At 42.7% G+C, this 72089-nt stretch overlaps 3 protein-coding genes across 3 annotated transcripts; all 3 read right to left on the reverse strand.

Moving 5' to 3' along the window:
* Positions 1-5743: 5743 nt before the first annotated feature.
* On the reverse strand, positions 5744-30429 carry LOC311148327 (metalloproteinase inhibitor 2-like; the record flags this gene model as incomplete). The annotated part of the gene is made up of 5 exons (XM_084185259.1): positions 30187-30429; positions 27995-28062; positions 7641-7743; positions 6049-6170; positions 5744-5875 (listed from the first exon to the last, which is right to left on the reverse strand). Exons 1-5 carry the CDS (start codon positions 30314-30316, stop codon positions 5744-5746), a joined length of 555 nt encoding a protein of 184 aa, XP_084041385.1. The 5' UTR covers positions 30317-30429.
* Positions 30430-37021: 6592 nt separating this feature from the next.
* LOC311104186 (galectin-3-binding protein A-like) lies at positions 37022-47651 on the reverse strand. The gene is made up of 6 exons (XM_084145889.1): positions 47563-47651; positions 44944-45038; positions 44319-44528; positions 43620-43751; positions 40536-40824; positions 37022-38351 (listed from the first exon to the last, which is right to left on the reverse strand). Exons 2-6 carry the CDS (start codon positions 45023-45025, stop codon positions 37262-37264), a joined length of 1803 nt encoding a protein of 600 aa, XP_084002015.1. The 5' UTR covers positions 45026-45038; positions 47563-47651; the 3' UTR covers positions 37022-37261.
* A 5977-nt stretch (positions 47652-53628) lies between these two features.
* Positions 53629-59396, reverse strand: LOC311139874 (metalloproteinase inhibitor 2-like; the record flags this gene model as incomplete). The annotated part of the gene is made up of 5 exons (XM_084174865.1): positions 53629-53760; positions 53940-54061; positions 56685-56787; positions 57660-57727; positions 59267-59396. 5 exons carry the CDS (start codon positions 59394-59396, stop codon positions 53629-53631), a joined length of 555 nt encoding a protein of 184 aa, XP_084030991.1.
* Between the last annotated feature and the right edge of the window lie 12693 nt (positions 59397-72089).

Consider the following 72089-nt stretch of genomic DNA (forward strand, 5'->3'; position numbering starts at 1 on the left):
GGGGGTGCACCTTTGCTGTTTCCTGAAGTCCACGATCATCTCCTTTGTTTTGTTGACGTTGAGTGAGAGGTTATTTTCCTGGCACCACACTCCCAGAGCCCTCACCTCCTCCCTGTATTGGAGATTTTTCAGTTGAGCATAGTTCATTTTCAGTTGAGCATAGTTAATCATAACATGACAAGCTGAAAATGCATAGTTAATCAACATGACAAGCTGACAATGTCTGTTATACCGCAACATGACATAGCCAAGCATGGTACAAAAGATAGAGGCCGGACAGGGTGCAAAAGATAAAGGTCTGGAACAGAGCCAGGAAATGGCTCAGGAAATGGACCTACAATGTCTGTTATTCATTAAGGCTCAGAGGCTCAGAAAATGGACATAAAATTAACATGCTATTTTAATATGTTTAATATGTTTAACAATCAATTAAAGGTTTAAAACAGAGCCAGAAAACGGCTCTGTTATTTTTTATATGACAGGGCTTGGTCCTGCCACCATTGTTTAATAAAACAGGTTGAATAGAAGGATAATAAGTGAAATTGCGCCACTATTATAAAATAAGGAAATGGGCGGAGCGGTCAAAAGGTGAAAAACTTGGAAACAATGGTGGAGGAACTAAACAAGGAGGGATTAAGCTAAAAAGGTGTGTATTATGAGTAAAGATGAAACTGTATATAAACTGAGAGCTGAGAGGTGGAAAGTTAGTTGCTCTGCAGACCAGCTCGGCTCTATTGCTTGTCTAATAAACTCTCTTAATTCTACAAAAACTGGAAGGACAATTTTCTACATCACCTGTAGCCTGTCTCGTCATTGTTGGTAATCAAGCCTACTATTTTTGAGTCGTCTGCAAACTTGATGATTGAGTTGGAGGCGTGGTTGGCCACGCAGTCATGGGTGAACAGGGAGTACAGGAGGGGGCTGAGCACACACCCTTGTGGGGCCCCAGTGTTGAGGATCAGCAAAGTGGAGATGTGGTCCTCTGTAGCTCAGCTGGTAGAGCACGGCGCTTGTAACGCCAAGGTAGTGGGTTCGATCCCCGGGACCACCCATACACAAAAATGTATGCACGCATGACTGTAAGTCGCTTTGGATAAAAGCGTCTGCTAAATGGCATATTATTTTTATTATTTTTGTTTCCTACCTTCACCACCTGGGGGCGGCCCGTCAGGAAGTCCAGGACCCAGTTGCACAGGGCGGGGTTCAGACCCAGGGCCTCGAGCTTAATGATGAGCTTGGAGGGTACTATGGTGTTGAATGCTGAGCTATAGTCAATGAACAGCATTCTTACATAGGTATTCCTCTTGTCCAGATGGGATAAGGCAGTGTGTAGTGTGATGGCAATTGCATCGTCTGTGGATCTATTGGGGCGGTAAGCAAATTGAAGTGGGTCTAGGGTGACAGGTAAGGTAGAGGTGATATGATCCTTGACTAGTCTCTCAAAGCACTTCATGATGACGGAGGTGAGTGCTACAGGGCGATAGTCATTTAGTTCAGTTACCTTTGCTTTCTTGGGTACAGGAACAATGGTGGCCATCTTGAAGCATGTGGGAACAGCAGACTGAGAAAGGGAGAGATTGAATATGTCCGTAAACACACCAGCCAGCTGGTCTTCGCATGCTCTGAGGATGCGGCTAGGGATGCCATCTGGGCCTGGGGTTAACATGCTTAAATGTCTTACTCACATCGGCCACAGAGAAGGAGAGGCCACAGTCCTTGGTAGTGGGCCTCGTCGGTGGCACTGTGTTATCCTCAAAGCGGGTGAAGAAGGTGCTTAGCTTGTCTGGAAACGAGACGTCGGTGTCAGCGACTTGGCTGGTTTTCCTTTTGTAGTCCGTGATTGTCTGTAGACCCTGCCACATACGTCTCGTGTCTGAGCCGTTGAATTGTGACTCCACTTTGTCTCTATACTGTTGTTTTGCCAGTTTAATTGCCTTGCGGAGTGAGTAGCTACACTGTTTGTATTCTGCCATATTCCCAGTCACCTTGCCATGGTTAAATGCGGTGGTTCGCGCTTTCTGCCATCTATCCACGGTTTCTGGTTAGGGTAGGTTTTAATAGTCACAGTGGGCACAACATCACCTATACACTTCCTGATAAACTCAGTCACCGTTTCAGTGTATTCGTCTAAATTATTTTCGCAAGCTACCCGGAACATATCCCAGTTTGCGTGATCAAAGCAATCTTGAAGCGTGGATTCCGATTGGTCAGACCAGCGTTGAATAGTCCTTAGCACGGGTACTTCCTGTTTGAGTTTCTGTCTATAGGAAGGGAGGAGCAAAATGGAGTCGTGGTCAGATTTGCCGAAAGGAGGGTGGGGGAGGGCCTTACAACCATAGCGGTAACTCGCCTAGCCACGCTAGCTTTGCTCTCATGTGGGTGCTAACAAACTAGCAAGCATGCTAGGTAGTGTTACATAGCAACAGCCATTGTCAGTCAATCCAGTAGGGGTTGGAAGCTATGGTGAGCTTTGATAGGTTACTTGCCCCACGATATCACAGAAGATTTCCATTAAGATTTGCCCAACTTTAGCCCCGCTGCGTTCAGCTTCATTGCCCAACACTTGCTTCGCCCAACGGTCCCCCGCCCACTCCACTTCTCACCGCTTTCTTTCCATAAAAAATTACTGGGAAGCAGTTGTTTCACCGAGTGATGCCGTCTCTACTGTATACACCCCGTCAAATGTGAGCTGCGCATCAAAATCTTGAAAATAGAACCAGAGCGTAAGTTTACGCTCGAGCAGCACAAGCCTTCTGTGAAGCCGGCGCGATCACGCCCAGGTTTTGATTAAATTAATAGGAGTGTCTCACGCTTGGCAAATGTTCGGCCTACGCATCCGATGTAGCAGGTCAAAAAATGAGATTTTTCAGCTTCCTCCCTGTTGTTTAATTAACAGAGCGACAAGTTATGGCATTTCTGTGTGTAAACAACAATTTTCCCATTTTCAGGCAAGTGACCAAAATCATTGGTTAACCAAAAAATACTGCTGACTTGGCCGATGGGAAAGTCCCTTTCAGACCTTATAGTCAATCTCTGTGTAGGGTATGACAGTGATTAATCAGTTGCAAAACGGTTTTAAATGGGCTATGATGAGAACAGAGTTTGTCTAATCAGGTCACATAGTTTAAAACCCTGTCAAACTGCAACAACGTTGTACTTGCTCTTGTGAAATATATAAAAAAACTAGAAAAGGACATTTACTGAAGTAAATGTTGTGTGCTTGCTAGTCCAGAGGTATTTCTTGTTGTGAAATAGTAGTAGTAGTAGTGGTAGTGACGGCAGTAGTAATGGTAGTAGTAGTAATATAGTTTTTTATAGGCTATGTGTTCGTTATAGTGAGCTATTCTGGGGTGGTTCGAAATTGTAAAGAAGGTTGCAGGGGCTTTCTCTTGATGCAACTCCGTGCAGCCAATGGCAATATCCGCTTTAGCTATAATTCCAGGAGCCGCTTGTGGATTTGACAGCTCTAACTCAGTTCCACCTCCGACACGCCAAAACAACTGCTATGCGGATGCTATGCGAATTTCGAACCACCCCAGAATAAAGCTCTAAGTCTCTAAGAGCTTTGCACACCTGGATTGTGCAATATTTTCCCATTATTCTTTTCAGAATTCTTCAAGCTCTGTCAAAGTGTTGGGGATCATGGCTAGACAGCAATTTTCAAGTCTTGCCATAGATTTAAGGACATTTAAGTCAAAACTGTAACATGACCACTCAGGAACGTTGTAGGTTATTGTATTTCTGAAAGGTGCATTCCTCTCCCAGTGTCTGGTGTAAAGCAGACTGAAGCAGGTTTTCCTTTAGAATTTCCCTTAATTTTTATCCTGGAAAAACTCCCCAGTCTTTGCCATGGTCAAGGATACCCATAACATGATGCAGCCACCACCATGCTTGAAAATAAGGAGGCAGTTACTCAGTGATGTGTTGTGTTGTATTTGCCCCAAACATAAGGCTTTGCATTTAGACCAAAAAGTGTATTCATTAGTTTTTTTGCAGTATTACTTTAGTGCCTTGTTGCATACAAGATACATCACTTTGTCATTTAAGTCGTGATTGTGGAGCCACTACAATGTTGTTGATCCATCCTCAGTTCTCCCATCATACCCATTTTAAAATCCCCAATGGCTTCGTGGTGACATCCCTGAGCAGTTTCCTTCCTGTTCTGCAGGTCAGTTCAGAAGACGACTAACTTTGATGTGTCTGGGTGGTTTTATACATAATCCACAGCATAATTATTAACTTTACCATGCTTAAAGAGAATCAATGTCTGATTTGTTACCCATCTACCAATCACTGCCCTTCTTTATAAGGCTTTCGAACAGCTCCCTGGTCTTTGAGGAACCTTACAGATGTATGCATGGGGGGACAGGGGTAATCATTCAAAAATCATGTCAACCCTTATTTCAGTCCATGTAATTTGTGATTTGTTAAGCCAAATGCTATTCCTTAACTAATTTAAGCTTGCCTAAACAAAGGTGGTTAATACTTCAATACTTCATCATTTGTATGCATTTTTTTGAGGGGGGGATCCAATAAAATAACAATTCAAATCCCACTTTGTAACAAAATGTGAAAAAAATCCAAGGGGTGGTGATACCCACTGTAAACATAACATTGTGTGAACAGGTTGTTTATCATGAGTCTTGTCCTGGAGGCAGAACTGAGTGATTTCCCCTTAGCTTAGCTAGATTGTAAAAATTCATAAAAGGAAAAATAGCTTTTTGTTCTTAATTTAAGGTTAGTGTGGTTAAAGTTAGGTTTAAAAACAGATGGCTGTGCCCATCCGCAGTGTGGCCTCCAGAACAAGAGTCATGACGAATAACACTAACCTGCACTGTGTCAACCAAAGCGACCAGATTTACAATCTGTTGCAGGGAAATCAAAGGGTTTTGTCCATAGTAAGATAAGCAGATAAGCCAGTAAAGAAAAGAATGAAGCAGTTATAGTGAATATGATACAGTGATGTCAGCCAGTGTGGAACTTTTTTTGTACCACTCCTGTGCTAGTCAAAACTAGGAAACGTCCAACTCCCTAACTGGTTGAATGTGGCAATTGTATAACTACAACCAGTTCGCAAGTAAGAAAATGTCAGTTTCCTAATTCCGACTAGCACATTAACACAGCATTGTACATAACAGAATATTCATCCCACCGAAGAATACACATCAATATTATCCGACTTATGAAGAATCAGAGTTTAAGTTGGTCAATGACAAAGCTGAAGCCCTGGTTTAGACCCAAACTAATTCAGAGCCACATTCAGTAAACAATCGTTGAACGCTGCAGATAGAAATGCCATTAATAGAGCAGACATGATTCCTTTCCTCCTGTCAGAGAAGCCAGTTTGTTCTTTATGTATAGAACATAACATTTGAACTTTCTACATTGTGCCCTGTTGAACGAGTCCCAGGATTTAGAATAACATTTCAGGAACTGTTCTGTTTAGAAGAAGAAGAAAACACATGGGCCAACACCACTGAGAACCATTTTGGGTTTCATTAATACCTTTTGTTAGCTTAAAAACTAGTAAACAGATCAGCAGAATAAATTAATACTTGGAGCGCTATATTTCATTTGTAGTATATTTTTATTGCACTTGTAGAAGTGACCAGTAAGCGCTTTTATTTCATTTAAATCATAATTTGCATTTGTAGCTTTGTGTATTTTTTTTACATTAATTGCAGGCATCTTTAATCACAGAGCAGATGGCCTGTAGAGTATAAGGCTCTTCAATATCCAGGAACTACTTCCAGGCACAGGACCCATCTCTCCTCTTGATACAGGCAAGGTTTTGGCCATTGTCAGTCCCCAAGTCCATCCACAGGCACTCCTCTGGGGTGCTGATCGGACAGGGGAGGGAAGTGCAGCGGATGATCTGTGGATTGGAGCAGAGAGACAGAAGACCAAGATCACTGACAGATCATTATCCCAATACTCGAGCTGATGCGTTTTACCAATGTGACCAGAGTAGTATACTTCCTTTTAGAAAAAGTACTGTATAAATATTGGTGTACAGTAATATCACTATAATTCCCATCACACAAACACCTTGCAATTGCAGCCGCTTTGGTAGCGGCGAGTCAAGCACTTCTTTTGCGTGGCACTCAAGTCTTCCCAGGGCATATTATAGCCACACTGTGTTGCATACATCCTTCCAGTCACCAGCTTGCCTACAGACAGGAGATAGTGAGTTTTTGCAATAACTAAAATCGATAAAAGTATTATCATTTTGAAGAAATAACAAAGTCTCTCCTTATTGGTTAGAATTTCCACAACAGATGTTACGCGAGCAGGTGTCCATATACTTGGTCATGTAGTATACATGCTGTGTTGGTGTGCCCCTGGCTATCTGTAAGTAATAAAAAAGAAAATGGTGCTGTCTGGTTTGTTTAATAAAGAGTTTGAAATGGTTTATACTTAAGTATATTTAAAACCAAATACTTTTAAATCTAGTATTTTACTGGGTGACTTTTACTTGAGTCATTTTCTATTAAGGTATCTTTACTTTTACTCAAGTATGAAAATTGGGTACTTTTTCCACCACAGCTAATTAGTAAGGAACTCCTCACCTGGTTGTCTAGGTCTTAATTGAAAGGAAAAACCTGCAGACACTCAAATCTCCATGGAATTACTTTTACACCCCTGCTATAAGGCATCAAAAGGTGAACACTTTGAAAGGGGGTGTAGACTTCCTATAGACACTGTATAAGCATTATAAACATTGTTTCATAATCATTTAATGAATTGTAAACGTGTAAGCATTTGTACATTTTTATAAAGTGTAACTTGAAGATGTACAGAGAATGTATTGTTTCTAAGGCACTTGTTTTCTTATACAAGGTGAAGTCAATAGTTTAGAGCAGGCCATGATGCTGTAAGCATTTTAAGCAGTTTAACCCAATGAGTCCAAGTGAATGTCAGTTTTTGGACTTCTAATCCCTTTTAAAACAGTGTGTTTGAGATACACACTTCTGGGTTGTAACATTGGATTAGTCCATGTCTACTGCATCCGCTGGTACCAACCATTAGTTTGTGATTAATGGGGGCTGAGGTAGAGAGGGGTTTGTGAGACCAGGGCAGATCCCAAAGGGGCCAAGGGCAGGGTCTTTTACAAATACGTCTGTAGAGTCACTATTAAAAGCCATTTATGAAACGCTAACACACAAACCTAACATATTTTGCTCTGACGCGCACAAGCTACACAAGTTGTGTATGTTCTTCTACATACATCATATGAAATCCAATGACATAGTGTCTTCAGTAATGTAATACGCTTACATAGTTGTCACAAACACTAAACAGTTGTCACCGACTAGTTGGATATCAATTTCCAACTGAGCAAAACATTTCTGTACTTACAGCATTGACATTCATTTTTATCAGGTTTTTGCTTTGGCGGACCTAATATTTCTTTACATTGGTCAATAAAACTCATGAATGCAACGGTTTATGTCAAATTGTTTTGCGTTTCACTTGTAGCCCTGGTTGTCCTAAAAAGAAAAGAAAAAACACTTCAGCGAGGCTAAATTTAAGGGCTGGACATGCAGATAAATGAAAAGTAGATTTTTGCTGGGGTCTCAGGACTGATAGGGTTAACCAGTGCTGTCAATGGAACTTGGGTAACGTAGTGAGAACCGCACCTATGAAGAGATACTCCTTGTTGGTTTCCAGAGTCACGCCGCATGCGGCTGGGGAGGATGCAGTGAAGATGGCGTGGATAACCCGGTCAGGACCTTTGAACATCTAGCCAATCACGAGAGAAAGAAGGATCTGTCAAACAGTTTTGAACCGCACTGACTGCAGCTCTCAGGCACTGTCAGTCTTTCCTAATTCCCACTCTATACCCCATCCCCTCAGCACTAAGCCTTTGATGTTTGCAGATCTGCAAGCAATCATTTTTTATTTAACCAGGGTCACTTTTACAGAGGAGCCCTGAATTACAGAAACATATCAAAAAACAAAAATGCAAGCAGAAAGAACACGGTCATCAAAATAAAATAAATAGCTTTCTGAATTGTCCGAGAGTCACCAAAACAAATATTTGAACATTTGGAAGATGGTTTCACAAATTCAGGTGCAAAAAAAATAAATACTTAAAGCTGGTTTACCTAACTCCGTAGAGACAAAAGGAATTTCCAGTTACCACACCCAGTCTCAGGGATGGCTAACTCATGTCTTAGTAATGATGTAAGGAACAGTGGGAATTTTTGTAAAAGGGCTTTATAAATGAAAACATAGCAATGTATCAACCTGTGACAGACGGCCAACCAACTTTCTGGTAGAGAATGTAATGAAGCGGCAGCAGAGTTCATATAGAGGATGTTGCCATAGTCAAGGGCCAGTTGGAACAGCGACTGAATAATACAATTTATACTATTTAAATCAAGAGGCATTTCTATAGAAGTTAACCTTTTTTTTTTTTATATGGTGGAAGCACCACAGCTTATACTTATCCAGATCCTTAATATCTGCAAACATTGAAGCTAAGGGGGACGGGAGTGAATTGGGACTAGCTGTCAGACTGGGGTTCAGGGGGCTTCAATGTTTCAGTGCAGGAAGGAACAACCACTTAATAAAAAGGCTGATCATACCTTGATCTGTTGGATGTCATACTTGGTGTTAGACCCAACATTCACTCCAACCACCTTTGCCATGATCACTAGAAGAGAGAAATATGGTTTAACTCCACTGAAATAATCCATTCAGTATACTGGTCAGTTAGACACTGATGGAGTCAGGGTGTTGTGGGATCTGAGAGTACATGGAATCCTTTACAGACCCAAGATGTCACAGGCTTTAGCGCCATGCTCTACCAACAGAGCTCACGCCCTCAGCAGCAAAGCCAAAGCAATCATTCTCATGTCTCGCAATGTGTCCCTCAATCATTTTGGAGAATATACCAAGAAGGACATCTCTTCGCTTAAAACGGTTGTCCATAAACTCAACAGGAACTGTCCCCAGGGAATAATGTGTTGCATGTCATTTCACCTCTTCACTAACTGAACCAGTAATCTGATTCAAGGTAGGCCTAAATTGATCTGAAAGGTCAAGTATAGCCACTCGTGACGGGGTTCTGTCCAAGACACTCAACCGCCCTTAGCATACTGCACAGGACAGACTGCGCGTACATCTTAATTTCACAATGCCGGTATTCATGTTTTACAGGGACTAACCTATCCTATAAGAGGTGCCTGTACTCAAGCAGTTGGTAAAGTGCTGGTAACACTGCTATCAACTCGAGACAAAAGCATGGAAATATCTCTTAGTAGAATGAAGAACCGTTAACCAACCTAGCCGCATGATAAACTGAGCCAAACCCTGAATGAGTGAGAGTACATCTTACAGATCAGTGACATAATAGCTGAGACATGTAGCCTAGTCCCATTTGCCATGTAGGCCTAGTCATTTTGATGGGTTCTCTGTAAAATGTCAAGTATGTGAAGTCATGTTGAATTGAACATTTGCTTTGAAACAAAAACAGTACAACAGTGCTTTAGGTTAAATATAAGAAAATATTAACACATATATATACACACACACACAACATACACTAATTTAGCTTCTGGACAAATAAGTATTCTGTAGGCATAGAGCAGGGATGGGGAAACTCTAGTCCTCGGGGGCGTGAGTGGTCATTTAACACCAATCCCTAGCAAACACAGCTGATTTAACTCATTGCATTCTAAACTGAAGGTCATGATTAGTTGATTGTTGGAGTCAGGTGTGTTAACAGGGGCAAAAGCAATCAGGAGCGAGGACTGGAGTTGCCCATACCTGGCCTAGAGAAAAATATAACACCTGGGGTTTAATCATTACGCCAATTCCATTTACTCCAAACTGAAAAAGTAAACAAGTGTTTCTATTGGACAAATTCAGGTAGGTCCCTCCGTTTCGTTAGATCTGTAATGAATAAACTCCAGGTGTAGCCCATTTTACTGTTAATGCTGACTTAATGTAACTACTTGTGAGAAGATGTAAATATAGGCCTAATGATCATGTCCTAAAAAGGCTAACATTACAAAGACCACAACATTCGTAACATTTCTGCATGATGCGCATTGATAGTGTAGTACGCAGCCTATCGACATGTGAAGAGAAACTCCAGAAGAAATGTTGCCAAAATTGCCTTACCGACGTCTGCATTGCAAAAAGCCTGTTGAGGATGCAGCATAATCATGCAAGTGCAAGTTTCTGCGATTTCATCGACCTGCCAAAGGAACAGTACTACCAGACTAATGAAACAATTGCTTACCGACCAAGTCATTTTAGAAACTAATTATTTTACTGTCGACGCTTTAGAAGAAAAAAGCTATTGTGTGGAAGGAAAATGTTTACCCCACGACAATTCAGTCAATAACTACGAGAAACCATTAAAGCCTTCTACATACACATACTACATTGAATCAGCCGCCTTTTATTGCAGGCTGTTAGCCCCTTCCCAAGTCAGAACAAAACCAGTGGTAGGCTGATCATTCTATTAATCCAGAACCACAGCCACTCCTTTAAAAAAATCCCCTGCCTAATGGGACAACCACAGAGCAGGCTCAACATAAATTACATAAATTGTCCGTCTTTCAATTAAACAATGGGGATGAATCAGAAAGATACATTTTAGGCTACACCTACTGGAATTCCTTACAGTTTTGTTGCTTTCATTAAAATAAATCACCTGGGGTAGCTTTAGAGCAGGTGAAAGAAATGGCCCCACCACTCTGGGATCTGTGATGCCACCTTTGTGACCAATCAGATTCACAGAAATCACAGATCGTGCAGGTCGGGCATGGCACACGTCTATATAAATCAGAGCGGGCTATCATTTCCCCACCGGTATTATTTTAGCAAACAGGAAAATAAGTCACTCCCAATAGACTCTTTAGAGAAATGTTTTAGCAGCCTACACCTAAACATTAGCGATCTGACATGCAGTATCAGTCTGATCAACTGTAGGCCTAGCCTCTATGCGCCCTGTCTCATCCAGGGGAAACAAAGTGGTAACATTATGTATTTATAGCCTAAGCCAATTTATTTGTGTTGTGATCAACTTTGGTTTATATTATATAACTTCGGTTGGCTAGGCTACCTAGGCCCAGTGGTGGAAAATGTAGCCTACCCAATTGTCATTGAGTAAAAGTAAAGATACCTTCATGAAAGTGAAAGTAACCCTGTAAAATACTACTTGAGTAATAGTATAAATACTGTATACTGAAGTAGTATTTCAAAGTATTTTTTATGTAGTTACTTTACACCATTGTTTTCTTTAATTCAAAATGCATAAAATCAACAAATAGTGATGACATAGGCTAGACTGTTAATGGACCTTTAACTTTTTAATTACAGATTAACAGGATATGGGTTATTCTGCAGAAGTTATGCAAATTGGGGTAAAAAAAAAAGAAGCTAATTTGTATCCTATTTTTACCAAACTTTCACCACACGTCTTCCAATAGGAATATGCAGTATATTATTCACACGCTTACTGCAGATTTGAAATATTTACCTGAATTCCCTACCACCCCATTGAATTTGTCACTACCGAAACATAGTGAAAAAGTTGCAATAAAGGATCCTCCCGCGATGCACCAAGCCCTGTCTGGACCCTGGTGTGGGAGGCCCCGACCCTGGAGAGGGGCTGACGTCTGGGCCTGGAGTGGAGCCGCTGACCGGAGCTGAACTGGACCCCGGTGGAGCGGACAGCCCTGGCTCCGGAGTGGAGCCGCTGACCGGAGCTGAACTGGACCCCGGTGGAGCGGACTGCTCTGGCTCCGGAGTGGAGCCACTGACCGGAGCTTAACTGGACCCCGGTGGAGCGGACTCCTCTGGCTCCGGAGTGGAGCCGCTGACCGGAGCTGGACTGGGTACCGGTGGAGCGGACTTCTCTGGCTCCGGAGTGGAGCAGCTGAGCGGAGCTGGACTTGGCACCTGTGGAGCGGACTGCTCTGGCACAGGAGTGGAGCAAAGTTTCGGACCCGTATCATCCCCATCTCTGGAGCAGAACTGAACGCCGTGCCCAGCCTGGGCACCGACGCAGAGGAAAGTTCCAGCCCTGTAGTAGGACTGTTTGCCGGCCCCAGACTGGGCACCGACACGTTTAGGAGCTCCTGCTCCAAAATGGGGCAGTACGTCGTGCCCACCCTGGGCACCGACACAGAGGTGGTTTCCAACCCTGTAGTTGGGCTGGTTGCCGGCCCCAGACTGGGCACCGACACGCTAAGGTGCTCCCTGCAGGGGTCCGTTGCTGGAGGTCGGGTCAGTTGTGTGGTTGGAGGAGGTGTAGAAACGCCACCTCTCTCCCATCGCTCCAATGTACTCACCACGCGCTCCATTGCGGTGCCGAGAGCCTGGATCCTGCTCGCCTGCCGTTGGATACGTTCCTCCAACGATCCGGACGGACCAACTGTACCTGCTGACTCCATTTTAGGTGCGTGTTTCTGTCCTGGAACGGGCCATACCGGGCTGGCGACACGCACCACAGGGCTGGTGCGAGGAGTAGGCACGGGCCGTGCCGGACTGGGAACACGCACCACTGGCTTGGTGCGAGGAGCAGGCACGGGCCGTGCCGGACTGGGAACACGCACCACTGGCTTGGTGCGAGGAGCAGGCACGGACCGTGCCAGACTGGGAACACACACCACTGGCTTGGTGCGAGGAGCAGGCACAGGCCATGCTGGACTGGGAACACGCACCACTGGCTTGGTGCGAGGAGCAGGCATGGGCCGTGCCGGACTGGGAACGCACCACTGGCTTGGTGCAAGAAGCAGGCACGGGGCGTACCAGGCTGGGAACTGGCGTTGGAGATCCACGACTGTTCCAGTCCTTCTCTCTCCACCACCAATCCCCCTACAGTGAGGACTCCTCCGGGAGCCCCCACGAGTGAGGGAACAGAAATTCATCGTCGTCGTCTTCCTCCGACTCCTCTGTGTAAAACTGCTCCCATCCCTGCTCCCATGGTTGTAGGGACTCCACCTGGAACCCCCACGGGTGCAATGGTCGGGGCTCTTCTCTCTCGATCCCCGACCACCCCTTTTAGCCCCCACAAAATGTTTTATTGGGGCTGCCTCTCGGGCTTCCTCTTCGGCCGGCACCGTTGATGTCGTCGTTGATCCTCTCCTACCCGGGCTTCTTCCTTCGCCAAGGGTCCTTTATCGGCTACACTCTCCTTCATTGCCTCCCGGTAACGGACGGCCTCCTCCTCAGTAATTTTCCCCCAACCGAGGAGGACATCTACCAAGGTTACCTCCCGTTGAGTCCCAGGCGTTTGCTCCTTCTGGGCACGCTGCTTGGTCCTTTTGCGGTGGGATATTCTGTCACGTACGTTGAGAGATGGGTCAGACCAAGGTGCAGCGTGGTATGCGTACATGTTTATTAGAACGAATAAACACTCAACAAAACAACAAAAGTAACGTAACCGTGAAGTCCTCTGGGCTATAACACCACAACCCTAACAGGAACACAATATCCCACAACTATGGTAGGAAACCAGGCTATCTAAGTATGATCCCCAATCAGAGACATCGAGCGACAGCTGCCTCTGATTGGGAATCACACCCGGCCAAACATAGAAATACAAAACTAGATCTACACATAGATATATAATCACATAGATCTCAACTGAAACTCACACCCTGACCCAACCAACAAGAGTTCTCTAGGTCAGGGCGTGACAGAAGGAGAGTGATGGAGTGCTGCATTAGATGACCTGGCCTCCACAATCACCAGACCTCAACCCAATTGAGATGATTTGGGATGAGTTGGACCGCAGAGTGAAGGAAAAGAAGCCAACAAGTGCTCAGCATATGTGGGAACTCCTTCAAGACTGTTGAAAAGCATTCCAGGTGAAGCTGTTTGAAAGAATGCCAAGAGTGTGCAAAGCTGTCATCAAGGCAAAGGGTGGCTACTTTGAAGAATCTCAAATATAAAATATATTTTGATTTTTTAACACTTTTTTGGTTACTACATGATTCCATATGTGTTATTTCATAGTTTTGATGTCTTCACTATGATTCTACAATGTGGATTTTTTTTTTTTTTTTTTTTTTATGATTATGATGATTAATGATTAGGTGTGTCCAAACTTTTGACTGGTACTGTACATCCCAGCAAACATATAATTTAGTCCCAAAACTGTACTTTACATTTTTTTTATTTTTATAAATTAGATGTTCGGTAGTGACACATAAAAATACATGAAGATGTACCTACTTGCTCACTCAGACTACTCACCATGTGGCCATGCTGGAGAGGGGTGCAATCCCATCACCTGTCAATATTTGTAGGGGTGTGGCTTAAGACAAACTCATGCTACAGTTTTTAATGTGTATTTTTCGGTAGTGACATCAAAAGGTGGGACAGTATTTTTTGAGAAAGCTGTTTAAAAATAAACAAAACTAATTAGATCAGTTTCTTTCAAAGTAGTAATAGAACAACTGAAGATGTTCTATTGAAATAATAGTGTTTAAAAAATAAAAAAATAGTGTATTGACTTAAAAGAAATACTAAACAAGGACTTTGTACTATACTCATTCAAAAATATGTTTGTTATTTCCTTGGATTGAATTAGAAGATGTGATGATGTAGATTGAATTACAACATATCATGTTGTGAATAAATATCCTAAGTTTGGATACTTTTTTTGGAGGGTGGGACTGCAGTTTGCACCTATTCTGTAGAATCACCCATATAGGCCTATACATGGATGGAACTTAAAGATTTTGTGCACTGGCCATTTCCATTCCTGCGCCTACATAATGCACGTTTACTGTGAACACTGAGGCTGTACCTGCTTTAAGTTATAGTTTTAATAGTGGTCAAGTAGGCTACTGTGGCTAATACACAAGAATGGAGCTATATACAGGGAGTACCAGTACCAGATCAATGTGCAGAGGTACAAGGTATTTGAGGTAGATGTGTACATGAAGGCAGGGTAAAAGGACTAGGCATCAGGATAGATAATAATAAGAGTAAAATAAAGAACAGAGTAGCAGCAGCATATGATGAGTGAAAGTATGTGTGTGTGTGTTAAGTGTGTGTTTGTGTGTGTGCGTATGTAGTGTATGTGAATGTGTGTGGGTTTTGTGTGAGAGTGTCAGTTCAGTGTGTGTATGTGACTGTGTATGTAGTGTGTATATAAAGTCTTGTCAGTTTCATATGATAGGGAAGATATTCAACTGACAATCTGCGGGCGCTGGAGATATGTGCTAGTGGGTCTGAGCAGGTGTGATGTAGTTAATGTTTGTATGATCTTGTCGTTTGTATGTGTACAGTGCCTTGCAAAAGTATTCATCCCCCTTGGCTTTTTTCCTATTTTGTTGCATTACAACCTGTAATTTAAATTGATTTTTATTTGGATTTTATGTAATGGACATACACAAAATATTCCAAAAAGGTGAAGTGAAATGAAAAATTAACTTGTTTCAAAAAATTATAAGAAATAAAAATAATAAAATAACGAAAAAGTGGTGCGTGCGTATGTATTCATCCCCTTTGCTATGAAGCCCCTAAATAAGATCTGGTGCAACCAATTACCTTCAGAAGTCACATAATTAGTTAAATAAATCCACCTGTGTGCAATCTAAGTGTCATATGATCTGTCACATGATCTCAGTATATATACACCTGTTCTGAAAGGCCCCAGAGTCTGCAACACCACTTAGCAAGGGACAGCACTAAGCAAGGGGCACCACCAAGCAAGCGGCACCATGAAGACCAAGGAGCTCTCCAAACAGGTCAGGGACAAAGTTGTGGAGAAGTACAGATCAGAGTTGGGTTATAAAAAAATATCAGAACCTTTGAACATCCCACGGAGCACCATTAAATCCATTATAAAAAAATTGAAAGAATATGGCACCACAACAAACCTGCCAAGAGAGGGCCGTCCACCAAAACTCACAGACCAGGCAAGGAGGGTGATAATCAGAGAGGCAACAAAGAGACCAAAGATAACCCTGAAGGAGATGCAAAGCTCCACGGCAGAGATTGGAGTATAATCCATAGGACCACTTTAAGCCATACACTCCACAGAGCTGGGCTTTACGGAAGAGTGGCCAGAGAAAAGTCATTGCTTAAAGAACAAAATAAGCAAACACATTTGGTGTTCGCCAAAAGGCATGTGGGAGGCTCCCCAAACATATAGAAGAAGGTACTCTGGACTCAAATGTAGCTTTTTGGCTATCAAGGAAAACGCTATGTCTGGCGCAAACCCAACACCTCTCATCACCCCAAGAACACCATCCCAGTGGTTTAAGGGGAAAGGGGAAACATTCAAATGTCTTGGAATGGCCTAGTCAAAGCCCAGACCTCAATCCAATTGAGAATCTGTGGTATGACTTAAAGATTGCTGTACGCCAGCGGAACCCATCCAACTTGAAGGAGCTGGAGCAGTTCTGCCTTGAAGAATGGGCAAAAATCCCAGTGGCTAGATTTGCCAACCTTATAGAGTTCTGTTCTGTTTTGTCTTATTTCTTGTTTGCTTCACAATAAAACATATTTTGCATCTTCAAAGTGCATGTTGTGTAAATCAAATGATACAAACCCCCAACAAATTAATTAAGTCCAGGTTGTATGGCCACAAAATAGGAAAAATGCCAAGGGGGGGGGAAATACTTTCGCAAGCCACTGTATGTTTGTATTGTTTATAAAATAACAAATAAAATCATAAATGAATTATGTTGTGAGTGTTCATACAGCAGACTTATGGCTTGGGGTAGAAGCTGTCTCAGAGCCTGTTGGTCCTAGAGCTGATGCAGGGACTTTAAGGGTTACAGGGTTAGAGTTGCCTAGGGTGTTAGTTTTTTTAACCCAAAAAATCTAAACTGTAAGGAATTCCAGTAGGCGTATCCTCAAACTAATATTTATGTTTCATCCCCATTGTTTAGTAAAAGACAGACAATTTATAGCATTTATGGCAGCCGGGCAAGTTGAGCCTGCTCTGTGGTTGTCCCATTAGGCAGGGCATTTGTTTAAACTGAAAACAACCAAACTGCAAACAATTCCAGTAGGAGCGTCGCAAAATAAGTCGTTTTTTTTACATGCTACACTGGAAGCATATATTTTGGTCAGGGCGAGCAGAGCTGAGACACTTTTTCCTATTGCTTTGGCCAGAAAACACTTTATAATGATAACTTGCCTAGCCATGTTAGCTTCACCCTCACGTGGGTGCTAACAAGCTAGCAAGCATGCGAGGTAGTGCTATGTAGCAACAGCCATTGTCAGCCAATCCAGTATGGGTTGGAAGCTATGGTGAGCTTTTATTGGTTACTTGCGCCGCGATATCACCGGAGATTTGCATTAAGTTAAGCTTTGCCCAACTTTAGCCCCACTGCTTTCAGCTCCATCGCCCAATGCTAGCTTTGCCCAACGTTCCCCCGCCCACTCCGCTTCTCACCACTTTCCTTCCATTTAAAATGAATGGGAAGCCGTTGTTTCAGCGAGGGATGCCATCTCTAGTTTATTCGCCCCGTCAAACGTGAGCTGCGCATAGAAATTTTGAATTTATGCTCAAGCAGCGCAAGCCTCTCGTGGAACCAGTGAGCTCACGCTCAGGTTTCGTTGAAATTAATAAGAGCTTCACTAACGTTCGGCCTACCCATCTGTTTTAGCAGGCCGAAAACCTGATTTTTCTGCTTCCTCCCTGTTGTTTAATTAAGAGACCGACAAGTTATGGCATTTCTGTGTGTAAACAACTATTTTCCCATTTTCAGGCAAGTGACTAAAATCCTCAGTTAACCAAAAAATACTGCTGACTTATAGTCAGTCTCTGTGTAGGGTATGACAGTGATTAATCAGTTGCATAACGGTTTTATATTGACTATGATGAGAATAGAGTTTGTCTGATCAGGTCACTTACTTTTAAACTCCTGGAAAAACTCCTTGCCCTATAGGGAGGATGAAAACCTTGTCAAACTGCAGCAACCTTGTACTTTTAAACTAGAAAATGACATTTACTAAAGTAAATGTGGTGTGCTTGCTAATCTAGAAGTATTTATTGTTGTGAAATAGTAGTAGACGTAGTAGTAGTAGTAGTAGTAGTAGTAGAAGTAGTAGTAGGGTTAGGGGTAGTGACGGCAGTAGTAATGGTAGTAATATCTGACCACGACTCCATTTTGCTTCTCCCTTCCTATAGGCAGAAACTCAAACAGGAAGTACCCGTGCTAAGGACTATTCAACGCTGGTCTGACCAATCGGAATCCACGCTTCAAGATCACGCGGACTGGGATATGTTCCGGGTAGCTTCCGAAAATAATTTAGACGTATACACCAAAACGTTGACTGAATTTATCAGGAAGTGTATAGGTGATGTTGTGCCCACTGTGACTATTAAAACCTACCCTAACCAGAAACCATGGATAGATGGCAGCATTCGCGCAAATCTGAAAGTGCGAACCACCGCATTCAACCATGGCAAGGTGACTGGGAATATGGCAGAATACAAACAGTGTAGCTACTCACTCCGCAAGGCAATTAAACTGGCAAAACATCAGTATAGAGACAAAGTGGAGTCGCAATTCAACAGCTCAGACACGAGACGTATGTAGCAGGGGCTACAGACAATCACAGACTACAAAAGGAAAACCAGCCACGTCGCCGACACCGACGTCTCGCTTCCAGACAAGCTAAACACCTTCTTTGCCCGCTTTGAGGATAACACAGTTCCACTGACGAGGCCCACTACCAAGGACTGTGGCCTCTCCTTCTCCATGGCCGACGTGACTAAGACATTTAAGCATGTTAACCCCCGCAAGGCTGCCAGCCCAGACGGCATCCCTAGCCGCGTCCTCAGAGCATGCGCAGACCAGCTGGCTGGTGTGTTTATGGACATATTCAATCTCTCCCTTTCCCAGTCTGCTGTTCCCACATGCTTCAAGATGGCCACCATTGTTCCTGTACCCAAGAAAGCAAAGGTAACTGAACTAAATGACTATCGCCCTGTAGCACTCACCTCTGTCATCATGAAGTGCTTTGAGAGACTAGTCAAGGATCATATCACCTCTACCTTACCTGTCACCCTAGACCCACTTCAATTTGCTTACCGCCCCAATAGATCCACAGACGATGCAATCGCCATCACACTGCACACTGCCCTATCCCATCCGGACAAGAGGAATACCTATGTAAGAATGCTGTTCATTGACTATAGCTCAGCATTCAACACCATAGTACCCTCCAAGCTTATCATTAAGCTCGAGGCCCTGGGTCTGAACCCCACCCTGTGCAGCTGGGTCCTGGACTTCCTGACGGGCCGCCCCCAGGGGGTGAAGGTAGGAAACAACATCTCCACTTCGCTGATCCTCAACACTGGGGCCCCACAAGGGTGTGTGCTCAGCCCCCTCCTGTACTCCCTGTTCACCCATGACTGCGTGGTCAAGCACGCCTCCAACTCAGTCATCAAGTTTGCAGACGGCACTACAGTAGTAGGCTTGATTACCAACAATGACGAGACCGCCTACAGGGAGGAGGTGAGGGCTCGGGGAGTGTGGTGCCAGGAAAATAACCTCTCACTCAACATCAACAAAACAAAGGAGATGATCGTGGACTTCAGGAAACAGTAGAGGGTGCACCCCCCTATCCACATAGACGTGAACGCAGTGGAGAAGGTGGAAAGCTTCAAGTTCCTTGGTATACACATCACTGACAAACTGAAATGGTCCACCCACGCAGACAGTGTGGTGAAGAAGGCGCAACAGAGCCTCTTCAACCTCAGGAGGCTGAAGAAATTTGGCTTAAAACCCTCACAAACTTTTACAGATGCACAATTGAGAGCATCCTGTTGGGCTGTATCACCGCCTGGTACGGCAACTGCACCGCCCGCGACCGCAGGGCTCTCCAGAGGGTGGTGCGGTCTGCCGAACTCATTACCAGGGGCAATCTACTCGCCCTCCAAGACACATACAGCACCCGATGTCACAGGAAGGACAAAAAGATCATCAAGGACATCAGCCACTGCCTGTTCACCCCGCTATCATCCAGAAGGCGAGGTTAGTACAGGTGCATCAAAGCTGGGACAGAGAGAATGAAAAACAGCTTCTATCTCAAGGCCGTCAGACTGTTAAATAGCCATCACTAGCACATTAGAGGCTGATGCTGCCCATTGAAATCACTGGCCACTTTAAGAAATGGAACACTAGTCACTTTAATAATGTTTACATATCTTGCACTACTCATCTCATATGTATATACTGTATTCTATTCTATAATATTCTACTGTATCTTAGTCCATGCGGCTCTGTCATTGCTCCTCCATATATGTATATATTCTTAAATCCCATTCCTTACTAGTATTGTGTGTATTGGGTATATGTTGTGAATTTGTTAGATATTACTTGTTAGATATTACTGCACTGTCGGAGCTAGAAGCATAAGCATTTCGCTACACCCGCTATAACATCTGCTAAACACGTGTATGTGACAAATAACATTTGATTTGATTTGATTTGAATATCGTTTATAGGCTATGTGTTCATTATAGTGAGCTATTTTGGGGTGGTTTGTGTGGAGTTATTATAGTTGGTTATAGTGGGCTAGTATACTAACGTACAAACAGACAGAGACAGATATACAGTCCCCTCCCCGATTTCATAATGGGGGACAATAAAACACTAATATACCTTGATTAGATAAGTATTTACCCACCTGAGTCAATACATGTTAGAAACACATTTGGCAGCGATTACAACTGTGAGTCTTCTTGGGAAATGCCTAGATTAAATCAGATCAAGCGTTAACTGGTGATCGCCGACAACCACATACTTGATGTTTTGACAGTGTAGGAGGTGTAACTGTGTTGGAGCGGTCAAGTCAGTGAGCAGCTGCTCTTGATTGTTGTCACAAATTGTAGGCTATATAGAAAATGACGCTCAAAATGAAATGTATTAAACAATATAATGAGGATTTCTATCAGCCTAATCGAGTTGTAGATTGCATCTCACATTCCAGTGTTCAAACTTTTAAACAAGGTCGCATGGGATTTATCTTAATGCGACTGTCCAATTTAGGTATAATACCAGGAGCCGCTTGTGGATTTGACAGCTCTTACGCAGTTCCACCACCGACACCACCAAAACAACTGTTGTGCGGATGTCGGATAAAGCGGATCTGATTTAATAGAGCCCTATGTCTCTAAGAGCTTTGCACACCTGGATTGTGCAATATTTGCCCATTATTCTTTTGAGAATTATTATTCATGCTTAAAGAGATATTCAATGTCTTATGTCTTATTGTTACCCATCTACCAATCACTGCCCTTCTTTATGAGGCTGTCGAAAAGCTCCCTGGTCTTTGTGCTTGAATCTGTGCTTGAAATTCAACACTTGACTGACGGACTTTACAGACAGTGTTTGAATGGGTAAGGTGTAGTCATTCAAAAATCATGTCAACCCCTATTATTTCACACAGAGTAAGTCCATGTAACTTATTATGTGTTCTACTCAGCCACATTTTACTCCTGAACTAATTTCGGTTTGCCTAAACAAAGGGAGTAAATACTTATGCAACAACTATATGTTAGTTACTTAAATTGTATTAATTATTAATTGTAGATCAATGACAAAATAAATCACAATTAAATGTATTACAATCCAACTTTGTAGCGCAACAAAATGTGAAAAAATCCAAGGGGGTGAATACTTATGAAACCCATTGTAAACATTGCACTGTGTGAACCAAAGCAGCCAGGTTTACAAACAGAGAAATCAACAAAGGGGTTTGTCGATAGCAAGACCTCAGATAAGCCAGTACATATAATAATAAGAATGATGAAGCTGTTATAAGGCCTGATTCAGACTTAGGAAATGTACGCCTTTCCTACGCACCCCTTTCCTACATACTTCTCAGTAGTTGGTATTCAGACTTACCTTATGCAGGTGCATTACAGGCTTTGCAGGTGTGGTTCCCTTGCGCGCATTGGATAAATGTAATTCAACCTCTGAAAACCCTCCCACTTGCTGGCCAACAGATTTTCTCATGGAGTTTTCATTCAACAGTGTTTTCAGTGCCTTTATCTAAAGCCATCCCTTTAAATTTGGTTTACCTTTCATTTTAATTTTCATGACAGACTCATTAGAACAGGGGTCTCCAACCTTTTCTAGTATGAGAGCTGCCTTTGAACAATTAAACATGTCACGAGCTACTAATTTTTTTATAGCTTTCAAATAGGCACATTATTCTCTTCTCCTCTCCCCTTAAACCCTTCCCCAGGTCCTTAGTGTACAAGAGAAAGTAGTGCAATGCTTTCTGTCAATATACCTGGTAAAATAATGGTTAATAAACAACTCTAAGGGGGCCCTAAAAACTAACACGTATAATTTTTTTTGTAATTCCCCTTCAATTGCGCAACTGGACCTTTAATTGCGCATCTAGCGAGTGAGGAATGTGCAGTCTAATGTGTCATCTAGCGAGTGAGGAATGTGCAGTCTAATGTGCCATCTAGCGAGTGAGGAATGTGCAGTCTAATGTGTCATCTAGCGAGTGAGGAATGTGCAGTCTAATGTGTCATCTAGCGAGTGAGGAATGTGCAGTCTAATGTGGCATCTAGCGAGTGAGGAATGTGCAGTCTAATGTGTCATCTAGCGAGTGAGGAATGTGCAGTCTAATGTGTCATCTAGCGAGTGAGGAATGTGCAGTCTAATGTGGCATCTAGCGAGTGAGGAATGTGCAGTCTAATGTGTCATCTAGCGAGTGAGGAATGTGCAGTCTAATGTGTCATCTAGCGATGGTTCTGTACTGCTGCTGCTCATTTCATGGAAAAGTTGGCAAATAACAAATAGTAGATACAAAGGATAGACTTACTCATGATATACTTCTGCCAGGTAAACCTACTTTGCAGTTAACATTTAATTGAGAAGGTTTTGGGGAAAGTATTTCTGTCAATCCACAAGACAGTTATGACATCAACTGGCTACGGACAGAGTGATAGACAAAACGCGCTCACCACAAAGACAGATGGGCAATATTGCTGGAAATTAATTGGCAGATATTGTGTTAGGTTTGGCTTTTAAAGCCAATAGTGGCTAACCTGGGGTGGGATAATGTCAATGACGCGTTGATTAGATAGTAGCTGGGAGCTTGCGGTATCTGATACTTATGAGATTTATGACCGTTTGCGGTGAAACACATAAAAAATGCATATACTTTCAGAATTGTTTTGCTAACTACTGATAGCTTGCGATCGACCTGTTGGAGACCCCTGCACTAGAATAAATGGAAAGAACAGTTCAGAATATTAAGGATCAACGAAGGAAATCCATGTAAACACATGCATATTCGTCTCTTTTGCAGCAGATCTTGTATATTTTTTAGGGTTAGGAAAGTATTTAAGAATAATAAAAAAAAACTGGTTTGGAATATATTGGTGAATCAAAAATACAGTGGTTTGAATCATCCTGAAAGTTGCCATATTCAATTGTTCAATGCAAGAAATATTGGAAGGTAAGAAAAGTCTACAATATGGGTTGAACAGTAGTCCTATGAATCTACCCTAATAATCCTCATTAATCATGTAACTGTGATGACAACGGTTCAGTTGGTGCGCCAGGTTCCAGCTTTAATTCTTCAAAGTCTAAGGGAAGGTCATACAGTACCATAAATATTTTAGCTATTTGATTTTAGGACCCCTTTAGGTATTAAAAGAGATATGTTTTTTTTTTTTGGGGGGGGGGGGGTAAAATATTGAATTTGGCCTTTACTACTATAGCCCATAGAAACACATTGAATAACACATTCATAAATGTAAGGGGAAAAAACAGTCAAAAAATGAATCACAAGGAATAAGGTTTTGAAGTGTCTTTCCTATATCTAGGAGATATAAACTCAGGAAATATTTTGGTTTTTGACACATTTAACCCCTTATTTTTGTTGGCACAAAACTATCTGCATACATTTGTATGGGTTACCTTTAGACGAGTCCAGTGACACTTGTGGGGGTCCTAGAGAGTCTCACCTTTTTACAGTGGGGTCATATTAGTTAGTAGCCCAAACAGTTTGGACGCTCCAAAGTTGGCACATCAGCATTACTGACTTCAGAGGAGTCCCGTGGGGCTTGTGGGGTTGTAGAGCAAAACGGAGAACACCATCGTCTTCGTGAGAGTCTCCCCTTTCTAAAGAGTCACATTAGTTTGTAGGCCAAACCGTTCAGATTCTACAGACGTTTTTGTGAGAACACCGATTTTCGGTATGTCTCCTGGTCTGACAAACAATGCTGTAGCTCTGCCACTTTCCACCGCAAATGTGGAAGGGCGACATAGGTGGATGCGGTGGATTGAGACGCAGCCCATGCAAAAAAACATATCTCTAGCTTAAACTGACAGATTCTGATTTTTATGTTGCTTTGATGCATTGGTGCGTCAATAAGGATTCAAATAGGCTACATGTCCAAAATTGTTTCACAACTTAATATGATCCACTATTGCTAGCGATCCTCAGGAACAACCACAAGAACATGAGGAAAGAAAGATAAGCTAATATAATGGAGTGATGCAAAATGTAAGGGAACTAACACTAAAGTGTCAGTTATACATTTCTGTTGGTATAACTGATGGTGGCTACCGATAGTGGCTAATATTTAACATGATACAAATTGTAAAATACAGTGAAAAGTCTAGGAATATAATTAAAATATTCTAGAAATCATAAATCAACTCTGGTTTGGCGCTATGCTGTCATTTGTGCATGGCTACAGAAACCTATAGCTTGAGTCTCCAAATGTAATTTGTTATAAGGCCAGCATTTCATAAACTTCACTATGGAAAAGGTGATATGCTTCGGTTTGCTGCCTGATGACGGATTTCACATTGGTCTCCAGCGATCACAAGGTAAAAAATCTAAAACGAATTGTCATTTATATTTGCAATCCCCTTATCTGACTTAGTCATTTACCTAGCTTTTATCAATATTATTTTTTAGTCACCAATGGCTCTCCAAACCAGTTTAACTGTTCATAAATACGTTCCAAACCTTAAATATACAAGATCAGAGTATTTGTATATTACCAATTGGTGCTGAAAAGGAGACAAATATGCGTGGATTTACACAGCTTCCTTTCATTGATCCAAAATATTCTGAACTGTTCTCTCCATATAGTCTACCCACTGGGCACAGACATCATTTCAACATCTAGATTTGATTTACATTTGGTTGGGTTGTCAACTACTCGCGAATACAAAAAGTCACGATGTCATTGGATTTAGGTTAAAAAAAGCTTTTCAAAACCAAAATCTGTTTCACATTGATTCAACACGTGTTAAAAATTACATGGAAACAGCGTTGATTCAACCAGTTATGGCCCAGTGGGTAGTGAGTGTCGAGGAAATGGAAAACAATTTAAGTACAAATTTAAAGTGATGACTTTAGATAAATGTACTGAAAACCCTGACAATCGGTTGGCCAGCAAGTGGGAGGGTTTTCAGCAGTTTAATTAAGATTTATTTAGCGTGCACTAGGGAACCACGCCTGCACGTCAGAGAAGCCTGTTTGTTTATGTACATAACATACTGTAGTGTCGAGAAAACGATGCTGAGAGAACAAGAAATCCGCTGACACTGTCCTCGATTATAATTATTTATTACATTGAAGATCTCAGCGCCAATTTACAGACATCTGGAGAACAATGGCCCAATCTCTTAATGTTGTTACTACCCCTCCTGTTTCAACCATGGTATTTATATCCTATGTAACATAATGGGTGGTTTCCCATTAACCAATCCCAGGACTCCACATAAGACTTCCTCTAACACACCATTTGCAAACATCAACAAATCATAAACTGTTTAGACACTACAATACAATCTGAATGTTTTACAATGTCGTGCCCAGCTGAACATGCCCCAGGCATTCGGATGGTATTTTTCAGGAATAATGTTCTATTTAGAAACACAACCACGTCGGCCAACACCACTTTGATGTCACCCTTTTTGGGTTTCACTAACACCTTTGGTTCCAGTTTTTTTTTTTTTTTAAACAGATGAATGGCACAAGAAATTAACACTTGAAGCACTATATTTGAGTAGTAGTTTTTTTTATTACACAAGTGACCAGTTATTAATTGCAGGCATCTTTAGTCACGGAGCGGATGGCCTGTAGAGTTCAGGAGTCTTCAATATCCAGGAACTACTTATTGGATTGAGCCATCCCCATGTACCAGGTACAGGACCCATCACTCCTCTTGAGACAGGCAAAGTTCTTAGCTTGGGGTCCGCTTTGGCCATCTTCCAACAACCAGTCTGTCCAAAGGCACTCATCTGGGGTGCTGACCGGACAGGGGAGGGAAGAGCAGCGGATGATCTGTGGATCGGAGTAAGGAGAGAGAAAGACCAAGATGACGGACTGATCATTACCCCAATACGCTAGCTCGTGTGTTTTACCAGAGTAAATATTGAACAAAACTGGTGTATAGTAATATTACTATAATTCCAGTCACACACCGTGCAATCGCAGCCGCTTTGGTAGCGTCGAGTCAAGCTCTTCTTTTGTGTGCCACTCAGGTCCTCCCAGTACTGAATAAAGTTACACGTTATTATGTGCATCCTTCCAGCAGTATTCAGCTGGCCTGCAGACAGAGGAGACAGTGAGCCATCACTGTGCTGTGGGGAAAACCTGGTGTAGGGTAAAAGTGTTCCCTAGACGCTGATCTTGGATCAGTTTCACCTCTGTTCCCCCATGAACGGTTAAGATTAGCAGAGGGGAAACTGATCCTAGATCCGGAAACTACCCTGGAGCAGGTAGACATACCGATGCAGCCCAGAACACTGGTATTTACAACTAATGCATCACTTATTATGATAAACATTTATAATTGTTATAAAACATTTAAATTCATAACATATTAAGTATTACAAGTGTAACTTGAAGATTTACAGAGAAAGTATTGTTTCTAAAGCACTTGTTTTCTTGTACAAGATGAAGTCAATAGTTTGAGCAGTTTAACCAGTGCTGGCAATGGAACTTGGGTAACGTAGTGAGAACTGCACCGGTGATGAGATACTCCTTGTTGGTTTCCAGAGTCACGCCGCACGAGGCTGAAGACGATGAAGTGAAGATGGCGTGGATAACCCGGTCAGGACCTTTGAACATCTAGCCAATCACAAGGAGGAGAGCGAGAAGGATCTGTCAAACATATACAGTTTTGAACCTAACTGACTGCAGCTCTCAGGCAGTCAGTCTTTGCTAATTCCCTCCCTACACCCCATCCCCTCAGCCCTAACCCTTGGAAGTTTGCAGATCTATAAATATTTATTAATCTAACCTTTGTTTTATCAGGGTGTCATACTGAGACCAAGGTCTTTTTTATTTATTTACAGATGATCCCTGAATTACACAAATGCACAATCTAAGCAGAAAAACACAAATTAAAACAAACAATTAGGTCCTCAATGAGCTTTCTGAATAGCCCTAGAGGCACCAAAACATCACATATAGAACATTTTGAAGATTGCACTGTATTTGTGGAACAAAAACATGTCAAGCTGATTCACCCAACTCAGTAGAGACCAAAGGAATTTCCAGAGTTAGCCATCCCTGATCTGAGACCGGCTGTGGTAACTCAAATGTCTGAAGGTTAGTAATGATGTTAGGTACAGTGAGTTTTAGTAAAAGGGCTTTATAAATGAAAATCTAGCAATTTAGCAACCTACGTGACGTCAAAGAGAGCCAACCAACTTCCTGGTAGAGAATGCAACCAGTAATAAAGGGCTTTATGATAAACTGCTTTTAAAAGCTTTAATGAAAATGGCAGCTGCATTCATATAGACGATGTCACCATAGTGTAGGACTGGTAGGAACGTTGACTGAATAATGTGCTTTCTAGCAAGACTCATTTCTATAAAAGAAGCTATTTTTCCATATGGTGGAATCTCCACAACTACACTGCTTCTACCCATCTAGAAGATCTGCAAACATTGAAGGGTTGGGCCAAGGAGCAAATTGGGACCAGCTGTCAGACTGGGGTTCAGGGGGCTTCAATGTTGCAGTGCAGGAAGGAACATCCACTTAATAAAAAGGCTAATCATACCTTAATCTGTTGGATGTCATACTTGGTGTTAGACCCAACAGTCACTCCAACCACCTTTGCCCTGATCACTAGAAGAGAAACATGGTTTAACTCCACTGAAATAATCAATTAAGTTACTGGTCAGTCAGACACTGATGGTTTAAGGGTGTTATAGGATCTAAGAGAAGAACAGTAGAATGCTTTACAGACCCAAGATTTTACAGTCTTTTCAGAATGTTTTTGCATGTGTTGACGCTGTTTGGGTATAACATTTTTGGCTAGGTTTGCTCCAAAACAGACGACTAAGTCAATTTTCCCCCCCGGTCCTAGATTCCTAGCTCTGGTCATCTGCTGCTCCTTTAATTCAACACGCCTGGTTTAACTATGCTGCCCTGCAGATGGTTCAGGTGCCAACCAGGTGCTGGTAGGAAGACTGAGACACATGAGTGTTACATCAGCTGTAATCAGAGAAAATTAATGTGCCTGGCCTGCTGAGGAGCCTTCACAGGCACAGACAGTCACATACAGCCCATCTGTCTGGGTAGAAGGTGCTGACAGCGCCAACCTCACTTTCTTTTTTAGATTTGTCCTCGACAAACAGATGAACTTCTCCTGTAATGATGTCAAGCTCACTCAATTCCAGAGCTGTTTATCATCATTAGGACCAGTACACCACATAGTAGTACTTGTTGCTTTTATCACTGGAATTATATTGTTTTGCAGACATCCTGATCTAATGAAACTACAGTAGACTGGGTTTTTACTAACAGCTGTACCAGCTACTTAAAGGGGACATTACATGCCAATCTAAATTTGTCAGATGTTTTCAGACCTCAAGATGGCTCCACATCCCCCACCATCAGTTATGCAGATCCAACTACACCTCAACTCCAAATGAATAGGAAAGATAAGCACCGCAAATATGGATATTACATGGTGCTCATCTCCTCCATTCATTTGGGATTGTGGCATATAGCTGGATCTACACAATAGATAGCCTGGGAGGTGGATTTACCGCAACACAAGATCACTTTTGAAGTCTGAAACAGACAAACTTAGACTTGAGTGTAATGTCCATTTAATATGAAAATCTCATATTGGTGGCTACTACGGGTACAGAAGCCTTGTAGTCGCCTACTTCGCTAAAGAGAAAACATTGTTTAACAATCATGAAGCATGTGTGCGTTCTTAATTCAAGTACAAGTCAGGCTGAGAATAACATTCCTTTTTAAGGAGCAAATGAGCGAAATGTTAGCTGTCCAAGATAAGTGATATACAGATGCCATATCTTAATTTGATCATCATGTTTCAGGAATTTTCCTGCACAGCATGAAATGCAAACTTTGAGTGTATTCAAGGTTTGAAAAGCCTTCTAATGATTAATTTCCACTTTAAAATGTCAGACTTGATTTGCCAACAGAAAAATATATCAATTATAATCCACATCTTGTTGCTGTAGGATAATTTTCCTGATGTGAATCTGGCTCAAATTAAGATATGGCATCTGTAGCCTACCACTATTATTTGACTTAAAGTCCACCCTACAACTGAGTACCTTGGGTTAAATGTAGGAAAATACTATTAACTTAGTTGATATATGTATGCTTTTGGATAAATAACAATTCAACTGTAGGCATAGTGTGTTGGCCTAACGCCAAATATAACGCTTCGTGTAGCAGGGCTCTCAACCCTGTTCCTGGAGAGCTGCCATCCTGTACGTTTTCGCTCCAACCCTAATCTAGCGCACCTGAGTAATAATTAGCTGGTTGATGAACTGAAATCAGGTTAATTACAGCGGGTTGGATTGAAGACATTTAGGAGCATAGCTCTCCAGGAACAGGGTTGGAGAGACCTGGCTGTAGCCCAGCTTACTGTTGCCTACTTATGTGAGAATATGTAAATATAGGCTTAATGATCATGTCATGATTTTTTATTATTAAGACCAGAGAATTCTTAACATTTTTGCATTCTGCGCATTGATAATGTAGTAGCCCAGTAGTTCGCCACTCCAGCCTTCGAGTATCCCCAACAGCACACATTGTAGCCCCAGACAAAAATACCTGATGATTAGTTGAATCAGGTGTGCTTGTCCAGGGCTACAATAAAAAATATGTACTGTTGGGGTTACCGGAGTTAAGAACCACTGTAGTAGCCCATCTATCAACATGTGAAGAGAAGCTGAGAAGTCAGAAATGTTGCCAAAATTGCCTTACCGACGTCTGCACTGCAAAAAGCCTGTTGAAGATGCACAGGGGCGCATCTGCAAGCTTCTGCAATGTCTTCGACCCGCCAAAGGAACAGAACGACCAGAGTGATGAAACAACTGCTTACAGACCAAGTCATTATGAAAACGAATTGTAATTCTGTCAGCTATGGAAAAAGATATCTATCAACAATCTATAGCGTGAGAGAAAATGTTTACTCTACGAGTAAACTACACTAGAACGTATTTCCCTTCAAACCTGTTCCCAGACAGACAAAAACCTCCTAGAAATCTGTTTTCCCTTTGACGGAATCAGCCGCTTTTTATTGCAGGCTCTGAGCTCCTCCCCCAGTCAGAACCAAGCCAGTGGTAGGCTGAGCATTATTTTAATCTAGAACCATTGCAACTCCATTGAAAAAATCCACTGCTTAATGGGACAACCACAGAGCAGGCTCAATATGCCCGGCTGCCATAAATTATCTGTCTTTCACTTAAACAATGGGGATGAACCAGAAATATCAGTTTTAGGATATGCCTATTTGAATTCCTTACAGTTTTGTGGTTTTCCGTTTTTTTTTTTTTACACCTGGGGCAACTTTAAAGCAGGCTCAACTTGCCTGACTGCACAGTTCACTTGGCCTAGGCCCCTCAAACTCAACTCTGGACCTCGCTGTGAAGCCAGTGCCACTGCATTTTTTAATTGTTCCTCGCTAATCAGGTACTGATTTAGACCTGGGACACCAGGTGGGTGCAATTAATTATCAGGTAGAACAGAAAACCAGCATGCTCCAGACCTCTTAAGAAGTTGAATAGCCCTACCCTAGGCAATTGGGCAACCCATAGCCCTTTTCACTCAGCCCATGTGTATGGGGTTGAAAATGGCAGATTTTGTTATTGATAAGCGCCTAAATTGGAATGCATTGGCTGTACAGGAACACGCTATACATGACGTCAGAGCTCAGGTTCTCGCTTCACAGCACTGGTAGGGGTTTTGACTGACAGCTGTTATAAACTTGAGCACCGTGCACAACAAGAAGATAACCCCATCCCTCCCGCTAATTGGGCTACTTTTGCACATGTGTTATTGTCTGAGTGAGGGAAATGCTTTAAATCGAGAGGAGTCGATGTGTTATGAAAGATGAGACATTGAGGATTATAATAAATACCGCTTTGATGTCATACAAACAAACCAAATGAGTCCAAATGTGCACTTTCCATATTTGAAAACTCATGTAACTTACAGTATCAAAGTTCATGATCTCTATGTTTGATCCACAGTTACTAAAATTACATGCATTATACCCTGAGTTGTCCTGAACAGAAGATTTGCCACGGAACACGCACTTGAATGCACTCATGACTCCATTTAATGCGCACCAAAATCTGTTTGTCTGAACAGTCTGAGAACGAAAGTGAACATTTCAGCTGTTCTGGGAACGTTCGTTTTTAGTTTGCAGGGAGGTTCTCAGAATGTTTTATTATGGTTCCCTAAAAGTTGCCCTGGGAGGTTTTGTTGACGTTCTGAGAATGGACATTATAGGTTATTCGAAGGTAATTAATTAACATTCTGAGAACATGTTTCAATACGATTTGTAATATTACTGCTAGCTTAGTGTGCGTTAACTGTTTTGAACGCCAAGCACAGATAGGACACATGGAAATTAATTAGCTTAGGCATTAATCATGCAAACATTGTGGCATCTTCTGTTCTCTATCAGAGTATTTGAGCGGAGTTGAGTGCTAAAAACCTCTCCTTGCTCACATGAAACACATGAAAAAAAAACTGCCGTTCCATATTCGCTCCAATCATTAAAATCACAATTTAACCAACACCCATCTATTTTTGTGACTACCTGGACCTACCATTTGGTTTTGAAGTATTTAAACCAAGCCATATGATTTTAAGAAAAGTATTTTAGTAAACAACATGAAAAAGTGACTGTTAGAAGCGCTCATCATTTCAAAGAGGCTACGTGTAGTATTAAACAGCATATAAACACTCTAAATACGTCAGGAGCCAGACAGGAATTATTTCTATATTATTAACCTTTATTTACATTATTTCAAGGCTATAGCCTACAAATAAATAAATTGTGAAGCATTTGCGAGTGTGACACACTGCCACTGCCACCTCTGTGTCCAATCGGATTCACTGAAATCGCAGGTCAGGCATGGCGCACGTCTATAGGAAGCAGAGCGCACATTCCACTTTCCTACGGTATTATTTTAGCAAACGGAAAATAACTCACTCCCGATAGACACAAGCAAAAACTTGTTACAGAAATGTTGTAGCAACATGCACCTAAACATTAGCTATCTGACATGCTGTATCCGTCTGAGCAACTGTAGGCCTCTTTGTGCCCGTGTCCAATCTGGCCAGGGGAAACCAAACCGTAACGTTGTGTATTTGTAGCCAAAGCCAATATATCTGTGTTAAGAGAAAATGTGAATGTAATCAAATTTGGTTTATATTCAAACTTCTTTAATCCAAAATTCATCAAATCAATAAATAGTGATGACATAGGCTAGACTGTGTTAATGCACCTGTAACTTTTAATTACAGATGTATATAGGCCTACACAGGGATGGAATTTAAGGATTTGGGGCACTGGCCATTTCCATCCATGGGCCTACATGATGCAACCCTGCATAAAGTAAGCTCAGCCCTGTTAGTTATATTGTCTAATCACAGTTGTCTCTGTGTAACGAAATCCCCCCTGTTAGTCTAGTTTTAAAATATAATTCAAATGAGTAAGTACAAGGTTTTACTATAACTACTGCTGTACACACATTTTCTATTCATATACTGTCCATCATGTCTATATTCCGGACTCTGATATTGCTTGTTCTGATCATTTGTACTTTTTTTTACTTTTTCGATTATGTGTGTATTGTTTTTTAATTACTAGATATTACGGCACTTTTGGAGCTAGAAAACACAAGCATTTTGCTGCATCAGCGATGACATCTTCAAGTCGGTGTAGGCAGTGCTTAATTTGAACCGGATCCTCCCGGAACATGATCCGGCATCTCTCCGTTGTGGACTGTTTCGTTCCGGAACCTATTTGTCCGGATCCCTACCTCTCCTGGCATGAAAAGTAATTGTCGCTATTTGCAATGTAAAAATTATAATAAAAGCGATCAAAGTTCATTCGAGTTGCCTTTTCTTTAATTAGATTTTCAGCCTGGCCCTGATATTCTGAGTTTATTCGGGTTGGGCCTATGGTTTGTGTAACATATGTTTGAGACCAACGCTTGGCCATGACTGTGTGAGTAGCGCCCTGTACAGTGGGGAAAAAAAGTATTTAGTCAGCCACCAATTGTGCAAGTTCTCCCACTTAAAAAGATGAGAGAGCCCTGTAATTTTCATCATAGGTACACGTCAACTATGACAGACAAAATGAGAAAAAAATATCCAGAAAATGTAGGATTTTTAATGAATTTATTTGCAAATTATGGTGGAAAATAAGTATTTGGTCAATAACAAAAGTTTCTCAATACTTTGTTATATACCCTTTGTTGGCAATGACACAGGTCAAACGTTTTCTGTAAGTCTTCACAAGGTTTTCACACACTGTTGCTGGTATTTTGGCCCATTCCTCCATGCAGATCTCCTCTAGAGCAGTGATGTTTTGGGGCTGTCGCTGGGCAACACGGACTTTCAACTCCCTCCAAAGATTTTCTATGGGGTTGAGATCTGGAGACTGGCTAAGCCACTCCAGGACCTTGAAATGCTTCTTACGAAGCCACTCCTTCGTTGCCCGGGCGGTGTGTTTGGGATCATTGTCATGCTGAAAGACCCAGCCACGTTTCATCTTCAATGCCCTTGCTGATGGAAGGAGGTTTTCACTCAAAATCTCACGATACATGGCCCCATTCATTCTTTCCTTTACACGGATCAGTCGTCCTGGTCCCTTTGCAGAAAAACAGCCCCAAAGCATGATGTTTCCACCCCCATGCTTCACAGTAGGTATGGTGTTCTTTGGATGCAACTCAGCATTCTTTGTCCTCCAAACACGACGAGTTGAGTTTTTACCAAAAAGTTCTATTTTGGTTTCATCTGACCATATGACATTCTCCCAATCCTCTTCTGGATCATCCAAATGCACTCTAGCAAACTTCAGACGGGCCTGGACGTGTACAGGCTTAAGCAGGGGGACACGTCTGGCACTGCAGGATTTGAGTCCCTGGCGGCGTAGTGTGTTACTGATGGTAGGCTTTGTTACTTTGGTCCCAGCTCTCTGCAGGTCATTCACTAGGTCCCCCTGTGTGGTTCTGGGATTTTTGCTCACCGTTCTTGTGATCATTTTGACCCCACGGGGTGAGATCTTGCGTGGAGCCCCAGATCGAGGGAGATTATCAGTGGTCTTGTGTGTCTTCCATTTCCTAATAATTGCTCCCACAGTTGATTTCTTCAAACCAAGCTGCTTACCTATTGCAGATTCAGTCTTCCCAGCCTGGTGCAGGTCTACAATTTTGTTTCTGGTGTCCTTTGACAGCTCTTTGGTCTTGGCCATAGTGGAGTTTGGAGTGTGACTGTTTGAGGTTGTGGACAGGTGTCTTTTATACTGATAACAAGTTCAAAAAGGTGCCATTAATACAGGTAACGAGTGGAGGACAGAGGAGCCTCTTAAAGAAGAAGTTACAGGTCTGTGAGAGCCAGAAATCTTGCTTGTTTGTAGGTGACCAAATACTTATTTTCCACCATAATTTGCAAATAAATTCATTAAAAATCCTACAATGTGATTTTCTGGATTTTCTTTTCTCAATTTGTCTGTCATAGTTGACGTGTACCTATGATGAAAATTACAGGCCTCTCTCATCTTTTTAAGTGGGAGAACTTGCACAATTGGTGGCTGACTAAATACTTTTTTCCCCCACTGTATATCTCACAGAACTAGAATAAGATTCACTTTCTATGATCTCTCTCCCTCTCTCTGCTCTGATAGACATGAGCCTGAAACTCTCATCTCTCCAGCGTTGCACTTCATCATTTATTTCCTTATAGAATCCTAGACACGCGAAGGGTTCTGGAGGAGCTGCAGCACCCCTGATACATTCCAATACACTTGCCAAAGTTATATAATTACTGCTGTCTGTTCAGAAAGACATGAAATAATTCTGAATAGCCTACTACACCATGAAAATGCCTATTTTTTATTGCCTAGCTGTGAATTGTGTTTAGCCCAAAACCAAGGCATAGCCTAGAGTCGTAAACGCGCGGCAAATCTGACACAGCATGCAGACAAAACAGGCCTTTCACAATATTTAAAAAGCAATCGCATGAAAACATAGGTTGGAAACAATATGTCTCCTGCTGAAAAGAGAAGACTCTAATATGTCTGCTGTAGGTTAACAAAATATTTGATAATCTTCCAAATATTGTTTTACACAGTAAAACAACAGAGATAGGCTTTTGGCACGAACGCATCTGCCATCACCAGCGAATGATCTGCGCATGATTGGGTGAGTCAGTAAAACTGGATATCATTTTTAGGATGATAATTTCCTCCTCATAGTGTAGCCTACAATATGTCTCCACACACCTAGGCCTATGCTATTGATGGATTCAATGTTGTTTTTATTGATCTCAGATTCTCAGTTTGTCAGTGTCAAAGTAGCCTGTCATTTCAATAATTTGTGCGGTATTAAAAAATATTCTGCCAAAGTCTCCAGTCATGTAAAATGATGTAGAATTGCATGAAATGCGTTTATAAAAGGCCACATTTTCCCTTGACCCAAGGCTACTAAAATTTTCCCCATGTGTGCATCTTCTGTAAGTGCCTCTACTCTACTGCTCTATGCCACTACGTAAATGCTATGATATGCGCGCAATGCTTTATTATAAAGGATATTTCTTTCCCCTCATGCGTTCCGGTACCTCAGCGCTCCCCAGGTCACCCTCCTCTCGCGCTCACTTTTTGTTCCGGCACCTCCCAATTTACAAATTAAGCGTTGGGTGTACTCGACCAATAAACTTTGATTTGATTTGAAGGTTGCTGCATTTTGACAGGGTTTTCATCCTCCCTATAGGGCCAGGAGTTTTTCCAGGAGTTTAAATCTATGTGATCTGATTAGAAAAACTCTGTTCTCATCATAGCCCATATAAAACCATTCTGCAACCGATTAATCAATATGTCATCATACCCTACACAGAGAGATTGACTTTAAGGTCAGAAAGGGACTTTCCCATCGGACAAGTCAGCAGTATGTTATGGTTGCCGAAGATTATGGTAATTTACCCGAAAATGTGAGTGAAGTCTCAGAGAGGTCAGGGAGTAGTTTGGCCAAAGAGGAACTCATACCTTTTAACCAAATTCAGCCTCCACATGGAGCATTTACCACTGAATATGATTGAAGGAATGACCCCATCTAGTGGAGGAATAACAGACATGGTCCATCTTTGAATCTGTCCTATTATGGTCTCTGTGAGAGCACTGGAAGCACCATTGAGGCCAACTCCATTTTGAAGTAGTCAGTTTTCTTCTTCTACTACTTCTATGAGTTGGCAAACAAACTGAAAGGGTGCATACTGCCACCTGGAGTGTGTTGTTTGAACAGGTATATAGCCAAGGTGGCCGATTTACTGCCACCTTCAGTAATGGAATATTTGCTCACAACTTTAATTCATTGGCTGATCCCTCCTGATGACCTGATTGGAATTATGTGATCCTTCCTTAACCCATAGGAAGTCCCACACACCCAGTAGACTTCTTCAAAATGGTGACAGTCCTCAATGGCGCTGGCCATGGTAAAACAGGCTTTGGGCACTAGAGTCCTCTAGCTATCTCTATGGGAAGCACTAGCCATCATCTGGGGGAAAAAAAACATAATCCACATCCCTGTATGTTAAAATGCCTTTATTCAAGTGCAAGCATAGATGTTATAGTTTTTGCTTAATACTTGCTTTCAGCAAATCAACAAAAGGTTATAATCAAATCAATCACATATTTCCAAAACTACAGTACCATAATTTCAAACTATTGTATAGAAAAAAATAAGCAATTGATTGGCAACAGGGACATCATTATTTGATTTTTGGATGTGTGTTAGGAACATTGTTGCATCTGTGCCAGGCAGTGCTATCAGATGTATTCTGGTCTCACCACGAACCGAAAGTCATACTGGCCTTTAGGACAGGGGTAGGACAGGGCCAGACTGATGTTAGTAGGGATCTGGGCCATGTTGTTCTTGAAGTCCTGTACGTGAAAGACATACCTGCCCTCGCATGTTAGGAGCAGTCGGTTGCTGAAGCGAACACTGTTGGTCTGGTTTTGGTGTCTAAGGCTGCTTTGGAGAGAGAGGCTGGCAGTGGGGAAGGAAATACACCTAGAACATTCTTGTTGGTTCTTAAAGACTCTTGCTGACCAACTGAGGGGGTTGGTGCCTTTGGTCTGGTAAATCACACTATTGTGGTTTGGTGTGGTGAATGACTTGCCATAATCTGTGGCTGGAGTGGGGTAATACATTTGGTAGTGGCTGTAGCGCCTGTTATAATCATATCGAATATCTTGGCGTGGTGGCTCCTTGTTGGTTGAGTTGATGGTGAAGCTCCATGGCTCAGCAGTGTAGATCCTGGGATAGTAATCGTGCTCTTCTTCACTCTCGCTGCTTTTGTGCTTCCTCAGAGTTTCGAACGACAAGGCGTTGAACTGGAAGCCTCTGAGCATGCTGACACGATAGAGCTTCTCGTGGCTCCTGTAGAGCTCCGAGGTAAACTGCAGGTTGTAGAGCTTCTCAGTGGGGATCATCGGGAAGCGGATGTGGCCTAACAGGGCCACCTGGCTCTTGGTGCCAGTCGAGTCACCCTTCTCTATGATCCAACTCTCCAGCGCTTGCAGGAGGAACCCCTCGTCCGGTATCACTAGGTCAGAGCGTGCCAAGAGGGCCATCAGGAAGTCTGTGGAGAGGTCATTCCAGGCCGGGGAGTTGATCAGAGCCTCGCAGTTCCAGGCCAGGTACTGGAGGCAGTTCTCCTTAAGCAGCAGGTCCCCGGTCTGGACAGAGTACTGGTACAGAGAGGCCTGGGTGTGGAAGGAGGGGTCCTCAGGGAGGAGTACAGTGAAGAGCCTGCCGGTGTCCTGCATCAGCCGTTTCACCCCGAACTTTGAGGCCAGCTTGTGGAGGCACTGGGCGGAGGAGACGGTCACGTCGATCTTGCGGGTGTAAAGGTACCTAGAGAACCAGAGCAAGGACATTTAAATAAATTAACTTTTATTCAAAAAAATTTAGGAGATATCATAGCTAAAAAGGACATTCAGCCAGTGGTGTTGGATAGAGAGAAACTGTGCTTTAAGTAAGGCACAATCACCCTGGATCTACACAATTGATGCAACGAGACATGGATTCATCTTTACAGTCTACTTTTGAGGTCTAAAATTCTCTGACACATTTGGATTTTGGGTTGTACGGTGCGGTAAATTCTGCATTTTACAACTTCATGTTGGATGAAATTAGTCTATGGGCCAGGACAAATTGTAATCCATGGTTAGGTTTTCTTTAAAACAGCCAGTACAAACTTCAGCTTACTTTAGCCACCGCTACCAACTGAGCTACATCCCTGCCGGCCATTCCCTCCCCTACCCTGGACGACGCTGGGCCAATTGTGCGCCGCCCCATGGGTCTCCCGGTCGCGGCCGGCTACGACAGAGCTTCCCCTTTAAGACATACAGTGAGGGAAAAAAGTATTTGATCCCCTGCTGATTTTGTACGTTTGCCCACTGACAAATAAATGATCAGTCTATAATTTTAATGGTAGGTTTATTTGAACAGTGAGAGACAGAATAACAACCAAAAAAATCCAGAAAAACGCATGTCAAAAATGTTATACATTGATTTGCATTTTAATGAGGGAAATAAGTATTTGACCCCCTCTCAATCAGAAAGATTTCTGGCTCCCAGGTGTCTTTTATACAGGTAACGAGCTGAGATTAGGAGCACACTCTTAAAGGGAGTGCTCCTAATCTCAGCTTGTTACCTGTATAAAAGACACCTGTCCACAGAAGCAATCAATCAATCAGATTCCAAACTCTCTACAATGGCCAAGACCAAAGAGCTCTCCAAGGATGTCAGGGACAAGACTGTAGACCTACACAAGGCTGGAATGGGCTACAATACCATCGCCAAGCAGCTTGGTGAGAAGGTGACAACAGTTGGTGCGATTATTCGCAAATGGAAGAAACACAAAAGAACTGTCAATCTCCCTCGGCCTGGGGCTCCATGCAAGATCTCACCTCGTGGAGTTGCAATGATCATGAGAACGGTGAGGAATCAGCCCAGAACTACACGGGAGGATCTTGTCAATGATCTCAAGGCAGCTGGGACCATAGTCACCAAGAAAACAATTGGTAACACACTACGCCGTGAAGGACTGAAATCCTGCAGCGCCCGCAAGGTCCCCCTGCTCAAGAAAGCACATATACATGCCCGTCTGAAGTTTGCCAATGAACATCTGAATGATTCAGAGGAGAACTGGGTGAAAGTGTTGTGGTCAGATGAGACCAAAATCGAGCTCTTTGGCATCAACTCAACTCGCCGTGTTTGGAGGAGGAGGAATGCTGCCTATGACCCCAAGAACACCATCCCCACCGTCAAACATGGAGGTGGAAACATTATGCTTTGGGGGTGTTTTTCTGCTAAGGGGACAGGACAACTTCACCGCATCAAAGGGACCATGGACAGGGCCATGTACCGTCAAATCTTGGGTGAGAACCTCCTTCCCTCAGCCAGGGCATTGAAAATGGGTTGTGGATGGGTATTCCAGCATGACAATGACCCAAAACACACGGCCAAGGCAACAAAGGAGTGGCTCAAGAAGAAGCACATTAAGGTCCTGGAGTGGCCTAGCCAGTCTCCAGACCTTAATCCCATAGAAAATCTGTGGAGGGAGCTGAAGGTTCGAGTTGCCAAACGTCAGGCTCGAAACCTTAATGACTTGGAGAAGATCTGCAAAGAGGAGTGGGACAAAATCCCTCCTGAGATGTGTGCAAACCTGGTGGCCAACTACAAGAAACGTTTGACCACTGTGATTGCCAACAAGGGTTTTGCCACCAAGTACTAAGTCATATTTTGCAGAGGGGTCAAATACTTATTTCCCTCATTAAAATGCAAATAAATGTATAATTATTTTTGACATGCGTTTTTCTGGATTTTTTTGTTGTTATTCTGTCTCTCACTGTTCAAATAAACCTACCATTACAATTATAGACTGATCATTTCTTTGTCAGTGGGCAAACGTACAAAATCAGCAGGGGATCAAATACTTTTTTCCCTCACTGTACAACATTCTTGTGTATGTATTTAATCCAATAAACATACAGTATATCTAAATAGCACCTGTTAAGGTTCATAGACTAGTACCTGATGAAGCTGGTGACATGGGGGCTGCAGGCTTGGCTAATCTCTACGGAGAGGCTACTGGACCCATTGGTGATGTTGAAGTGTGGGTAGAGAGAGAGGATCAGTTTGTGGGTGCAGATGTTCCTTTCCTCCACCTCTAACTTCCCCTCCCCGTCTCTGTTCCCTGTGGGGCTCTGGAATGCGATGATGATGTCACAGTCATCCCCACGGTCAAACAACTCGCCCAGGTCATCTGACAGGCCCAGACTGTGGTCCAGGAAATGGGCTGTGTCACTGGTCAAATCTGTGCCTGTACAGTATGAGGAATGCACATGATTAGGACTGTACATGATTAGTAGGAATATGTAGGGCTGATAGTGTGTCTTTTAGTTTCAGTGAAGTTAGGAACATGTATTAATTCATTAATTCATCCCTTTATTTAACCAGGAAAATAACCTTGTGTAGTTTTTATGGGTTAAAATGTATGTTTCTTCCCTAACCTTGGTCAAACAGAGTCTGCAGACACACTGTGTCACGCCCTGACTCTGAGGACTTGTATTTGTTGAGTCAGGGTGTGTATTTTCTGTGTTGTGTTTGCTATGTCGATGTTCTATGTTTAAGATCTAGAATGTGTAGATCTATGTTGGCCTGTGTGGTTCCCAATCAGAGGCAGCTGTTGCTCGTTGTCTCTGATTGGGGACAATACTTAGGCAGCCTGTTGGCACCAGTTAGTGGTGGGATCTTGTTCCGTGTAAGGTATGTTGTGTGTATGCTACCTTGGACTTCACGTTTCGGTTGTTGTTTTGTCGTGGTGTTTATTCGTTAAATAAACATGTATGCTTATCACGCTGCGCCTTGGTCCTTCTCGTTCGTAAACGATCGTGACAGAAGATCCCACCAAAATAGGACCAAGCAGCGTGTTCAGGAGCAAACGCCGGGAATTAAACAGGAGGTTACGTTAGTAGATGTCCTCCTCGGTTGGGGGAGAATCACGGAGGAGGAGGCCGTCCGCTGCCGGAAGGCGATGAAGGAGGATGCCCAGGTAGGAGAGGAGAAACGGCGCCAACAGTGCCGACGACGGAGACCCGAGAGGCAACCCCAATAAAAAAATTTGGGGGGGGCACACGGTGTGGACGACGAGGCAGCAGGAGGCAGCGACAGGGCGGATCTGCAGGTTAGGAGAGGAGGCCACCAGGTTAAGGGGGCTATTGGTTCAGAGGGAGCAGAAGTTATTAGGTCAGAGGGAGGCGCTACAGGAGGCGATAAGGGAGAAGGAGAGTGTAGAGGCACGGCGAGAGGAGCTGGTTAGGCAGCAGAAGGAGCGGGGGTTTATAAAGGAACCCAGTCCCGCTCCTCGCACCAAGAAAGTGGTGCGTGTCGCCAGTCCGGTCCGGCCCGTTCCTGCTCCCCGCATTAAGTCAGTGGTGCGTGTTCCCAGTACGGCCCGACCCGTTCCTGCTCCCCGCACTAAGCCAGTGGTGTGTGTTCCCAGTACGGTCCGGCCCGTTCCTGCTCCTCGCATCAAGCCAGTGGTGCGCGTCGCCAGCCCGGTCCGGCCTGTTCCTGCCCCTCGCACCAAGCCAGTGGTGCGCGTCGCCAGCCCGGTCCGGCCTGTTCCTGTCCCTCGCACCAAGCCAGTGGTGCGCGTCGCTAGCCCGGTCCGGCCTGTACCTGTCCCTCGCACCAAGCCAGTGGTGCGCGTCGCCAGCCCGGCCCGGCCTGTTCCTGACCCTCGCACCAAACCAGTGATGCGCGTCGCCAGCCCGGTCCGGCCTGTTCCTGCCCCTCGCACCAAGCCTGTGGTGCGCGTCGCCAGGCCGGCCCGGCCTGTTCCTGCCCCTCGCATCAAACCAGTGGTGCGCGTCGCCAGCCCGGCCCGGCCTGTTCCTGCCCCTCGCACCAAGCCTGTGGTGCGCGTCGCCAGTCCGGCCCGGCCTGTTCCTGCCCCTCGCACCAAGCCAGTGGTGCGCGTCGCCAGTCCGGTACGGCCCGTTCCTGCTCCCCGCACCAAGCCAGTGGTGCGCGTCGCAAGCCCGGTCCGGCCCGTTCCTGCTCCCCGCACCAAGCCAGTGGTGCGTGTGTCCAGTCCGGCACGGCCCGTGCCTGTTTCACCGGTGCCTGGTACGGCACCGGTCAGCTGCTCCACTCCGGAGCCAGAGCAATCCGCTCCACCAGGGTCCGGTCCAACTCCGGTCAGCGGATCCACTCCGGAGCCAGAGCAATCCGCTCCACCAGTGTCCGGTCCAGCTCCGGTCAGCGGCTCCACTCCGGAGCCAGAGCAGTTCGATCCACCGTCGTCGGGTCCAGCTCCAGTCAGTGGTTCCAGTCCAGACCCAGACGTCAGCCCCTCTCCAGGTTCGGGGTCTCCCACACCAGGGTCCAGACAGGGCTTGGTACGTCGTGGGAGGAAGGAGAGGGGAAGCAGCGCGCCGAGGTCCAGACCAGACCAGGGGCGCAACAGGGAGGTGGAGAGTAAGTGGTGGTCACGCCCGGAGCCGGATCCGCCTCCGAGGCGGAATGCCCACCCGGCCCCTACCCTGTTATGTTTATGTGGCGCGGTCGGAGTCCGCACCTTTGGGGGGGGGGGGGGGTACTGTCACGCCCTGACTCTGAGGACTTGTATTTGTTGAGTCAGGGTGTGTATTTTCTGTGTTGTGTTTGCTATGTCGATGTTCTATGTTTAAGATCTAGAATGTGTAGATCTATGTTGGCCTGTGTGGTACCCAATCAGAGGCAGCTGTTGCTCGTTGTCTCTGATTGGGGACCATACTTAGGCAGCCTGTTGGCACCAGTTAGTGGTGGGATCTTGTTCCGTGTAAGGTATGTTGTGTGTATGCTACCTTGGACTTCACGTTTCGTTTGTTGTTTTGTCGTGGTGTTTATTCGTTAAATAAACATGTATGCTTATCACGCTGCGCCTTGGTCCTTCTCGTTCGTAAACGATCGTGACACACTGGGTGAATCTCAAATGTATTTTCCTCAATTCCTTGCATCCTCTTAACTCACCTCCTAAAAACATCTCTGCCGTTTTGAGAAGGAGGCGTGGAGACTTTTCAGCAGGAGACGAGGAGCTAGGAGCAAAGGAATCAGGGAAAAGTGTAGTACCTCTCTCACAAACGACCCCTGCGTCCTCCTTGTGGGAACAGTCGGTCAACGCCCAGCCCTTGAAAGGACAGCTGGACAGGGACTTCTCGGTTCCTTTGCAGTTCATATCATCCAACCAGATTGAACCCGATCCTTGGATACACAAAACAGAGGATAAACAAAGAGCAAGCAAAATCATGTGCAGAAATATGCAAAATATTATATTGTGGTGTATAAAATTATGTTAGTTGACTCTTTCTGCTGGTGCTGCCTGCCATTCCCACAAATCACTGCCTATTTGAACTTGCTCCCTCCAAGAATCCCAAATTCCTTGTCATCATATTGCTAACGCTTATTCAATCCTCTCATATTTTTACAAAAGTCCCTAGGGGGTAGGGGTTGCTGAGGTTTGATTTGGGATTCAGAGTTATTGACAATGCTACTAATACTTATATTTTTCCACTGCCTCCTTTTGGCAAACTCATGCAAGGAGTCATATTCATCAGGCAAACTGTAGCAAAAGGTTTCAAATTGTTGTGCTGACAGAAAATGAAAAGGAGCATTCCTTATTGCACAAGATCTGATAGTACCTCCCCATTTCACTCTGTTTCATTCTTCCATTTTGTGCCTTGTGAATACGACCCAGGTAGTCCCTCCCTGTTTCAGTCCATTTTCTTCCATTTGGTGCCTAATGAACATGACCCTTTGTAAGATACTCACCCTCTCCATAAGTCCCTCCAGTGACAGCAGATATAACGCCAGGGAACTTCAGCTGACGACACACCACCTGAGCCTCGGCCAGGTCCCAGCCATCGTCACAGACGGTCCCCCATTTCCCCTCGTGGTACACCTCCACTCGACCCTCTGAGTCCTGTTTACCCCCCACCAGCCTCACCTCACCCTCCTGTGGGGGCTCTGTCGAGGACTTACCTGTGAGCACAGAGAGGGTGAGGATTTTAAGTTAGTCAGTTTAAAAATTGGACTGATGAGCTACAACCGACCACAGATTTATGCAACTATGCTGTTTGCTTACATTTCTATTAGACTACAGTACAAAGCATGAACCAACTTGTTTGTGTTTTGCAAACAGGAACTTGAGGAGTACACTACATGATTGGCCTATTCCTGATTCATTGGAAAGTCTGCTATTAAAACATCATGTCATTGTCATTCACAAACTATCATTACTTAATTGTGATAGGGGAATATCAGATTTCATTGTGCCTTTGGCTAACTGAACTTATCCTGGTCCCAGATCTGTTTGTGCTGTATGGCCATGGCCTTTGGCATGCCAATGACTGTAGGAGTTGACAACACAGTACAAACCAGGCTAAATTGAACTCACTGAATAGATTCCATGTTGCAGAGTCTAGTCCAGGGACATGGAGAAGCAACAGCAGCCACAGAGTGATTCCACGCTTCTGCATTTTCACCAGCCAGCTTGGGAAATTGACAAACAGATAAGCAATAGAAAAAGAGGGAAATGGAAGAGGAATCATACAGTCCAGTTTTTGCCTTAAGGTATAAACCATATTAAATAGGCTATACAGAACTTTTGCCTCTGGGGGTGCTCTTGAGGCAACATGGGTCCCCTAATTATAGCTCAGACACACCGGTAGGATTGTAAACCGTTTGCTGACAGTGGTGGGAAAAAGTATGCAATTTTCATCCTTTAGTAAAAGTAAAGATACCTTAATAGAAAATGACTCAAGTAAAAGTGAAAGTCACACAGTAGAATACTACTTTAGTAAAAGTATAAAAGTATTTGGTTTTAAATATACTTAAATATCAAAAGTAAATGTAATTGCTAAAATATACTTAAGTATCAAAAGTTAAAGTTAAAGTATAACTAATTTCAAATTCCTTATATAAAGCAAACCAGACGGCATCATTTTCTTGATTTTTAAATTGATGAATAGCCAAGGGGCATGCGCCAACACTCAGAGATCATTTACAAACAAAGCATGTGTTTAGTGAGTCCGCACGATCAGAGGCAGTAGGGATGACCAGGGATGTTCTCTTGATAAGTGTGTGAATTAGAAAATGTTCCTGTCCAGCTAAGCATTCAAAATGTAACAAGTACTTTTGGGTGTCACTGTAAATGTATGGAGTAAAATGTACATAATTTTCTTTAAGAATGTAGTGAAGTAAAAGTAAAAGTAGTCAAAATATAAAATATAAAGTAATGTACAGATACCCCAAAAAACGACTTAAGTAGTACTTTCAAGTATTTTTTACTTAAGTACTTTACATCACTGCCTGCCGACAGTACTTAGCACCTCTAAACAGAGTGTAGGCAGGCAGTTTATTTTGTGTTTACACAGCAAAGGCATAATGTTACCCATGTTGTCCAAAAAGTTGACTCAAGTTTGCCAAAAAGCACCTGGAAGCACAAGGATGATCATCAAGACTCTTGGAAGAATGTTCTATGGACAGATGATCCAAAAGTATAACTTTTTGGACGACATGGGTTCCATTATGCCTGCTGAAAACCAAACACTGCATTCCACATTAAGAACCTCATACCAACGGTCAAGCATGGTGGTGGTGGTGTGATGGTTTGGGGATGCTTTGCTGCCTCAGGACCTGGACGACTTGCCTTAATAGAAGGAACCATGAATTCTGCTCTGTATCAGTTTAATATACAGGAGAAGGTCAGGCCATCCGTCTGTGAGCTGAAGCTGAAGCACATCTGGGTCATGCAGCAAGACAATACTCCAAAACACACAATCAAGTCTACATGAAAATGGCTAAAATGCAACAAATGTGAAGTTTCGGAATGGCCTAGTCAACGTCCAGACCTAATCCCAATTGAGATGTTGTGGCAGGACTTGAAACGAGCAGTTCATGCTTGAAAGCCCACAATTGTCGCTGAGTTACAGCAGTTCTGCATGGAAGAGTGGGCCCAAATTCCTCCACAGTGACGTGAGAGACTGATCAACAACTACAGGAAGTGTTTGGTTGGATTCATTGCAGCTAAAGGTGGCACAACCAGTGGGGGAAATTACTTTTTCACACAGGGCCATTGGGTGTTGCATAACTTTGTTTATGAAATAAATGAAATAAGTATGTCATTGTTGTGTTGTTTGTTCACTCAGGTTTCCTTTATCTAATACTAGGTTTTGGTTGAAGATCTGCTAACATTCACAATCAGAAATATGCAAACGTAGAGAAAATTAGAAAGGGGGAAAATACTTTTTCATGGCACTGTATATGGAGTGTGACTGGCTCATGACATTTAACCGTGGATGCCTATTTTTCCTGTTTGTTGTCACTCCTGTGGCTCTCTGATTGGCTCAAAGTCAAGTTGTTGGACACTGATGAACATTGCGAAAGTTGTTTGATACTGACAAGCATTGCGATTCTACAAGTAGAAACGGCAGGTTCGTCGCTACCGGGTCAGTACGCAGTACGTACCGCGTTTGTTCTAGCAAGAGAAGGAACGGCCTCCCACTGTTATCGGCAGTGCGATTCTCAGTGTGTTTCATGCTTAAATATGCCCACCTCACAACGTCCATTAGCAAAACCATTGGCATAAAGCTTTAATGTCTATATATTATACCATCTTCCCCAACAATAAGAACCACCATTAATCGTTTTAGCTGATGCAATTTTTTTTGTACTAAAATAGGAAAATGTTATTCTACACAAAAATACAAGTAATGCTGTATCTGCAAAAAATCTAATGCTTCACTTCAAATACCTGCATTCAGTAAGGCAACTGGATCATACAGTCTACAATGCACTGTGCTATTTCCACTCCATACATTGTATTGATAAGACATCATATCACATTTTGTTGATTTTTAACGGAGTCCATTTTCTATACATAAAGTAAATGTATGTGTACAAGACACAATCAAGTATATCTAATATAATCAAACAGTATTGTTTATGCAGCACTGAGGACAATAGTTAATTTAGGCTTTTCCATAGATGACATTCTGATTCTCAAATGTCTTACCTCTTGTGTCTTGCTGTGTGCGTCGTGGTTCTTTTAAAACCCTTATGAAATTCCACTGCTTATATAGCCACAGGGGTGGAAGTATTTGCTAATGTAATGAAAACTGCACTTCCGCAAATGGATTCTCTATGTTTCGTTTCTTGTGAAATCACAGGGGGTCTGGTGAGCATTTATTGTCATGAATCTTGCCCTGGAGGCAGCTAGGCAGAGTGGGCACTAGCTGGCACAGCCACAAAGTCATAAAATCAGATTTGAAACCTAACCCTAACCTTAAACCTAACCTTAACCTCACTGCTAACCATAATGCCTAACCCTAACCTTAAAACACATTTTTTACGATATAGCCAATTTTGAGGATTTTTCGTAGTTATTACTATTTTTTACATTGCAGAATAATAGTGAAGACATCAAAAGTATGAAATAACACATATGGAATCATGTAGTATTTAATATTTGAGATTCTTCAAATAACCACCCTTTGCCTTGATGACAGCTTTGCACACTCTTGTCATTCTCTCAACCAGCTTCACCTGGAATGCTTTTCCAACCGTCTTGAAGGAGTTCCCACATATGCTGAGCACTTGTTGGATGCTTTTCCTTCACTCTGCCATCCGACTCATCCCAAACCATCTCAATTGGATTGAGGTCGGGGGATTGGGGAGGCCAGGTCATCTGATGCAGCACTCCATCACTCTCCTTCTCGATAAAATAGCCCTTATACAGGTGTGTTGGGTCATTGTCCTGTTGAAAAACAAATGATAGTCCCACTAAGTCCAAACCAGATGGGATGGCATATCGCTGCAGAATGCTGTGGTAGCCATGCTGGTTAAGTATGCCTTGAATTCTAAATAAATCACAGACAGTGTCACCAGCAAAGCACCCCCACACCATAACTCCTCCTCCTCCATGCTTTATGGTGGGAACTACACATGCGGAGATCATCCGTTCACCCACATCGTGTCTCACAAAGACACGGCGGTTTGAACCAAAAATCTCAAATTTCGACTCCAGACCAAAGGATACATTTCCACTAGTCTAATGTCCATTGCTTGTGTTTCTTGGCCCAAGCAGGTGTCTTCTTCTTATTGGTGTCCTTTAGTAGTGGTTTCTTTGCAGCAATTCGACCATTGTGAGAGAAAGATCACGTATTTACCTGATTTGTTTAATATGAATAGATAACAATTAATACGCTTAACAGTAGTAGAGACATTTCTTAACTACCGATGCTGTGCTTTTCATAAGGATGGTTCCCTCTAGCTCCCTGCAGCTGTTCTGGGCGTGTAGTCAAGGACATGGGATAGAGATAAACTTGAGGAACAGATAGACCTGTATTGTTTCAATTTCTCGTTGCTTCTGAGTAACCTGGTCACACGACAAGAGCCTCAGAGTGACCACAGTTTTTCAGTTCATCCTGTATTGTACTATCTTCCAAGGGCACAGCTGTGTGGAGATAGTAACAGAACTAACGTTATCACTTGTTTGTGCGCTATGACCCGATACACATAGCCACAAGAAGAAAACAAGGTAGCTCCTGATCTGCCGGGTAGGGGGTGGAACCAGCCATGACTAAGCATTTTTAGGTCCACTATATGAGACATTTCCTGTTCGTTGGACTCTCACTCTATCCACTTGGTTGTGTGGAAATTGCGACCAGCTCCCTTATCGATAAGTTATTTGAATAAAGATTTAGTTGAAGTATAACTCTGACTTGTGTGATAAGTTTGTCTCTCCTCATTTGATACTATTTAAAATATCCACCGCACCATGAAGGCCTGATTCACACAGTACCCTCTGAACAGTTGATGTTGAGATGTGTCTGTTACTTTAACTCTGTGAAGTATTTATTTGGGCTGCAATTTCTGAGAATGGTAACTCTAATGAACTTATCCTCTGCAGCAGAGGTAACTCTGGGTCTTCCATTCCTGTGGCAGTCCTCATGAGAGCCAGTTTCATCATAGCGCTTGATGGTTTTTGCGACTGCACTTGAAGAAACTTTCAAAGTTCTTGACATTTTCCGTATTGACTGACCTTCATCGCTTAAAATAATGATGGACTGTTGTTTCTCTTTGCTTATTTGAGCTGTTCTTGCCATAATATGGAGTTGGTCTTCTAGAGCTATCTTCTGTATACCTTGTCAAATCACAACTGATTGGCTCAAACGCATTAAGAAGGAAATAAACTCCACAAATTAACTTTTAAGAAGGCACACCTGTTCATTGAATGCATTCCAGGTGACTACCTCATGAAGCTGGTTGAGAGAATGCCAAGAGTGTGCAAAGCTGTCATCAAGGCAAAAGGGTGGCTATTTGAAGAATCTCAAATATAAAATATATTTTGATTTGTTTAACACTTTTTTGGTTACTACATGATTCCATATGTGTTATTTCATAGTTTTGATGTCTTCACTATTATTCTACAATGTACACATTTTTGAAATAATATAAAGAAGTAAAGAAAAACCCTTGAATGAGTAGGTATGTCCAAACTTTTGACTGGTAGTGTATATTTGGCCGTCTTCCTAGTAGAATATTATAAAAATGGTGTGTAACAATGCCAGATCACGCTTGTCTTGCTAGTTTTCATATAGACAGAACATTAGAAATTATGATAATAATTGATTGGATTTATATAGCTCTTTTCTACCAACTGAGGTACACAAAGCACTTTACATAGTACAGTGAGGGAAAAAAGTATTTGATCCCCTGCTGATTTTGTACGTTTGCCCCCTGACAAAGACATGATCAGTCTATAATTTTAATGGTAGGTTTATTTGAACAGTGAGAGACAGAATAACAACAAAAAAATCCAGAAAAACGCATGTCAAAAATGTTATAAATTGATTTGCATTTTAATGAGGGAAATAAGAATTTGACCCCTCTGCAAAACATGACTTAGTACTTGGTGGCAAAACCCTTGTTGGCAATCACAGAGGTCAGACATTTCTTGTAGTTGGCCACCAGGTTTACACACATCTCAGGAGGGATTATGTCCCACTCCTCTTTGCAGATCTTCTCCAAGTCATTGTGGTTTCGAGGCTGACGTTTGGCAACTCGAACCTTCAGCTCCCTCCACAGATTTTCTATGGGATTAAGGTCTGGAGACTGGCTAGGCCCCTCCAGGACCTTAATGTGCTTCTTCTTGTAGCCTTGGCGTGTGTTTTGGGTCATTGTCATGCTGGAATACCCATCCACGACCAATTTTCAATGCCCTGGCTGAGGGAAGGAAGTTTCTCGGGGCCATGTATCACTTGACGATACATGGCACCGTCCATCGTCCCTTTGATGCAGTGAAGTTATCCTGTCCCCTTAGCAGAAAAACACCCCCAAAGCATAATGTTTCCACCTCCATGTTTGACGGTAGGGATGGTGTTCTTGGGGTCATAGGCAGCATTCCTCCTCCTCCAAACACGGCGAGTTGATGCCAAAGAGCTCGATTTTGGTCTCAGCTGACCACAACACTTTCAGCCAGTTCTCCTCTGAATCATTCAGATGTTAATTGACAAACTTCAGACGGGCCTGTATATGTGCTTTCTTGAGTAGGGGGACCTTGTGGGCGCTGCAGGATTTCAGTCCTTCACAGCGTTGAGTGTTACCAATTGTTTTCTTGGTGACTATGGTCCCAGCTGCCTTGAGATCATTGACAAGATCCTCCCGTGTAGTTCTGGGCTGATTCCTCACCATTCTCATGATCATTGCAACTCCACGAGGTGAGATCTTGCATGGAGCCCCAGGCCGAGGGAGATTGACAGGTCTTTTGTGTTTCTTCCATTTGCGAATAATCGCACCTACTGTTGTCACCTTCTCACCAAGCTGCTTGGCGATGGTCTTGTAGCCCATTCCAGCCTTGTGTAGGTCTACAATCTTGTCCCTGACATCCTTGGAGAGCTCTTTGGTCTTGGCCATGGTGGAGAGTTTGGAATCTGATTGATTGATTGCTTCTGTGGACAGGTGTCTTTTATACAGGTAACAAACTGAGATTAGGAGCACTCCCTTTAAGAGTGTGCTCCTAATCTCAGCTCGTTACCTGTATAAAAGACACCTGGGAGCCAGAAATCTTTCTGATTGAGAGGGGGTCAAATACTTATTTCCCTCATTAAAATGCAAATGAATTTATAACATTTTTGACATGTGTTTTTCTGGATTTTTGTTGTTGTTATTCTGTCTCTCACTGTTCAAATAAACCTACCATTAAAATTATAGACTGATCATTTCTTTGTCAGTGGGCAAACGTACAAAATCAGCAGGGGATCAAATACTTTTTCCCCCCCTCACTGTAACTAGCTGCATGCTTAAAGAAGCATTCAATCATATAATTTGCATAGAATCACAAATTAAAGCATGTAGATAGAAAGATGTGCCTTATGCATTCTAGAATGGAGGTTTAAAATCTACAGCTGCATATTCCAACATGGCATATCCGACACAGCATACCATGCAATACAATCCCCCCCAAAAAAAACCTGGGCATAATTTCAAAGTGCTCTACAATAAGATCACCAGAATTTGATTTCTAAACCAGATTAGTTTTCAAACGTCAGCAGCTGCCCAATACCATGGTGGGTATGCATAATGTTGGACGCATAATGTCTGGGTGGTTTTATATAATCCACAGCATAAGTAACTTTACTATGCTTAGAATCAACGTCGGATTTGTTATTTGGTATCCATCTACCAATCACTGCCCTTCCGAGGCTTTCGAAAGGGACCTTACAGATATGGGGGACAGAGGAAGGGGTAGTCATTCAAAAATCATGTCAACCCCTTATTTCAGTCCATGTAACTTGTGATTTGTTAAGGCACATTTTATTCCTTAACTAATTTAGGCTCGCCTAAACAAAGGAGGTTAATACTTACACAACTATAATTTGTTACTTAATTTGTGGGGGGGTTTGAGGACCAAAATCAATAAACACTCCCAATCCCACTTTGTAAAATAAAATGTAAAAAAAAAAAATTATACCCACTGTAAACATAGCACTGTGTGAGCAGGTTGACGCTTGTCATTAGTCTTGTCCTGGAGGCAGAACTGAGCAATTTCCCCTTAGCTAGGTCAGCTGCAAAGTCCAAATATCAGCTATATTGTACAAATTATTTTCTTTAAAAATGAATAAAAACATTTCCTTTAGTCTTAAAGGTTAGGAATTAGGGTGAGCAGTGTGGTTAAGGTTAAGTATAAAACCTTATTTTATGACTTTGCCCATCTGCAGTGTAACCTCCAGAACAAGATTCATGACAAAAAAGGCTAACCGGCACTGTCAACCAAAGCAACCAGGTTTACAATCTCCATTGCAGCAAAATCAAAAGGGTTTTGTCCATAGTAAGATAAGCTAGTAAATGAAAAGCAAATGATGAAGCAGTGATAGTGAATACGACAGTGGTGTCGGCCAGTGTGGCACTCACAACTGTCAGTCGCTCTGGATAAGAGAGTCCGCTAAATGACTGAAATGTACGTCAGAATTAACAGAATATTCATCCCACCTTAGAATCTGCACCAATAATAATATTTGGTGATTTATAAGAGGAAGTTGTTTAATTTGGTCAATGACATTACAAAGCTGAAGCCCTGGTTAGACCCAAACTACTTCAGGGCCACATTCAGTAGACAAACGTTGCAGATAGAAATGCCAATAATAGAGCAGACAGGATTCCTTTCTTCCGGTCAGAAGACAATTTGTTCTTCATGTATAGAACACCATCTGAACTTTCTACATTGGGCCCTGCGAATGCACCCCAGGCTTTATGATGCTTCAGGATGGTATTTCAGGAATACTGTTTTATTTAGAACACAACCACGTCGGCCAACAACACTTTAAGAACGATTTTAGGTTTCAATAGCGCCTTGTTAGTTAAACTAGCACCAAATGAGTGGCACAGTAAATGACAACTTGGAGGGCTATATTTGATTAGTTTGTTTTTATTGCATTTGTAGAAGTTACCAGTAAGCAATTCTGGTTAATTTAAAACAAAAATTGCAGCTTTCTGTTAATCTTATTTATTACAGGCATCTTTAGTCATCGAACAGTGAGTGGATAGCCTTTAGAGTTAAGGAGTTTTCAATATCCAGGAACTACTTCCATTCACAAGTCCCATCTCTCCTCTTGATACAGGCAAGGTTACGGCCATTGTCAGTCCCCCAGTCTGTCCACAGGCATGCATCTGTGGCACTGGTCGGACAGGGGAGGGAAATGCAGTGGATGATCTGTGTATCGGAGTAGGGAGAGAGAAAGCCCAAGATCACTGACTGCTCATTACCACAATACTCTAGCTCGTGCATTTTGCCAATGTGACCAGAGTAGTATACTCCCTTTAAGAAAATGTCCCATGTAAATATTAAAACAAAACTGGTGTATAGTAATATTACTATAATTCCCATCACACCTTGCAATCGCAGCCACTTTGGTAGCGGTGATTCAAGCTCTTCTTTTGTCCGGCACTCAAGTCCTCCCAGGGCAGATTATAGCCACACAGTGTTATGTACATCCTTCCAGTCTCCAGCATGCCTACAGACAGAGGAGATAGTGAGTCAAAGTGCTGTAGGGAAAACATGGTGAAGGGTAAAGTGGACCCTAGACGCTGATCTCGGCTCAGTTTAGCATTTATTCCACTAATGGTTAAGGTTAGGATTGGCCTACGTCCCTGGGGGAAAACTTCACCCTGGAGCGTAAAGACATACTGATGCAGCCCATAACACAGATCTCATCATAAGTGTACATACTAATAATAAGTAAGTAATGGATTAGTTGTAAACATTTTACAGTGCCTATAGAAAGTCTAAGCTCCTTGAACTTCTCACATTTTGTTGTGTCAGTGCCTCAGTTTCATGGATTTACACTGAACAAAATTAAAACGCAACATGTAAAGTCTTGGGCCCATGTTTCATGTGCTGAAATAAAAAAAAACCCAGAAATGTTCCATTTGCACAAAATGCTTCGCTCTCAAATTGTACACAAATTTGTTTACATCCCTGTTCGTGAGCACTTCTCCTTGGCCAATATATGATATTCCATCCACCTGACAGGTGTGGCATATCAAGAAGTTGTTTGAACGCAGGTGCTGGGGACAATAAAAGGCCACTAAAATGTGTAGTTTTGTCACAACACAATGCCACAGATGTCTCAAGTTGAGGGAGCATGCAATTGGCATGACTGCAGGAATGTCAACCAGAGCTGTTGCCAGAGAATAATGTTTATTTCTCTACCATAAGCTGCCACCAACGTCATTTTAGAGAATTGAAACCAGTCACCTGGGATTGCACAACCGAAGAATTTCTGCACAAACTGTCAGAAACAGTCTCCGAAAAGTTAATCTGCGTGCGCGTTGTCCTCACCAGGGTTGACGTGACTGCAGTTCAGTGTCTTAACAGACTTCAGTGGGCTAATGCTCACCGTCGATGGCAACTGGCAAGTTGGAGAAGTGTGCTCTTCACAGATTATTCCCGGTTTCAACTGTGCCGGGCAGATCAAGTGAATGGCGTCGTGTGGGCAAGCGGTTTGCTGATGTCAACATTGTAAACAAACACAATTACATTTTAAATCGATGGCAGTTTGAATGCACAGAGATACCGTGACGAGATCCTGAAGCCCATTGTTGTGCCATTCATCTGCCACCACCTCATGTTTCAGCATGATAATGCACAGCCCCATGTCGCAAGGATCTGTACACAACTCCTGGAAGCTGAAAATGTCCGTTCTTCAATGGCCTCCATACTCACCAGACATGTCACCCATTGAGCATGTTTGGAATGCTCTGGATGGACAGAGTGTTCCAGTTCCCGCCAATATCCAGCAACTGCACACAGCCATTGAAGAGTGGGACAACATTCCACAGGCCACAATCACCAGCCTGATCAACTCTATGCAAAGGAAATGTCGTGCTGCATGAGGCAAATGGTCACACCAGATACTGACTGGTTCTCTGATCAATGCCCCTAACTTTTTTTTAAGGGATCTGTGACCGACAGATGCATATCTGTATTCCCAATCATGTTAAATCCATAGATTAGGGGCTAAGATGGTAGAGCACGGCGCTTGTAACGCCAAGGTAGTGGGTTCGATCCCCGGGACCACCCATACACAAAAAAAAAAAAAAATGTATGCACGCATGACTAAGTCGCTTTGGATAAAAGCGTCTGCTAAATGGCATATTATTTTTATTTAATTAGGATTTCCATATGAACTGTAACTCAGTAAAATCTTCGAAATTGATGCATGTTGCATTTATTTTTGTACACTGTGCCATTCATTTTCCCTTCTATCCCCAATGATGAGAAACATCCTCATAACATGATGCTGCCACCACCATGCTTCACAGTAGGGATAGTGTTCTTTGGGTGATTTGCAGTGTTGGGTAACGCTTTGCATTTAGGCCAAGAATTTACATCTTAGTTTTGTCAGACCACAACTTTTTGCCACATAGCTACAGAATCCCAAGTGTTGAGCTTTTTTTGCATACTTCAAAATGGGATTCAAGGTGGGCTTTCTTGAGTAAGCTCAGTTTTTGGATTAGTCCATTTCTTCTGCAAATGTTGGTACCAACCATTAGTTTGTGATTAACAGCAGCTGAGCTAGAGCGGGGTTTGTGGGACAAGGGCAGATCCCAAAGGGGCCAAGGGCTGGGTCTTTTACAAAAACGTCTGTAGAGTCCAAATGGTTTGAAGTACTATTAAAAACAATTTATGAAAAGCTGAGACTATGAACACGTTTTGCTCCACGAAGATCACAAGAGTCCTTAGAAGGTAAGGGGTTATTCTACATATGTCCTCGGATTTCCAATGATCTATCTTTAATACGGTTACATAGTTGCTGTCACAAACACCAAACAGTTGTCACTGACTGGTTGGATATTAATTTCCCACTGAGGACACAATTTCTGTACTTCAAGTTTCTGACTTGGTGGATTTTGTTGTTGTTGACATTTGTCAATAAAACTAATATCAAATTGTTTTGTGTTTTACTTGTAGCCCTGGCTGTCCTGAAAATAAAATGGTAAAGCAATTTACTGTGAGGCTAAATGTAAGGGCTGGACATGCAGATAAATGAAAAGCACATTTTTGCTGGGGTCTCAGGACTGATAGGGTTAATCAGTGCTGGCAATGGAACTTGGGTAACGTAGTGAGAACTGCACCTATGAAGAGATACTCCTTGTTGATTTGCAGAGTCACGCCGCATGCGGCTGGGGAGGATGCAGTGAAGATGGTGTGGATAACCCGGTCAGGACCTTTGAACATCTATCCAATCACAAGGAGGAGAAAAAGAAGGATCTGTCAAAACACCTACATATACAGTTTTGAACCTCACTGACTGCAGCGCTCAGGCACTGTCAGTCTTTACTAATTCCCTTCTTATACCCCATCCCCTCAGTCTAAAGCCCTTTGATGTTTCCAGATCTGTAAGGTGGAAGCAATACTTTATTTAATCAAGGTCTATTTTACAGATGAGCCCTGAATTACAGAAACACACAAAACGCAAGCATAAAGTCATAAAAAATAATCTGTAATAAGGTCCTCAATCAGTTTCCTGAATTGATCTAGAGGCACCAAAACATCCAACGTTTAGAAAATGTTGAAGCTTGTTCTACAAATACAGTGCAAAAAAAAGCTGGTTTACCTAACTCAGAGACCAAAGGAATTTCCAGAGTTAGCCATCCCGGAGACCAGGTGTGGTAACTCATGTGTCAAAAGGATAGTAATGATGTAAGGTACAGTGGGAGTTTTTGTAAAAGGGCTTCGTAAAAGAAAACATAGCAATTTATCAACCTGTGACATCAAATAGCGCCAACCAACTATCTGGTAGAGAATGTAGTGATGAGTACTAAACCAGTCACCTGTAATAAAGCCTTGATAAACTGCATCTAAATGGCTTTATTGAAGTGGCAGCTGAGTTCATATAGAGTATGTCACCATAGTCTAGGACCAATAGGGAGCAGTATGGTGGATACACCACAACTACACTGCTTATACCTACCCAGATCTGCAAACATTGAAGGGTTGGAGCTAAGGGAAAGGGAGCGAATTGGGACCAGCTGTCAGACTGGGGTTCAGGGGGCTTCAACATTTCAGTGCAGGAAGGAACAACCACTTAATAAAAAGGCTGATCATACCTTGATCTGTTGGATGTCATACTTGGTGTTAGACCCAACATTCACTCCAACCACCTTTGCCCTGATCACTAGAAAAGAGAAACAAAGGGAGACATGGTTTAACTAACGTTATTGAACTCCTCTATACTGGTCAGTCACACTGATGGTTTAACATTGTTACGCATAGGAGAGGCATATGAGCGCCTCAGCTGTAATCAGAAAGGAATGTGCCTGGCCTGCTCTGAGGCTCCTGAGCCGACACAGGAGGAAGCTAGTCAGCAATCTTTGGGGAAAAAAACATAACCAGAATACACACAGGCAAAACATCTTGTGCTCATGAATGTGCGGTGTGTAAGGACACTTTGATAATGAATAAAGTTGACTTCATAGCTTTTATTGATAAGGTTATCAATACGACTCAGGTTGTGGAAATCAGAAATGTCAGGTTGAAGGTTAATGTGGAGATGGCAAAAGAGATAGGGTGTAACAGATGTTACTGTTGAAATGGTTTTTGACATGCTGAACAATCCTACAGGTGGAGTGTTTCAGCATGATGTAGATTAAGTTTAATGGGGTTGTGGAGGGGTTTTGGGGGGAGGGGGTGGTAGAAGTTAGGTATTTATTTGGTTCTCATGGTAGTACAGAATTGGGCAGATAATGATTGATAGTACATTCCAGCACAATAGGTGGCGGCATGCACTTACACGATTGTTTGCTGAACGCCATGATATCATAGAACAACGGTGCAGCAAAAAGCCGCAGACACTCGGCCCTGCGTGGAATGAGTCTGACACTTGCAATAGAGGATGAATGTGACAGGAAATAGGAGAGACTATTCCACCCTCCACCGTTCCCTCGTGATTACCGGTATGTTGTACATAAAGCAGGCCATCCCTCTTAATATAATGAAACAGATTACCTGTCAAAAATAAGTGATATAGCCTACCAATATTTTATTTCAATAGTCTACACTACAACAATACCTTGGGCTAAATGTAAGACAATATTAACACACACAATCCATGTCTCAAGGTTTAAACAGCCTTCTTTAACCTGTCTCGCTTAATCTACACTGATTTAAGTGGATTTAACAAGTGACATCAATAAAGGATCATAGCTTTCACCTGGCCAGTCTATGTCATGGAAAGAGCAGGTGGCCTTTAAATGTTTTGTACACAGTAGCTATCTATCTCATTTAGCTTTTGGACAAATAATACATCTGTAGGCATACTGTTTTTGCCAAAAGCAAAATATAACACTTAGTGTAGCAGAGTTCTCAACCCTGTTCCTGGAGAGCTACCGTCCTGTAGGTTTACATTCCATCCTATTCTAGCGCACCTGAATCTAATAATTACCTTGTTGATCAACTGAATCAGGTTAGTTACAACGGGTTGGATTGAAGACCTTCAGGAACAGGGTTGGAGAGCCCTGGCTGTAGCCCATCTTACTGTTGTCTACTTATGTAAATAATTGTGTGAGAATGTAAATATAGGCTTAATGACAATGTCCAAATTATTATTATTACAACGACCACAGACAATTCATAAAATGTTAGCATGTTGCATACTGATACAGTAGTAATTCAACATGTGGAGAAGTTAAGTCAAATCTTGCCAAAATTGCCTTACCGACGTCTGCGTTGCAAAAAGCCTGTTGAGGATGCGGAGTGCGGCATTTGCAAGCTTCTGCGATGTCTCCAACCCGCCAAAGGTACAGCACGAACAGAGTAAAGAAACAACTGCTTGCGGACCATGTCATTTTAGAAATGAATTATTCTACTCTCGGCTCAATGGAAAAATATATACATCTATCGAGTGAGGAAAAATGTTTAACCAACGAGAGCTAAAGACAGAAATCTTTAGTCCCAAGTTTTTAATATGGTCGTGGTCGAGTGGTTTGCCAAATATCGCAAAAGGATACGACTAATGCAAGGGTGAGGTGTAAACTACACTCGAACGAATTTCAGCCGCATTTTATTGTAGGCTGTGAGCTCCTCCCCCAGTCAGAACCAAGCCAGTGGTAGGCTGAGCATTATATTAATCCAGAACTCTTTCAGAACCATTCAGTTAAAAAAACAATCTGCCTAACGGACAACCACAGACCTGGCTCAATATGCCCGGCTGCCATAAATGCCATGAATTGGGGACAGTGGCGGTTCTAGACACATTTTACTAGGGGGGGCAAGGAGGGGCCAGTGTTTAATCAGGGGGGCACACATAAAAAAACTGGCAACACATGATATTCAAAGATTATAAACTTTATTTTACTTTAAAATCATATGACATTTATTATAACACGTATTTTGTACAAGAGTGCAGATGCAAGAGAGATAGTGCCATAAAAATGAAAAAATAAATAAATTTAAAAAAATTAAAAAGTACAGGGTACAAATACAGGGTTCATATTCAATGTGAACAAAACTCCAGGATACAACAAAGGGTACAACAATGTGCCATTTCCTATTTATGGAAGCCCCACTACTGTGGACAGTTGATTCCACATTTTGTTTTAAGAAAGAAAACTTTCTGAGTGATTTATAAACAAAACAGACTACCCTGTATCCATTTAGGTAAAATAAACCAAATCAGAAAAGAAATTCAATTCAAAGAGGCTTTACTAGCATGACCATATTGACATACAGTATTGCTAAAGCACATAAACAGGGAAACGTGTTACACATTAACATCCAGTAGTCCAATAGGATGCAGACAATAAACATTAAGTTAACATTCGTTTAAAAGCAACAATCATGTCAACACAATATGAACAACACTGATGGATATCAGCAACAACATGAACATTTTACATTTTACATTTTAGTCATTTGGCAGACGCTCTTATCCAGAGCGACTTACAGGAGCAATTAGGGTTAAGTGCCTTGCTCAAGGGCACATCAACAGATTTTTCACCTAGTCGGCTCGGGGATTAGAACCAGCGACCTTTCGGTTACTGGCACAACGCTCTTAACCACTAAGCTACCTGCCGCCCCGAAAACAAGAATATTACAGGTGTCTGTGTGTGTGTGTGTGTGTGTCTGTGTCTTTGTGTACTTCACTGTCAGTTGATGAGCAGGTGTACAAAAAAAGGCTTTACAACATATATGGGCAAGTCCATTTAGGACAGCACATTTCCACCATAGTTCACATTAGGAAAAAATGACAGCATGAATGCTCACTAAACAAACATATACTACATATACCTTTTTATACACATTTTTTTTCAGTAATTTTTTAAGAGTGAAAGGGAAGTAAGCAATCGCTCATCATAGGATCATACATATTTCAGTTACAATATTAGTTACAATATTAGTGTTAGTTAGATCATCATGTCAAAGCTGGACCTGCAAAGTCTGAACGACACAAGTGTGCAATGATTGGAGTGATTTTGTTTCTTTTTTTTCTTGCTTTGCTTGTTTTCAAAAGGAAAAATCATAGTTGGTAAAAAATAAAATAAACTTTTGTTGAAAGGTATCACACTGTATAATTTACAAATATCTAAAGAGGTTTAGTGGATGCCATAAAACATCTGTGGAGCTTGAAGATTTGTAGTACATAGATGTTTGGCAGAGATAATTCAAAAGAATAAAATCATAAACTCTATCTATCTATCTATCGAGAGAGAGAGAGAGAGAGAGAGAGAGAGAGAGAAGTGTTTCCTTAGAGCAGTACATGCAGCAATCACTTAATGGAGTGATGTCATAATGGGCCACAAAACTTTGGGGATGTGGATGGAAAGTTACAGGCAGGAGAGGGGAACCAACAGAAGCAGGTCTTGAGACATGAGTTTGCCCCTTTTTGAAAACCTCTTGAGAGAGGATTGGTGGGATATATATACATACATACAAACATACATACACTCTAGTAGTGTGTGGAACTACTGGTACTGTGAGGAAAAAAAGATAGATGATGTAAAATGAAAAATAAAACAAGCTTCAGCTTCTTAAGACACGGTGGGTTCATCTAAGTAGACACATGTAACTTCATGTGGACACCAGACTGTCTTTGTCTACACATCTAACTTCATATGGACCCCAGACCGTCTCTGTTTACACATGTAACTTCATATGGACACCAGACTCTTTGTCTACACATGTAACTTCATATGGGCACCAGACTGTCTCTGTCTACACATGTAACTTCATATGGACACCAGACTGTCTTTGTTTACACATTTAACTTCATATGGGCACCAGACTGTCTCTGTCTACACATGTAACTTCATATGGACACCAGACTGTCTTTGTTTACACATTTAACTTCATATGGGCACCAGACTGTCTCTGTCTACACATGTAACTTCATATGGACACCAGACTCTTTGTCTACACATCTAACTTCATATGGACACCAGACTGTCTCTGTCTACACATGTAACTTCATATGGACACCAGACTCTTTGTCTACACATGTAACTTCATATGGGAACCAGACTGTCTCTGTCTACACATGTAACTTCATATGGACACCAGACTGTCTCTGTCTACACATGTAACTTCATATGGACACCAGACTCTTTGTCTACACACGTAACTTCATGTGGACACCAGACTAACTCCATTCATTTTACCGGTGGTATTGAGAACAGATAAACCCACCGTGTCTTAAGAAGCTCAAGCTTGTTGTTTTATTGTTCATTATATCTCTTTTTCCTCACAGCGGCACTCATACGCTACTAGCGTATATATCATATAGATACACTACAGCAACAGGATACGGCGGTTGTGCTGTCTGGCAAAACGGTCCACAAATACATCAAGATCCAGAGCCTTGGCCCACATATCCCTGTAAGCAACAGCACTTCCCCAACTGTTTTAATGTATGCCTGATTTTCTTGTACTTGTTTAGTGTGTTCTTTGTCAAGGAGATCTGTTAGTGTTGCGTCAGTTCTAACAGCTCTTTGATAATCCCTCCATGCGATCATTGCACACTTGTGTCGTTCAGACTTTGCATGTAGTGAAAACCCTGCATTTCTCATAGTTGCGCCACTCTAATTTACCCGTGTAGAACGTTGCCGTGTAGAGCGTTGCATTAGTTCCGCTTTTGGCGCTCGCGTGTAAAATAGTTATAAATTCATAATTTTTTATTTGGTCAGCACGGGGGGGCCACAGGGGTGGCCAGGGACATTTCCAGGGAGGCACGGGCCTCCCCCGGCCTCCGTGTAAAACCGCCACTGATTGGGGATGAAACAGAAAGATCCGTTTTAGGCTAAGCCTACTGGAATTTCTTCCAGTAGGCTTTAACTGAAAATAGTTTTGTTATTTTCAGCTAAAAATATATACAAATTAAAACACCTGGGGAAATTTTAGAGCAGACTCAATTTGCCCAACTGCTCGGTTCACTTGCCCCAGTCATCCCCTATATGAGTTGAAAATGGCAGATTTGTTTATTGATAAGCGCCTATTTTTCATTTATTTATTTAACCTTTATTTAACTAAATTTGAACGCAGTGGCTGTACAGTAACACGCTATTCATAACGTAAGAGCTCAGGTTCTCCACTTCACAGTGCCGGTAGTGGTTTTGACTGACAGCCATTACAAACTTTGAATACCGCACGAGACAAGAAGATAACGCCATCCCTCCCTCTAATTGGGCTATTTTTGCACATTTGTTGTTGTCTGAGTGAGGGAAATATTATAAATCAAGAGGAGTCGATGTGTTATGAAAGATGGGACATTAAGGATTATAATAAATACCACTTTGATGTCATTACAAGCAAACCACACACCCGTGAGTTCAAATGTGCACTTCACATTTCTAATTTATATTTGAAAACTGATGCAATTTACAGTATCAATGTTTATGATCTCTATTTTTGATCCACTGGTACAAGGATGACATGCTTTATACCCTGGGCTTTCCTGAACAGAATGAGCCTATCTGTGTCGTATTGTGAAGGAAATTAGCTGCATAACACACATTTGAATGCACTCATGACCCCATTCTATGCACACCAAAATTACAATCTGTTTTTCTGATTGGTTGTATTTCTGCCTTTTGAAAGCCTCCCAGCTAGCACAGCCTTGGAAGTTGTGGGAACGCACGTTTTTGGTTTCCCATTGGTTCTGGGAACAAAGTCATCAATTTCCTGACTGGTTAAACATACCGTTTTTTAAACATTCTGAGACCGAAAGTGAAAATTTGACCTGTTCTGGGAACTTTCATTTTTAGGTTGCAGAAAGGTTTTGAGAACGTTTTACTATGGTTCCCTGAAAGTTTTCCTGGGAGGTGTTATTCATGTTCTGATAACAGAAATTATAGGCTATTTGAAGGTAATTAAATAACATTCTGAGAACATGTTTCAAATAAGACTTTTAATAATACTGCTAGCTTAGTTTGATTTGACTGTTTTCAACTCCAAGCAAAGATAGGACACATGGAAATTCATTTGCTTCAGCATACATTTTTTTGTTATGGCATCTTCTGTTCTCTATCCATGGAATTAGTCCACTGTGCCACCAGGATGGAGCTAGCATGCTGTTTTTTTAAAGTCATACAAAGTTGTCAATTTTAGTCTATTCAAACAGACCCATTTCAAAGGAAACAAGCACTCATTAAGATCAGGTGTGGACAATTAGTGGGCAGCCAACGAACCTGAGTTCAGGAGTACAAATACATACATGATGCAACCCTGCATAAAGCAAGCTCAGCCCTGTTAGTTATTGTCTAATCACAGTTGTCTCTGTGTATGTGTAACAGAAACCCCCCTGTTAGTCTAGTTTTAAAATATAATTAATATGAGCAAGGTTGCTGCAGTTTGACAGGGCGTGATTTCAACATGCAGTTCACATCTGACGGTGTGTATACACTACAGACCGTTGGGAGATGCAAGCATGGGAGAGGGAGCTGAACAAGGTGGGACTGATGTTGGGCAAAGCTGATCATCAAGCAAATCTTTGGTGATATCGCTCGCGAGTAACCAATCAAACCTCACCAGAACTTCCAACCCCTACTGGATTGGATGACAATGGCTGTTGATACCTAGCACTACTTAGCATGCTTGTTAGCTTGTTAGCACCCACATGAGGGCGAAGCTAGCACGGCTAAGCGAGTTCCCGCTATATAGTGTATCTCAGCTGGAGTAATAGGATAAAGTGGCTCACACTCTGCTCGCCCTGACTAAAAGTTACACTTCCAGTGTAGCAGGTAAAAAAAAAAAACGTATTTTGTGGAATTATTTACAATTTGGTTGTATTCAGTTCAATTCAAAATTCAAAATCCTCTGCCTAGTGGGACAACCACAGAGCAGGCTCAACTTGCCTAGCTCAACTTGCCTAGTCACCTCTTTGACCAATCAGATTCACGGAAATCACAGGTCACGCCGGTTGGGTGTGGCACACATCTTGTAGCAGCCTACACCTTTAAAAAAAAAGTTAGAGTCGATGTCCACGCCCCACAGAAATCGAATTAGCATAATACAAAAATCCCCATAAAAATCTGTGTTTAAACTAGAGATATCTGTTTTCCTTTGCATGGTGTGGTGGAAAATCAACACCAGGGACACCTGAGGTCAATATTAAATGAACCACTCTTTATTATCATGGCCGGAGAGGTTCACAAACTCAATCCAAGCTTGATGAAAACTCTGACAAGGACGTTCCCGTTCAGTCCTTATATACTGCTACACAAACAAGTCACATAAGCATGATTTACATGATTCATTATTAACGTTGGTTCCTGCATGTGACTGACTGATACCTCACAAGGCTTCTTCTCTCAAAGGTGGGACATTGAAACTGAGATACTCCTTTCATATCCATGTATAACTGACCAAATTATGAAAGATAAGCATTGTAATTTGAACTCTGTGAAGTGAGTGTGGAATAGGTGAACAAAAATGACAAACCACAATAATGTCAAACCACCTGCTACTGACAACTTGCATGTAAAATTACTGAGGATGGTAGAGGACTATATTGTCACTCCTATTTGCCATCTCTTCAATCTAAGCCTGCAGGAAAGAGTGTACCCTCAGGCCTGTAGGGAAGCAAAAGTAATTCTGCTACCCAAGGATAGTAAAGCACCCTTTACTGGTTCAATCAGCCTGCTACAGACCCTTAGTAAACTTTTTGATTAAATTGTCTTTGACCAGATACAATGCTATTTCACAGTAAACAAATGAACAACTGACTTTAAGCAAGCTTATAGGGAAGGGCATGTATGGCTCTGACACAAATTACTGATGATTGGCTGAAATAAATGTATAAGAAGAAGATTGTGGAAGCTGTTCTGTTAAAATTCAGTGCAGCTTTAAACATTATCAATCAGTCTGCTGCTGAGAAAAACATATGTGTTATGGCTTTACATTATCTGCCATATTGTGGATCGAGAGTTACCTATCTAATAGAACACAGGGTGTTCTTTAATGGATGCCTTTCTTATGTAAACCAGGTAGAGTTAAACCTCATGTAAAACCCTAAACCTCATCTAAATCTTGGAATGAATAATGTGGCAATTGAGCAAGTTGAGAAGACTAAACTGCTTGGTGTACCCATAGATTGAAAACGTCAATGGTCAAAACATATTGATGCAATGGTAGCTAGATGGGGAGAGGTCTGACCGTGATAAAGCGCTGCTCTGCTTTCTTGACATCACATCAACAAAACACGTCCTACAGGCTCTAGTTTTATCACACTGGGACTACTCCCTAGTTATATGCTCAAGTACCACAAAGAAGGACATAGGCAAATTACAGTTGGCCCAGAACAGAGCAGTACGACTGGCCCTTAAATGTACACAGATGGCTAATATCAATAACATGCATGTCAATCTCTCCTGACTCAAAATAGAGGAGAGATTGTTTGCATCACAACTTGTCTTTGTGAGAGATATTGATGTGCTGAAAGTACCGAACTGTCTGTTCAAACAGCTAACACAGCTCAAACACCCATACATACACCCATACATACCCCTCACAAAACATGCCACTAGGGGTCTCTTCACAGTCCCCAAGTACAGAAGAGACTCTGGGAAATGCATAGTACTACATAGAGCCATGACTACATGGAACTCTCTTCCACATCATGTAACTCAAGTGAGCAGTAAAATCAGATAAAATAAATCAGATAAAACAACACCTCACGGCACAATGCGGACCGTGACGATACACACGCACACACCCTCTAACACACACACTCTAACACACACACTCTAACACACACACTCATTGTAGTATTATGTATTGTATGATGTATTGTTTTATTTATGATACTCCTATTAATTTCAAATCAAATCAAATGTTATTCACCACATGAGCTGAATACAACGAGTGTTGAGTTTACCGTGAAATGTTTGTTTACGAGCCCTTCCCAATTAAACAGAGTATTAAACTAGTAAAAAAGTAAAAATTAAACTTTAAAAAAAGTATTAAAATAGTAACACAAAAGGAATAAAATACACACGAATGGAGCTACAGTGGGGAGAACAAGTATTTGATACACTGCCGATTTTGCAGGTTTTCCTACTTACAAAGCATGTAGAGGTATGTAATTTTTATTATAGGTACACTTCAACTGTGAGAGACGGAATCTAAAACAAAAATCCAGAAAATCACATTGTATGATTTTTAAGTAGTTCATTTGCATTTTATTGCATGACATACAGTGGGGGAAAAAGTATTTAGTCAGCCACCAATTGTGCAAGTTCTCCCACTTAAAAAGATGAGAGAGGCCTGTAATTTTCATCATAGGTACACGTCAACTATGACAGACAAATTGAGAAAAAAAAATCCAGAAAGTCACATTGTAGGATTTTTTATGAATTTATTTACAAATTATGGTGGAAAATAAGTATTTGGTCAATAACAAAAGTTTCTCAATACTTTGTTATATACCCTTTGTTGGCAATGACACAGGTCAAACGTTTTCTGTAAGTCTTCACAAGGTTTTCACACACTGTTGCTGGTATTTTGGCCCATTCCTCCATGCAGATCTCCTCTAGAGCAGTGATGTTTTGGGGCTGTCGCTGGGCAACACAGACTTTCAACTCCCTCCAAAGATTTTCTATGGGGTTGAGATCTGGAGACTGACTAGGCCCCTCCAGGACCTTGAAATGCTTCTTACGAAGCCACTCCTTCGTTGCCCGGGCGGTGTGTTTGGGATCATTGTCATGCTGAAAGACCCAGCCACGTTTCATCTTCAATGCCCTTGCTGATGGAAGGAGGTTTTCACTCAAAATCTCACGATACATGGCCCCATTCATTCTTTCCTTTACACGGATCAGTCGTCCTGGTCCCTTTGCAGAAAAACAGCCCCAAAGCATGATGTTTCCACCCCCATGCTTCACAGTAGGTATGGTGTTCTTTGGATGCAACTCAGCATTCTTTGTCCTCCAAACACGACAAGTTTAGTTTTTACCAAAAAGTTCTATTTTGGTTTCATCTGACCACATGACATTCTCCCAATCCTCTTCTGGATCATCCAAATGCACTCTAGCAAACTTCAGACGGGCCTGGACATGTACTGGCTTAAGCAGGGGGACATGTCTGGCACTGCAGGATTTGAATCCCTGGCGGCGTAGTGTGTTACTGATGGTAGGCTTTGTTACTTTGGTCCCAGCTCTCTGCTGGTCATTCACTAGGTCCCCCCGTGTGGTTCTGGGATTTTTGCTCACCGTTCTTGTGATCATTTTGACCCCACGGGGTGAGATCTTGCGTGGAGCCCCAGATCTAGGGAGATTATCAGTGGTCTTGTATGTCTTCCATTTCCTAATAATTGCTCCCACAGTTGATTTCTTCAAACCAAGCTGCTTACCTATTGCAGATTCAGTCTTCCCAGCCTGGTGCAGGTCTACAATTTTGTTTCTGGTGTCCTTTGACAGCTCTTTGGTCTTGGCCATAGTGGAGTTTGGAGTGTGACTGTTTGAGGTTGTGGACAGGTGTCTTTTATACTGATAACAAGTTCAAACAGGTGCCATTAATACAGGTAACGAGTGGAGGACAGAGGAGCCTCTTACATTTACATTTACATTTACGTCATTTAGCAGACGCTCTTATCCAGAGCGACTTACAGTTAGTGAGTGCATACATTATTCTTTTTTTATTTTCATACTGGCCCCCCATAGGAATCGAACCCACAACCCTGGCGTTGCAAATGCCATGCTCTACCAACTGAGCTACCTCCCTTCTCTTAAAGAAGAAGTTACAGTTCTGTGAGAGCCAGAAATCTTGCTTGATTGTAGGTGACCAAATACTTATTTTCCACCATAATTTGCAAATCAATTCATTAAAAATCCTACAATGTGATTTTCTGGATTTCTTTTTCTCAATTTGTCTGTCATAGTTGACGTGTACCTATGATGAAAATTACAGGCCTCTCTCATCTTTTTAAGTGGGAGAACTTGCACAATTGGTGGCTGACTAACATGTCCCTGACTGAGTCTGTAATACCAACATGTTTCAAGCAGACCACCATAGTCCCCGTGCCCAAGAACTCTAAGATAACCTGCCTAAATGACTACCGACCCGTAGCACTGACGTCTGTAGCCATGAAGTGCTTTGAAAGACTGGTCATGGCTCACATCAACAGCATAATCCCAGAAACCCTAGACCCACTCCAATTTGCATACCGCCCCAACAGATCCACAGATGATGCAATCTCTATCGCACTCCACACTGCCCTTTCCCACCTGGACAAGAGGAACACCTACGTGAGAATGCTATTCATTGACTACAGCTCAGCATTCAACACCATAGTGCCCTCTAAGCTCATCACTAAGCTAAGGATCCTGGGACTAAACACCTCCCTCTGCAACTGGATCCTGGACTTCCTGACGGGCCGCCCCCAGGTGGTAAGGGTAGGTAACAACACATCTGCCACACTGATCCTCAACACGGGGGCCCCTCAGGGGTGCGTGCTCAGTCCCCTCCTGTACTCTCTGTTCACCCATGACTGCATGGCCAGGCACGACTCCAACACCATCATTAAGTTTGCCGACGACACAACAGTGGTAGGCCTGATCACCGACAACGATGAGACAGCCTATAGGGAGGAGGTCAGAGATCTGGCCGTGTGGTGCCAGGACAACAACCTCTCCCTCAACGTGACCAAGACAAAGGAGATGATTGTGGACTACAGGAAAAAAAAGAGGACTGAGCACGCCCCCATTCTCATCGACGGGGCTGTAGTGGAACAGGTTGAGAGCTTCAAGTTCCTTGGTGTCCACATCACCAACGAACTATCATGGTCCAAACACACCAAGACAGTCGTGAAGAGGGCACGACAAAGCCTATTCCCCCTCAGGAGACAAAAAAGATTTGGCATGGGTCCTCAGATCCTCAAAAAATTCTACAGCTGCACCATCGAGAGCATCCTGACTGGTTGCATCACCGCCTGGTATGGCAACTGCTTGGCCTCTGACCGCAAGGCACTACAGAGGGTAGTGCGTACGGCCCAGTACATCACTGGGGCAAAGCTTCCTGCCATCCAGGACCTCTATACCAGGCGGTGTCAGAGGAAGGCCCTCAAAATTGTCAAAGACTCCAGCCACCCTAGTCATAGACTGTTCTCTCTGCTACCGCACGGCAAGCGGTACCGGAGTGCCAAGTCTAGGTCCAAAAGACTTCTCAACAGCTTCTACCCCCAAGCCATAAGACTCCTGAACAGCTAATCATGGCTACCCGGACTATTTGCACTGCCCCCCCACCCCATCCTTTTTACGCTGCTGCTACTCTGTTAAGTATTTATGCATAGTCACTTTAACTCTACCCACATGTACATATTACCTCAACTACCTCAACTAGCCGGTGCCCCCGCACATTGACTCTGCAACGGTACCCCCCTGTATATATAGCCTCCCTACTGTCACTTTATTTTACTTCTGCTCTTTTTTTCTCAACACTTTTTTTGTTGTTGTTTTATTCTTACTTTTTTTGTTTAAAATAAATGCACTGTTGGATAAGGGCTGTAAGTAAGCATTTCACTGTAATGTCTGCACCTGTTGTATTCGGCGCATGTGACCAATAAAATTTGATTTGATTTGATTTGATTTGACTAAATACTTTTTTCCCCCACTGTAAGTATTTGATCACCTACCAACCAGTAAGAATTCCGGCTCTCACAGACCTGTTAGTTTTTCTTTAAGAAGCCCTCCTGTTCTCCACTTATTACCTGTATTAACTGCACCTGTTTGAACTTGTTACCTGTATAAAATACACCTGTCCACACACTCAATCAAACAGACTCCAACCTCTCCACAATGGCCAAGACCAGAGAGCTGTGTAAGGACATCAGGGATAAAATTGTAGACCTGCACAAAGCTGGGATGGGCTACAAGACAATAGGCAAGCAGCTTGGTGAGAAGGCAACAACTGTTGGCACAATTATTAGAAAATGGAAGAAGTTCAAGATGACGGTCAATCACCCTCGGTCTGGGGCTCCATGCAAGATCTCACCTCGTGAGGCATCAATGATCATGAGGAAGGTGAGGGATCAGCCCAGAACTACACGGCAGGACCTGGTCAATGACCTGAAGAGAGCTGGGACCACAGTCTCAAAGAAAACCATTAGTAACACACTACGCCGTCATGGATTAAAATCCTGCAGCACACGCAAGGTCCCCCTGCTCAAGCCAGCGCATGTCCAGGCCCGTCTGAAGTTTGCCAATGACCATCTGGATGATCCAGAGGAGGAATGGGAGAAGGTCATGTGGTCTGATGAGACAAAAATAGAGCTTTTTGGTCTAAACTCCACTCGCCGTGTTTGGAGGAAGAAGAAGGATGAGTACAACCCCAAGAACACCATCCCAACCGTGAAGCATGGAGGTGGAAACATCATTCTTTGGGGATGCTTTTCTGCAAAGGGGACAGGACGACTGCACCGTATTGAGGGGAGGATGGATGGGGCCATGTATCGCGAGATCTTGGCCAACAACCTCCTTCCCTCAGTAAGAGCATTGAAGATGGGTCGTGGCTGGGTCTTTCAGCAACGACCCGAAACACACAGCCAGGGCAACTAAGGAGTGGCTCCGTAAGAAGCATCTCAAGGTCCTGGAGTTGCCTAGCCAGTCTCCAGACCTGAACCCAATAGAACATCTTTGGAGGGAGCTGAAAGTCCTTATTGCCCAGCGACAGCCCCGAAACCTGAAGGATCTGGAGAAGGTCTGTATGGAGGAGTGGGCCATAATCCCTGCTGCAGTGTGTGCAAACCTGGTCAAGACCTACAGGAAACGTATGATCTCTGTAATTGCAAACAAAGGTTTCTGTACCAAATATTAAGTTCTGCTTTTCTGATGTATCAAATACTTATGTCATGCAATAAAATGCAAATTAATTACTTAAAAATCATACAATGTGATTCCGTCTCTCACAGTTGAAGTGTACCTATGATAAAAATGACAGACCTCTACATGCTTTGTAAGTAAGAAAACCTGCAAAATCAGCAGTGTATCAAATACTTGTTCTCCCTACTGTATATACAGGGAGTACCAGTACCAGATCAATGTGCTGAGCTACGAGGT

The sequence above is a fragment of the Coregonus lavaretus genome, assembly GCF_964263955.1.
Source record: "Coregonus lavaretus genome assembly, chromosome: 2".
In the NCBI taxonomy this organism is placed as follows: Eukaryota; Metazoa; Chordata; class Actinopteri; order Salmoniformes; family Salmonidae; genus Coregonus; species Coregonus lavaretus.

Coding starts and splice junctions, on each gene's coding strand:
- LOC311104186 (XM_084145889.1), bottom strand. CDS start 45,025: ATGCAGAAGCGTGGAATCACTCTGTGGCTGCTGTTGCTTCTCCATGTC. Junction 43,752..44,318: donor TGGAGGGACTTATGGAGAGG/GTGAGTATCTTA, acceptor TGTGTATCCAAG/GATCGGGTTCAATCTGGTTG. Junction 40,825..43,619: donor AGGGGTCGTTTGTGAGAGAG/GTACTACACTTT, acceptor CATACTGTACAG/GCACAGATTTGACCAGTGAC.